The sequence below is a fragment of the Triticum aestivum genome, chromosome 7B (genome assembly GCF_018294505.1).
Source record: "Triticum aestivum cultivar Chinese Spring chromosome 7B, IWGSC CS RefSeq v2.1, whole genome shotgun sequence".
Taxonomy (NCBI): Eukaryota; Viridiplantae; Streptophyta; class Magnoliopsida; order Poales; family Poaceae; genus Triticum; species Triticum aestivum.
In genome coordinates this window covers 715,739,786-715,811,874 of record NC_057813.1, presented here as the reverse complement: position 1 = coordinate 715,811,874, position 72,089 = coordinate 715,739,786, and the positions used below count along the sequence as shown (strand labels likewise).

Genomic DNA, 72,089 nt, shown 5'->3' with positions numbered 1-72,089 from the left:
GCTCGGCGGGGGGGGGGGGGGGGGGGGGGTGACCCAGCCGACTTGTATGCCAAAAAACTGCTATTCGGAAGCCATTAGAAGAGTGGAGAAAATGGTACAGGAGGAGACGGGGGAGCGATGGAGGGGTGCAATTCTTGCCCATCATCTGGCCTCGTTTAAATAGAGGGCAGACGGGAGGAGCTCGGCCGGTGTTGCGTTTAATGCCGGCCCGCCCATGTGCACACGTGAGGCCGGAGTTGATTTCTCGACTTCCACACGGGTTTAATGGAGGCGTATGAATGCGGCAAGGAGACATGTTCAGCCAGGTGTGCAGCAGGCGGCACCCTTGGCCGGTGAGCCACTTCAATGGGGAGGCAGTGAGAGCGTCTGCCTTGAGCCGCCTTCAATGCGGAGTAGCACCCTCTACAGCGTCATGAATGCAGGCAGCTGGAGCCAGGTGGGATGTGCACGCGGGACGGGGAGGGGTTTCTGATGGGTCAGGGCGGTCAGAAGCGGACGTGGGATCGGTCCGGACTCGTGCAAACCTCCATCACTTTTGTCTCCGGTTTGCGGAAAATATTGCGTTCAGGACCGCGCCGCGGATCGATATAGACCCGCATTGAAGGGCTTCCACGGTTTGGACAGCACGGTCCAGACGGATGTGGACGATTTGCGGGTCCATCTTGGAGATGCCCTTACGCATGGCGGGTCTCATGTCAAGTGTGTGTGCCGGGACCTCCAAAGCTGCTTGCTTGCTTAAGGTCAACTGACACTGTCAATTATCAAACTAAATTATGTCTTTCATCTGCCAAGTGGATATGTACCCACCAACTTGCACAAATCTGGACCACTAACCACACTCTCAAGGGAGGCAGTTTTGTTTACCTTACTTTACAATATACATGACGATGATAATGAACTGATCATGGTGTTGAGCTTCCCTCTTTCCTAAGACTAGTTGGCTGCCGATCTACATTTATTCCAGCACATGCTGTTTAATCTTCTTTAGTGCCACCCAGTTATTGTTGTTTTGGAGCAATACATTCCCGGTCCTGCACAGATCTCGTCAGGGAACAGGAAATGTTTTGCTATTCATAAATAGATTGTAAAACATATGCAGATCTGTCCGTGGCTTAGGATCGTTTGTTCCATTACAGTGAATTCAGAACAGTTGGGAAATGAATCACTTAGGGTGGCTGCTCTAGATCCGAGTGGTGTGGTTTCTTGCTTGGCGACCATGGCGGCAGCGATCGGAGTTGGGTTGCGGCTGTGTTTTCGTAGTCAGTTTTATCCGGCATGTTTGATGGGCCGTCGTACGTCACTGTGAAGTCGGAGCTGCCGAGAAAGGTCCTTAGCGGCGACGAGAACATGAGATGGGTGCTCTGTTTTGGTGCTTGCTTGGCGCAGGCTAATGCTTTTTTCCTTCGATGCTCGTCAACAAAGTTGGAGCTGATTGGTCAGTGACACCAGTGGTTGATTGTTTGGCATATATAGGCCGGCATGGGTCTTGACGCATGTTACGACAAGATCTTCGTTTGTGGTTGTCGATGGCGGGCCCAAAGTGTCTATCTCACAGAGGAGTGATGATGATGACACCAAATGACAACCTCGACAACACTTTTCTTCTTGATGGTGTGTGTGTGCGCGCGCAACTGTGCGTGTGGTGCTTGTATAGCCAGGTTTGCAGGGGTGCTCAATCTTTTTTTGGACGACAGGGTGCCTTATCTTGTGAGCATGTTCTAATGATCTTCGCCCGATTCACTAATTAATATGAAAAATTTCTTCTTCCTTTTATACTGAATCAAGATCCTCGAGAACTAACTTTAAAAAAGGAATTAGCGGAATAGTTTTCATCTGAAAAATGGGTCCATTTTTAGCGTGGAAGCTTTAGGGATGCAAATAAATTGTGCGTAAATACAACAAAAGTGTTCTTTAGCTCCCAAGCTCAAATGCACCTGCCATCAGTAGTAAAATAATATAGAAAAACATATCAAATATCTTGATTTCTTTGGCAATAAACATTTTTAAATGTTCTACCTACATGTAAAATTTCATGAATAGAACACATCCCTAAAACCCTGACCGAGAAAAACAAAACCAGTGTTCCAAATGGTTTAAAAATATAGTCTTTTTGAAGAACCAGTTTTCCTTTTCATTCGGTAGAAGGTAAACGAACCAAGTGCATCGCCGACCTGGCCAGATTCAGATGTCCAGACTAGACAGATTTTGCCATAATTTCGTAGACAGATAGACATGCAGACTAGCCAGGTTTGGTTAGTCAGCACCCTCCACTCTAGACAGCAGCTACCTATCATGAACAAGGGAAAAAGCAATCCAGAAATGTGTGTGAACTAGGCAGGCATAGCATCAAGCTCATCATTAATCAATCTTCGATGCAATAATTTAACGCAAGGTCCCCATGATGGCACTAAGGTTACCAACTAGTAGTGGCCAAGGTTAGATTAGGCCTAATGTCTTCTTTGCACTAGTTCATCTACAGAGAGGACAACGTTGTGGAGTGACACTTTGGCCACCACCCATGGCATTGCTCTCTTGTTCTATGCAGCTGCACAGGTAGAGTATACTCAATATCCCCTGTAGTCATGTGTTAGCAGAGCATGCATGCAGCTGCAATCACAGATCATCAGATTTAGAAAGCAGCCTATAGGAAAAGAAGTGAGCAGAGCACTTGCGAATTCACATTCACTCATACTTAAAGATCTGAATTGTTTGGAAGCTGCTTTTTCCATCCCTGTAGGTTTGTGCGCAACTGACCTCTGAGATGTGCTCCTTCGTGTCTCCCACTATGGATAGCAGAGAGGTACCGAGGTTTCATGACTGCAACCAAGTTAGTGTAAGTTTCAGAAGGTCAATGAGTGAGTGAGTGAGTGAGTGGAGCAAGTACTATCAAACACAGACAAGAACTGGTGCAGAGGAAATGAACTCTAGTTTCTTTTTCTGTTTTCTTCTTATTTTCTTCTGAGTGGAATAAATGTAGTCTAGTGGGAGGTGATCAGGTGATGCAATGGCACATCATGGGCAAGAAAAGGAAGCATCTTGAGCTTATGAGTCATAGAGCAGCATACGTTCAGAGCATGCATGTTACTTTGCTGCCTGTAAACTTCCTAGTATATCAAGCAGTAGCAGATACATGGAATAATATACAAATCCAGTCTCACTATGCTTTGGATCACCGACACATCCAGACAAGTGAAATGTTTTCCCTTTTCCGGGAGGAGCACTAGAGGACATGCAAGTTGGCATCACAAAAAGTGAAGAGCAAAGTGCATTAATGTGTAATTATCATCATCAAGCTTGGAAGTTTCTCCCTTACTATAATGATTAATGAAAGCCGCGCTGCTGTTCTTCGTGACTTCGTTGGAAAAAAAACGCTTCGAAGATTAACACCACCATCAGCATTACCTTTTTAGTGCAAAGCTTAGGCTCCTCCCATGCACTAACGAACATATTTGTGTTGTTGAACTGAATGAGGATGGCGATGATTAAATACTAATCTCTTCTGGTCTGCAAAAAAGAAAAAGAAAACGGGAAGACTTTCCTTGCCCTTATAATAATAAGAAGTACAAAATGATGAAAGCCCGTCAAGAAAAATTCCTAACATCATTAACCCTCGACGCTGCATCGGAGGAAGCCCTCCGTGCCCGCATAGCCGAGAAGCGGAGGAGGGAAATGAAGGAGATGGCAAAAGAGCAAAGCCGTACGGTTCATGCCATGGGTGGACTGTCCCCAAGGAGGAGAAGGCCAAGGACGGTGATGGATTGGACAGCTCCGGCAGTGAGCAGATCCACCTCGATCCGTTCCTCGTCTTCGACCGCTATTGCCGCATGGATGACGGGAAGGGCAAAGGCAAAGACAAGGGCGGGCGTGGACGAACTTCTCGAATTGTCGCTTCATTCCTAGTTAGTAGAGCATGTCAATTTTTGATAGTCCGATGACATGTGGATCGAATTGTCGCTTATTCCCTACTTTAGGAATGGAAGTCAAGACACAATAAGTGAGCGCAGAAGCAGCCAGAATACCCACCGACCAAACCCCCTCGATCCACTTGTTCACCGTCTTCCTTCTTGTTATCTTGCGCCTACAGGAAGGTGGGATGCGATGGTAAGAATTATTATATATGTTTACATATGGTTGATATTGTACCATTGTGGGTCATGTGGTCTAGCACTACTAGGGAAAAGCCTAGCAGCAGGGCGGGTTTTGGGCCTTTCAGTAGCGCGGGGACCGGCGCTACTAATAAGGCGCTACAACTAACGTATAGCAGTAGCGCCTGTTGTCCCACGCTACTGCTATACATGAATAGTTGTAGCGCTCTTTAGAAAAGGGCGCTGCTGATATTATCTGCAACGCTGTTTACAGGGAAGCGCTACTGGTAAGGCGGCGCTACTGCTAAATCCCCCCCTCGCTACTACTAGTTTTATTAGTGTTTTCCCTACACATTCGTTTTGTATTTGTTTTGTATTTGAATAGGCTTTATACAATAATCTTTAGCATACCATACACATACAAATGTAATCATAGCATATACATACAATTAGTCTCATCAAATCATGTCATCATCATAATCATCATCCAACACAAAGTGGTCTCTCGTCATCATCTCGAAAATAGCGATACAAGTCTCGATTACTTGCAAATACATCATCATCCATCTAAACAATGATATACGCGACAAGAGCTATCACTTTGAGTACATGAGTTCGTATCCGTCTCTCGCATTAGCGTGAACCTAAACTAACTACTGCCTGTCGCTCGGAAACCGGAAACCGGTACACCTGGGCCTGACATTCCGGCCACTCGTTGTATATATACTCCTGGTGTAGCACTTCTTCGCCATTTATGGTCTATGCACCTGCATCGTCACATGAGTCGATGATATGCAACATATAGAGTTGAGCAACAGAAAGAGACAGACTTGGCAAAAATAGAAACAACATATCATAAGCATAAATAAAAAAGTTCATCATACCCAAAACGCCCTAACTAGAGTGATCTTCACTAGTCGAGGAGGAGGACGGTTTAATTACATCACAAATAAAGTTTCACCATGCATAACTCAAAGTTTTGTCATACAGAAAGTATGGACTAAACGGACACATTGTCATATATCGACAATCACTCCACCATGTCGGGCCATCCATCCATGTCAGGGAGATAGTCCCCGAGCTTAGTGAAAGGCTTCATGTCGAGACGCTGAGAGGCTATCCATGTTCGGACGTCTTGCCGCGACATTTGTCCTTCTCCGTAGAACATCCCTGTTTTTCCGACGACCTCCTTCATGATGATTTGGGCAAGTTCGTGCTGGATGTTATAGAACTCAGCTCGAAGTCGATGATCCTCGATATCTCTTATGTCCTTTGCCCATTGCAGAATATGGGCATCGCCGGATCTAGGTGACATGCGAAGGTTCTGGTGATCCAGTCTATACTGCAGCATATGGTGTAGGACATAGAATCCATCATTAAGAGAATCGTTCGGTTGCTGGATGCAGCAGAAGTCGGTCTTATGGCTGAAGGCGACCCTGCCGCCCCTTCTCTTCTTGTCCCTGACCTCTCCACCCCTTGCTTGGTAGTAAAACATAGCACTGTCGAGAACATCCTTGATGTGGGTGTAATCCTTTTTGTGAATGTTCTTCGACGAGTCCAAGTAAAGAGTGTGGGAGAATCGGAGGTAGAGGATGATGAGGACGGCGCGCCCGCCGCTGCGCAAAATAAGTACACCTCAAATTAATTAGCTTCCACCATGCAAATGAATGATTGAAATCGAAGGAAGGATAGCAGCGGATGACTTACACGGGATGATAAGGCACGAGAATCGCCTCCTTCTCCTTATTGGCGAGCATGAAACTGACAATGTAATCCCTCGCGTATTCACCGTGCTTTGCGCAGACTCCCAAGAAGTCTGCATGTAGTACGGATCAACGACATAGATATGAGATATCTGCTCAACCCCGATGATGTAGTTCATGTGCAAGGCATAAAGTCGGACAAACGTAAAATCCAGCTTCTTCACGTGAAACATGTCGAATATGTAATCGAATCGGAGGAAGAACTTATCCGCGGGGAAGCTGTCGACGTACGACATTTGTCGCGGAACGTTAACCACGTAGAGTGTGTATCCTGGATCTTTCGAGGCGATGAGGCCTTTCTCTACCCGCAGCACATCGTCATGAAGTCTCCTTAGATCGCCGAAACTGGCCCGTAGCACTGTTGCAGGTAGGATTGGTTGACCGGGGATATGCCATTTATCCGCATCGGGGATATCTATATGGTCATGAAGCTGAGGCTGCTGAGGAGGCTGGATCATAGAATCAGCTTTTTTGCCTTTCCTCGCTCTCTTCCTAGACTTCTTTACTACCGGAAGGTCGTCCATAATTCATTGAGACGGCAATTCAGGCACCGACTCATGACGCTCAAACTAATGATGACAATTTTATCCATGGACATGGATACCCGCGGATATCCGACCCGAATGGATAGGGTTTGGGTATATTTTTACGCCCATGGGCAGTGCCCGAACCCGACCCGATTACTTATGGATAGGGCATGGATATAATTATGTATCCATGAATATACCCGAACCCGACCCGATAATATTACATGTGTGGCAAAATTGGGTGATCCCCACTATTCCATCTTCCAATGTATTTTTCTTTATAAAAAGTGAAAAAAAATTGTGCAATCCCTCCCCAATCCCCACCGTAACTTACTCCACCTCTTCTCATTCTTTTATCTCCTCGGTAAATGACTCACAATTAAGCATCATATCTACTTACTCTTTTAGTAGCCCTAGATGCAGCCGCCGGCACCTCCAGCCTTACCTCTCCCATGTTATTTTGTGAGAATCTAAGAGCTTATTTTGACATTGTGCACTTGTGCTATGTAATTTTGCGAGAATTTGAGAGCTTATGTGAATGTTGTGCTACCTCTTATGTATACGTGTTGAGAGAACCCGATGGATATCCATATCCAATGGATATCCATCCGGTTTGGACATGGACATCATTTCCCGTCCATGGATTTTTGTGTGGATGGGCACATAATGTCTTCATGGATTTGGATATGGATTTGATATTGTTCAACCCGAGCCGAACCCGACCCATTGCCATCCTTAGCTCAAACCCTGAGGAGGCGCCAGTATAGACATACTGTTCGGCGCCATCATCATCCTCATCCTCATCCATGGCGACGTCATCAGCGACTAATGGAGCCTCCTCCTTACCACGTCCGCTATCACCCAACCCGACACCCGACGCTAATTGGGTAGGTGGGGTGTTGATGTTCATACCTTGCTGAGGCTGCGTGCTCGTGGGTGTGCTCCCGGCCGCCTCCAGATGAAGCAGACTCTTTGGCCACAACAGGACCCACCCATTGCCACAATCACCAAGCCGCCGCGGGGGCTCGTCGTCTTCCCCCACTAGTATTAGAGGAGGAAAATTCTCGTGGCCCGGTTTGACACTGGCCACGGAAACCTTGAAGACGTTCGGGGGGATCGGGCGGCTGTGGAACAATGGTTTCTTCGGCTCCATTATCGTCGCCTTCCCCACGTCCACCTTCTGGTCGCCGATGGTGTACAATATGGTGCACGGGGTTTCGTCGGTCTGCAAAGAAAAGTCTGCGACGTGAGACATCCGAAAGGCAACGAAAATGGGAGATTATACATTTATATTGAAGGGGGCCGGTGTGACAGATACCGTGAGGGCATCGAACTCAGCCAAAGACGAAGCACCACCGAGCACGTCCGGTGCGGCAGTCGGTGCGGGAGCAGGTGCGGGAGCCAGTGCGGGAGCCGGTGTAGGAGCAGGTGCGGGAGCCGGTGCAGGAGCCGGTGCGGGAGCAGGTGCTGGTGCAACGCTAGTCGAGCTGCTCCCCAAGAAGTCAGCAAGGGGAAAGTCCTCTGCATTTTTTTCTGGATTTTGCCTTGTCCAAGTGAAAACGCCTGTCATCAAGGAAGTAGACAAATCTGCAACCACCTGTTTTGCGGCAGTTAACGCTGTTGCGACTGTCTGAGATGATTTCTTCTCAACAGCAATCTCAACCTTCTTGTCGATGTTTTCTTCAGTTAACCTCCGTCTTTCCATTCTCTCCTCCGTGGTCTCACGGTAGTACTTCTTCCACGTGGCGCCGTCTTTGACACCGTGCACGCGTCCATACGACGGTCGAGTATCCACCGGTTGTCGTTTCAATATGTTCAACGCCCGGTTGAATGGAGTGTCCCACTTGGGCCTCGCCAATGCCTCAGACGGCGAGTCGCTTTCGGACGCAATCCGGTGTTTCTCTCTCTGCAAAAGGCACAAGGATCCTTTACAAATATGACTAACATGTGCAGTCGAATTGATCAGAAACTAAAATTACTAGCAGTCTCATGAACTCCGTAATGACCGGTTTTGTCTCATAAACCTTCTTCACTGGGTCCCAATGGTGCCGGGCCCTGAGGACGTCACGCTCCTGCGGGACGGTGAACTCCGCCAAGGGGTCTGGGATGCCCAGACTCGCGGCTTCCACGTCCTCCTTGGCCCATTTTGACCTCTTTCCGCCGTAACCATGGTTTCCGAGGTGGTGGCTCCCAATGTTCCTCTCTTGAAGCCCCTTCATGTACTTAGACTTTTTTTTGGCAGCTTCGGCCTCGCAAGCCTCCTTGAATATTTGAAACTGCTCTTTTGTGATTGTCGGATTATCCTTTACAATCTCGGAGTAGGGTTCCTTGTCGATGATCTTTGCTTTCAATCGATTTTTCCAGGCGGCAAACGCGTCGCTAAACTTGGTCATGGCGTGTTTGTTTATCTTCTTCATTGCCGGCTCCTCATTTGGATCTTCATAATCCTTCTCATTCCGGCCTGGGAACAAGAATATCTGGTGAAACTTCTTTAGGAGGGAGCTCCTCATATTTTCTATCTTCTGTAGTTTCTCATCGTTGATGGTGGCGGTTGTCCATACGATGTAGCCTATTTGATTGCCGTAGCACGCGCGCGCTTCCTCGGGTGCCTTTGGCTCAAAACTGCCGTCGTTCACCTCCGTGACCACCAGTCTAGTAGTCCTGAGTTTGTTAGGAAGCCGTTTCCTCTTTGCTTTCGGTTCTACACCAGCTCCGCTCCCCGAGGCAGCGCCGGTCTCGATGCCGGTCTGAGTCTCAGCGCCGGTCTCAGTCTCGGCACCGGTCTGCGTGTCGGTCTCAGTCCCCAATGCCACCGGTGGGCCCAGCAACAACACTGGTTGATCGTCGGCAAGGCTAAAAAATTCATCTGCCGCCCGATAGACGTCGTCGCAATCACCAGAACCCTGTCCTTCATCGTTGCTAGCCATGTTTCCTATGATTAAATCTAGTCAATTAATTCTAGACCTAATAAAATGAATAATGACATAAAAAGGCCTATTGTTTTGCAGGAACGTTGACTCCTTCCTGGTGTGGCAAATCCCAGGCACTCGATATGTCCTAGTTTGTAGCACAAGTCATGCCGAAATTCACGAAAAATTTCGGCATGACCTTTGCTAAAAAGTGAACAAATCGAGAACCTGAAATTTGCTGGAGCAGAAATGAATCAACATTTCGGCAAAACATAGGCCACTCAGCATCATTCCCTGGAAACAGCAAAGCCACTTGGGCACAACCGAACAACTTCAATGAAAAGATATAACATGACCACTTCAATAAAAAGATATAACCAACAATAAAAGTCTAGCAAGGGATCATCTTTAAAATAAAATTTGCCTAAATTCTTTTTCTTGAAAAATAGTGGTCTTCTCAAAAATCAAAAACCTTTGCAAAATGACCTCACTAAACACTTCTCTGCCTAGGACAAAACCCAAATTATGTTGATCTAGCTATTCCTCTCTCTCACACAAAAACACATTATTATCTCTAACCCTTCTCTGCCTAGGACAGAACCCAATTAAATTGCAAAAGAACTCCATTTCTCTAACCCTTCGGACCTAATGCTCTAAAATAAAATTTTCCTCTAACCTAGCCAACCTACTTAACCTAGCTTGTTAATCCAAAGAACCTAATTAACCTACCTATTTAACCTAGTTAGTTAATCTAGTTTACCTAGATAATTAACCTAATTAAACTAGTCAACGCAGCTAGTTCTCTGTCAAAGCCCTAAATAAAATTTTGCACTAATTAACCTAGATAATTAACCTAATTAAACTAGTTAACCTGGCTAGTTATCTGTCAAAGCCCTAACTAAAATTTTGCACTAACCTAGATAATTAACCTAATTAAACTAGTTAACCTAACTACTTCTCTGTCAAAGCCCTAACTAAATTTTTTCCCTAACCTAGATAATTAACCTAATTAAACTAGCTAACCTATGCATGAGAGAGAGAGAGGAGGGATGGGCGCTTACAGAGGATGGCTCCGGTAGTGGTGGCGAGGGAGGCAGTGGTGGCGAGGGAGGCAGTTGTGGCGAGGAAGGATTCGGTGGTGTCGACGGTGGCTCCGGTGGCGTTGATGAGGCCGCATAGATCCGTGGCGTTGGGGGTGGCTTCGGTGGCGTCGACGGCGCACGGCTCTGGTGGCGTCGACGTCGGCAGGAGACGGCGGCGAAGTGGGGCGACGGCGAATCGGGGAGATGGCGGCGGGGTGGGTCGAGGAATTTGGGGAAGATGTGGTGGCCGGGGGAAAACGGTTTTTTGGTTAAGTCAAACTTAGCGGTAGCGCGTTTAGTAAAACGCGCTATAGCTAAGATAGCTATAGCGTTTTTTACAAAACGCGCTGCTGCTATAGCTATGTAATTTTCTTTCATTTTTTTAATTTTCTTTTCTGTTTCTATAGCGGGGGTCTAGGACACGCGCTGCAGCTACGTTAGCTATAGCGCCTCTTACGAACACACGCTACTGCTATGCCTTCCTCCGTTTTCCGCTTTTTCATTTATTTTGCTTTACATTTTATTTTTTTCCTTTCTTCTTTTTCTATTTCTTTCATTTCCATTTACTTTTCTATTTGTTTTTCATCTTATTTTATTTCCATTAGTAGTAGCGCTCTTCGTAGAAAACGCGCTACTATTTATGCCCTATTGGTAGCACGTTTCTTCCAAGCCCGCTACTGCTATGCGTAGCCTATCATTCTAGCAATGGGAATATTAGTAGTAGCGCTTTTGCCGCTACACGCGCTACTGCTAAGGTTGTATCTCTAGCGCGGTTTTTTCTCAATCGCTACTACTATCTAGCCCTAGTGCTCTTTTCTTACCCGCGTTGTTGCTAAATTTCTGCGTATAAGGTTTTCCCTAGTAATGTAGACTTAGATTTGTGGAGAGAGATCCTTGAGCAGACTACTGTTCCGCGCCAAGGTCATGGAATCGGGGTTTGCCTCGGCGATGAGATCATGCAGCTGCTCCTTGTACTGCTGGATAACGGACTCACGGTATTCATCCCAGCCATTGCGGCTTGGATCTGTTAATCTGGAAACACGTACACAGGCAGCATTGGTAGCGCGATCGATCGAACCTCAGAATGGTAACTCCAAAACTCGCCGCAACCTCAGAAGCAGCATCGGTTTCGGTCCCGGTTGTTTCGGTTCGCTAATTCGGTCATCGGTTAATATGTTCACCCCTAGCTGCGACCGTCGTCGAGTCCTTCTCTGCTGGCCTTTCCGATTTCTTCGACATGGCGTACAACTTGTGTAGGTCCCAGTTTACACATATCCGGTGCTGACAACATCAATGCATGCCTTTGTCCACGACGTGTCTCCGAGCCTGGCAAGCCTGGTGCGGCGCTTCATCAACTTCATCTTTGTCCATCTACGCATGCCCGATGCTGGCAACACCGATGCGTACATTCGTCCACAACGTGTGCCCGGGCTTGGCAAACCCGGTGCGACGCCTCGTCAACATTGTCTTCTTCACCTCGCAGCACTGCTAGACAATAATGCGCCTATGACTAACTCGACGCCTCCTTGCGCCCGCAGGTCCACGGCTACTTTCTCGAGACCGGCCACCCTGACTCGACATCGATCACGACATTTTTCACAAGGGTACCTCGACCATGGTTACGCCACCCCTAGGCTCTCAGCTACCTCGACAACAAGACAAAGGGCTACCGCCTTGCTTGAGCAACCTTGTCGGTTTTCACTCCAGCCACGACTTCCGTGATGCATCGACGGGTTTCGTCGGCTTAGCTTAGGATTCTTCTCCAGTCTCACCGTCTGCGTCGTTACCGTTGTGACTGTGGGGGATGTTGAGTATATGTTTATTAGGAAGTATAGGATAGGCTAGGATTTGATCCTGCCTTGTCTTGTACTACAAGTTGGTCATCGTACTCCGATATATATGCCCACGAGGCTCAAACAATACATCAACTATTCCACCAAATCCTTCTCTATCCTTAAAACACACTTAAATGGGCCTCATTTTTTTATATCGTGTATACGATCAATGCCGGCATAGTAGAGATTCCGCAGAAGACCCTCCTGTATCCTCTCATTCAAAATTGTGTCGTTAAGTTCTAGCTAATAGATAGTAAACAACAAGAATGACAACAAGGAAAACAAAGTAAAGATGTGCTCAGGGAAATGCCCACAAGCAAAACAACTCAGCAAAACCAAGCTGCTGTCACCATCTTTGCTTTATTTCAAAGAAAAAGGAAAAGAAAGAAGCAAAGGCGTGTCTGCAACTCCAACTTTGCTCCAGCCTCAAGTAAAGAATGAACCAGATATGGATGGATACTTTGACAAAAGCAAAGGCAAACACAGGCTCTCCAATATAGCCATTCATACATTCATTCCTCCCTTGCTCCTTCGTATCACGTGACATAAACTCATCTTTCTTCTGCCACACAAGGAAGAGCGTCTGCTTGCAAATTAATCAAGGTACTACTTCTAACACTATCCCCTGTATGATTAATTCTTCTTCTATTTATTTATTTATTGCATCTTAATTGCTTGCAGTATATACGATTAATTCTTCTAATACTATCCGTGTTTGCCTTGACTGAAATAATCCTACTCTCTCCTGGTAACTACCTATATAGGTTATAGGAGCGAGCAAATTGATTCATCTGGAGGTGGAGATTGATGGGTTAGATTGATATCGTGAGCTTATTGTATTTCCCGGGCCTTCACTGAATGCCTCAAGAAGTATTTGTTTGCTCTCCCGCAGTCTACCCTAGTATTACTGTTATTGTTCTACCATATATAAACACATCTCACTTGTTTAAAATATACTAGCATCCATGAAAAATATATAAAAGAAAAGTCTTCATATTCCAAGATTCTAAAAGAACTGGCTCGGCCAAGTCATAGATGCACCAGGTAGCAAACTTCGTACGAACAAGATATGCAGTGCCTCTATATATAGTTGGTCCGATCAACATTACCCAAGATATGCTACCTAGCCTAGCCTAGCTGCCGTAATGAACAAGACCAGGGATTCCATTGTCCAGCATTGCTTAATTTGTTAAAAGCAAGCCAAACACAGGCGCTGCTTTGCACTACAGACCGTAAATACTAATGCTACTAGTACAGTTTCTACACTGCACTACACTTGTAGAATAGCCCTCCAATTAATATAGAGTACATCCCCATTTGTCAATCTATTGATCCTCCTTCATCATTCATCACCTGACATAAACATCTTAATCCAAAGCCGACCAGCTAGCACATACCAACATGTATATTGATTCTTCTGCAATCTTGTCAGGACAGAACAGCACATATATAAGATGTGTTCGCTTGCCGATTGAGGTACTACATAACTAATTCCTATGCTCTCCACGTGACTACTAGGCGGAGGGGCATGCTGACTAGCAACGTAATTCATCTAGAGGTGCAGATCGATGGGTCAGATTGATCTCTGGAGTTTCTTGTCTTTGCCAGGCCTTCATTGAAATATTAGTCCTCATGCCTCGAGAGGTACTGTTTTCTACATATATATGCATTGAAATATTATCACACACACAAATATTCTTTAAGAGATACTCCTACTTACATGTATGTCAACGATGGATGGATGGGTTGGATCATCTTGGACTAAAATGTTTTTTCAACATTTGAAAAGAACCCCGTCCCCCGAGTCATACATACATGTTATCGCTCCAAACCTCAAGGATAAATTAAACTAGAAGGGTGCGTTCTTCACTAAGCCATTAGTGCACAGAGCTGATAGCTAGGTTAGTAATACTCTATTTGGTTTGTTTGGTTGCACAACATAAGCGCACTTTGCTATGCTAGTGATCAACGTGCTAATAATTTTCATCTAAAATATTGTTGTCGATGACATGTCTCGTCATTTCATCTAAAATATTGTTATCGACGACATATGTCTAATTGCTTTGTATCAGATATTGTCGTCAATGCCAACATCCCATTGTTACCAGCATGCTTTTCACATGAGAGTTAACAGGTAAGAGCAGCTACAACCGGAACCCCAAAACATCCGGGCAGACAACTCGGACACAACCTGAATAGGAAGAAAAGGGCATCCAACCAGATACCCCCCCCCCCCCCCCCCCCCCCCAAAAAAAAACTTCCTCCGTATATGTTCGAGTTGTCCGGCACTCACTAAAACCCAGCTCATATATTGGCCCGAACCACTCCAAGCCCACATGTCAACCACAACTCCCTTTCTATCTCTCTATCTCTTTCCCCACATGCCTGTCATCACCTCCTCTCTCCGCACCATCAGCGCCCACTGCCTCTGCTCTCCGCACAGCCCACGCTCGCCCGCCACCTCCTCTCCCCACCATTCGGAGGTCACTCCAATGCAGGGACGGAGCCAGGAAATTAGTATAGGGGGCGAACTCCACACTTAAGCTCTTGAAGACCGGTGAGGACTGGCGAAGCCAAAATAATTCATAGCGTGCTAAGAAGCCTAGATTCGAATTCGTGTTTTCATAGGTGTAATTAAAGACAGAAAAATTACTGCCAAATTGCTCATATTCGCTGGGCCTGCTCCTGGGAGAGCCTCACGTTCTTACACGAGATGGCCTCACGATAGGGCTCAAAAAGATAGTACGTCAGGAAGACGACTAACAACGCATGCACTTAATCGATACAAGGGACTCCCCCCTTAGATTCGTCCCTGCTCCCATGGCGGGAGCTCGTGGGCCGCCCGCACGCGCTCGGTCGAAGGTGGCTTGGCCGCATTCCCCAGACATCGCGCACATGCCTGGACGCACGCCCAACGCCGGATCTCGTTACCATGTGTGCGCAGCCGAGCGCCGACAGTTGTGCCGGCCACCACGTGTGCAACAGAGCACTGCCACGCATGCAGCCACATGCTGCCGCATGTTCTGGTTGTCGTGTGCGCAGCCGCGTGTGTGCTTGCTGCCACCACCGCCCACCAGGTTCTTTCATTGGCGTGCGGTTTGTAGTCTGCCTGGACGCCGCCTTCTCCTCGTCCTCTGCATGATCGAAAACATCGGCGAGCCTGGTTGATGCTGCATCGGCATGCATCATGTCGTGGGTGTGCTTTGACAGTCTCGCACACAACATGCTCATTGAAATTCCTGAAAAGTGGAGGTGGTGTCAAAGTAGGGGTTGTGGTTGGGTGCAGGGAAAATGCTTTTCTGGCGCTGATACATTTCACTCTGCTCCTGCCCCTTTCCTTTTCAAAGCATCCATGTTGCTTGCAAATTCTTACCGGCTAGTATTCTGCAATTAAACATGGTATAAGGCCTAAAAATGCCTTCTACTGATCTGCTAATAATCATAAATCATTAGGTGAAAGAGCTTCAATTATATTACTTGGGAGGGTCCATGCCTTTTTTAGTTTCAAGAGAAAACAAAAAAAACTAACCAAAGATTCATGTATAAATATAAATAGGAACACACTTGGGAAGTAATATTGGCTTACTTGTGTGATTTTTGTTTTTTTTTAGAAGAGTGGGAATTCGATTTATGGAAGGACACTTTGACATCACATAGCTAGGACCCACCCTCTATGTACCAAATTTGGCACTTGTGACTCAGTTGCTAGCAATCAAATAGCAACACGTACGTACACACGAGCAACTCCACCTTGGTGTCCTCCTCGCCTGAGGCCGATGGATGTCGCTGCCACTCTGCATGTGACCTAACACATAACCGATAGTCTAGGTTGAACAGAGACATAGATACTGGAAATTCTTCTCATGGTTAGCCATCGAGCATGTATGAGTGCCCATACATGCAATTTATTCCTGTTCATAATAATAACACAACAAAGTAGTATGTTACTAGACGGAAATTTTTAAACTGAGCAGCCTCTAACTGCTAAACTGCTATATCAACTAATGCAGGTTATTGATTTCAACAATGTCGAACAAGCAGTGCGATGGATAATCTTTTATCTAGAGGAACTAAGCAATACGGGACACAAGAGCATCTATTTTGATGGATGGCGTGGGTTGGCTGCATCGGCAGTGCTTAGGAGAATAGCTGAAGACCCTCCACCATCTCTGCAGAAAAAATTTGACAAGATTATCCATATCGATTGCTCGAGATGGAAAAGCCGAAGAGCACTCCAGAGGACAATTGCACAACAAGTGAAGCTTCCTAAATGGGTAATGGATAATTTTGATACGCAAGACGATGAAGATGATTTCCGTGGGATAGATGAAGGCTCGAGAGATGAAATAGAATGTGTTGGGAGAGAGATCATTCAGATCCTTTTGGGGCAAAGATGTTTAGTGGTATTTCATAATGGAAGCAATGATATGGTTAATTTAAGAGATTATGGAATTCTTCAAGGGAAATTTTTTGATACTACATTATTGTGGACATTTCGAGGAAGGTTTCGGCTATACCCAGGAATTGGTAGAAAGGTGGATCGTTCCCATCTATTTCTCTATAGTGGGAGGAGTCCTTTAGGCTGGAATTATTTCCTTGAGAACGAGGCTAGAGAAATTGCTAGATATGCAGATAAGCTTGACGAAGTAGCTACAGAGTGCTCCTTGTATCTCTTATCATTAAACTCTCAGGGAGGCAACATTGTGGACTATGGTTGGCCCACCCATGCTTCTAGTTATTGGGTATGTGATGGGATTATACAGGGAGGTCAGGGTGAGGAAGCATGGGAGGCTGCAGCTGCTCTACATCACCAAATATGTATAAAGGACTATTCATCTAATACAGTGCCCTCTTTTGGCTGTGAACTGAAGACTCCTCCGAAGCGGTGGATATTGGCCAGGGGCAACTCTGAAACACATGCAAGGACAAAAACAGACACAATGAGTTTTCATCCAGAGTCGACATCCCTTTTCCTCGTAGCAATCGCAAGCGGATCTGATCCTCCATTGTGGTCATTATCTAATGACATGTTTCATCAATCGAAGAATCTTCATGTGCTCAAATTATGCGGCTGCACCTTCAGTTTTACATGTCCACCTTTTCATTGTTGCCGCAACTTAAGATTCCTCGGGTTAGATAGCTGCCAGAATATACGACCAGAAGAAGATGAGAAGCCAGATATAGTAACAATGGATTTTGTTAAGAGCCTATGGGTGATAGACATATGCCATACAGATTGGGATCTGCCCTCGTCACCAGAGATAATAGAGCAGATGGCTGCAAATATGAGGGAAGTACATATAAAGAATGGAAGGTTTTGGCATAACATTTCTGTATGGGGACAACTACATAATCTACGCAAGCTTCGCATAATTGATCCTACTTGCACTTTGGAAACAGGCGAAAAGAATGAATTCAGGTTTTTTCCCAGCTTGTCAAGATCAACTAGCCTCAGGACTCTAGTTCTAGATGGTTGTGTTAGTTTGGAGAAAATTGAAGGACTACCCCTATCACTCGAAGTATTCAGCTTAGTTGCAGGAGTAAGAAAGGATGATTGCCAGGAAGCCAAAATAAGCTGCATCTCCTTGGTTGGTTGTGCAAGATTATCTGACTTCACACTTCATGGATCACTTCCAAACCTTGAGGAGCTTGACCTCTCAGGCACAAGAGTCAAGACACTTGACCTCACAACTCAGGCTGTGCATGTCCCATGTCTCCAACGAGTTGTGTTGTTGGGATGTGAGCAACTCCGAGCTATCCTTTGGCCAAAAAAGGGGATGGCCCAACTAAGTTTGCTTTGCATTGACACTCGAGGAGAAGAGATGACGAGAACACTACCAGTTTTTGAGAAGTTAAAAAAGGGTCATTGTCAAGCATATGTTGCTATGATGGACATGAAATTTATTCAATTGTTGGTGCTCACAAGTTCCAACATGTTTTGGAATTCTGACACTTATATGTTTAGTCTAAATCTCTGCATATCTGCTTGTGGACAGTGTAACAAGAAGGAGATGGAATCAAGTAGCCATGGGAAAATATTGGGGCCAGCCCAACCAAAGTCATTAATCACCAATCCTTCTCAATGCCCCTACATTGATATATATATTGATGACATAACTATTGATCATGACTATAATAGTGCATCACAATTTCGGCCGTCGGGCTGCCATGTGGAGATTGGTGAGGGGATTAGCAACACTGGCATGGAGAGCATACAAGGAAATAAGGCTATATTCTATGTGATGGAGAAGGCTGAGTCATTGGATGTGCACGATAATTCTTCCATCGCCACTGTTATCCCTGAACTTATGATGTCTACAGAACAACAGAAACTTACATGGAAACATCTGAAATCTTGTCACGTGGTGAGATGCCCTAAGATGCATACGGTCTTCGATACTATGTGTAGGTACTCTAAATTTCAAGAACTACTGAACATTTGGGTGTCTGATCTCTTGATGACCCAAAGCATTTGGAGCAAACATTGGACATCGGATCATGAAGACCATTATTCCTTTGTGAAACTACAGAGGATACACCTGTTCTCTTGCCCAAGGCTCAAATTTGTCCTCGTGATGTCTAGGTTATACACCTTGAGAAGCTTGGAGATCCTCCACATCGTATTTTGTGGTGATCTAAGGCAGGTGTTCCCGGTGGAGCCAGAGATTATGCCACTGATAACTAGATCCTGGCATATCAATAGCCGGTGCCCTAAAGGTGCACTGGAATTCCCAAACCTGAAGCATATCTACCTACATGAGCTCCATAAGCTGCAAGATATATGCGAAGCCAAGATGTTTGCTCCCAAGCTTGAGACATTCAAGGTGAGGGGATGTTGGGGTCTCAGGCGCCTCCCTGCAACTGGTCAAGAAAGCCGCCCCGTCGTGGACTGCGAGAAGGACTGGTGGGAGAAGTTGGAGTGGGACGGGCCGGAGGCCGGCCACGACCCTTCGCTCTTTGTTCCTCGCCACTCGGCATATTACAAGAAGAAGCTGCCTAGAGCCTCAGTTCTCCGGTGAAGCGGCCAAATAATACTCTGGTACACACACACTCATGTGTTCTCTCTTATTTTTGATCTTGTGTCATAGTATATACATGGCACACACAACAGAGACATTGGGTGATTAAATACTCTGTTATGTACTCTCTTAACAACTGCATATAAATTGCATACACATATATGTAGAGCGTCAACTAAGTTAATCCCTCCCCCATCTGTGCACCAAATTGCTTGATCATATTACTTCATCTGTCCTGCTTCCATCAATCAACTGTATCATCATTACCTGTGCTGTGTAGGTTTGGTTGTTGCTATCTACAAGATGATGGCGTCGTCTTGCAGCTATCGACGGCTAACGTTGCGGCAACGGTTGAGGAGTTTGCTTGACAAGATTGTTTTGGTGTGTTTTCCCAAGAATAAATTGCTGCCGGTTTGACGCTGTGTGTGTGCACCTGATTAATTGTTTTTCCGTGAGGAACGATACTGCATATCATTTGTGTGTGATTTGATTGGGCCTGCTGTTATGAGTGTGCTTGTAATAAGGAGGGTTTGATTTGCCAGTGGGTGTGGTGGGTTCACCACATACGGCCGCACAACCCCGTCCATTTGGTGTGAGTGTGACGAGAGCGCCGCTTGTTGTTGGCGAAAGCCATTTGATTGGTTCAGGAGCATGCGTTTTGCTTGATGTAATCAATCAAGAATTAATTTGTCTGGTGGTTTCACCATTCAGCATCATGTCTATATAGGCATTTGCATCAGCAGAAAGCTCTCCGGAATGGCCCGGCTGGCCGTCGAATCCTCATCTGTCCCAACGGGGTCGGACGGCGTAATCCGCGTCGACACTTGTTAGAACTAAACACAGACGTGTATGTCCGACTAGTAGTCTAACCAGTAACCGAGTAGACTTAGTAGTAGTATACCAAGTCGGTTAGCTACTAGACAATCGTACGCGCGCGCGCGCGCGCGCACACATATATATATATATATATGCGTGTACCCCAGCCCTGTAATCACCACAACGAAAGTCGATCAAAGCAATAAAAAGAAAGACAGGAGTGACACACTCCTGTAGCTATCACCAAATCAGTCTCGTCCCGATCAGTTTTTCCGTTTGCTAAAGTTACGTCTCAGACGTTCCGCCGAGGCCACCGGCCAGGTCAAGTTTACGTATACGTCTATGTTTTACGTGTGTGTTGCTTGAGAATCAATCAACCTCGTCTAGCTAGCTTTGCACTTCGGGTGCATCGTTCCTGGGTGATTTGATCTAGTGATCAAAAGCCAACAACGCTCGGATGGAAGGGGTGCAGGTGTCCGGGCGCGGTGAAAGAGACAGTTGCTCCACCATGTCCAAACCTCCCTATGCAGCCATTGCCGCCTCCCTCTCTAGCTGACGGCATCGCCGCAACTTCCAGGCGACGTTCTCCGCCTTGCAAGATGGAGCCGACGAAGGGACACCGATGGACGAGGGCGACTGCGTCTCCGTCGCGGTGGTCGGGGACGGGCTGGACGACATCTCCCGCAGTAGATTGGGGCGGGTGGTGAGGATGGGTAGCTAGGATGGAGGACGGCGAGGGCTCGGGCGCGGGAAAGCTTGGAGGGCGGCGGGAGGAGGAGGAAGGGTTTGGTAGTGGGGTCGGGCTATCGGGTGCAACGTGGCAGGCATGCCTAGGCGCGCCCTGGCGTTCCCATATCCCACTACTAGGGAAAACCTTATACACAGAATGTTACTAGTAGCGCTGTACAAAATCATACGCTACTGCAACTTAGTAGCAGCGCGCGTAAATAAACTGCGCTACTGCTATGACTTTAGCAGTAGCGCGTACTAGCAAAAAGTGTTGCTGCTATGTTTGAACTGGGCGCACATGGCTAGCCCAACCTAGCAGTAGCGCGTATACTGGCCCAGCGCTACTGCTACTCTCTTTAGCTGTAGCGCGCTTACGTATAAGGCGCTACTGCTAACGGAAATAAAATAAAGTGAAAAACAAGTAGAAAAGTAAATGAAAATGACAGAAATAGAAAAAAGGAGAAAGGAAAAAAAATAAAATGTAAAGAAAAATAAAAGAAAAAGGGAAAAAAGGAGAAAGGAATAGCAGTAGCAGGTTTCAGGAAACGCATTGTAGCTAACTTAGCTATAGCGCGTTTTCGGAAACGCGCTACCGTTATGTTTCACTTAAACAGCGGTCCCCCCCCCCGCCCCCCCCCCCCCCCGGCCACCACACTTCTTCCCCAAATCCCTCGCCCTCGCCGCCGTCTCCCCAATTCGCCGTCGCCCCACTTCGCCGCCGTCTCCTGCCGGCGTGGACGCCCGCAACCTCACCGTCTCCCCCCGAGGCCGCCGTCATCCTCACCTCCGCCGCCCGAGGCCGCCCTCAGCCTCACCGCCGCCGCCCGAGGCCGCCCTCGACGTCACCGTCGGCGCACTCCACCTCGCCGCCGCCCGAGCCCTCCCAGGACTGCCGTTGCCCGTGCCCGAGCCCTCCCTCTCCGCCCCTGCCTCTGTCACCGAGCACCTCCCCGCCACCGTCTCTCCCCTCTCTGTAAGTCCCCCACCCCTCCCCCCACTCCTCTCTCTTTGCATTTTAGAGAAAAAAATAGTAGAGCAAAAGTTTGTTTATAGCAAAAAATTTAGTTTAGAGCAAAGGATGTTAAGTAGTAGATGTTAGAGCAAAAATTAGTTTAGAGCAAAAAATTTGGTTTATAACAAAAGTTAGTTAGGGCAGTAGGGTTTAATTAGGGTAGATGTTGCTTGTATAGTATATAATGATACTAGTAGATGTTAATTAGGTTAGGGCAATAGTGGTACTAGTAGATGTTAATTAGATGTCTTTCAGTTAGGGCACTAGAGTTTTGCTAGATTAATTAGGTTAGTAGTGCTGCTAGTAGTAGTGGTACAGTAGGTTAATTAGGTGATGTTAAATGAATAACCTAAATGAATGAAATTAGTAGTAAACAATTTTTTTTCCTTTCATCATTATAGAGCACTAAAGTTAACTGAATTTTGTTCTATTAGTAGTTAAATGAATTTTCTTCTACACTTTGTTTTTGAATTAGCTTGTGAAATTTAGACATGTGGTTGCTCGTGTATATTTGGACATGTGTTGCGGTGTCGAAGAGGGATATTTGAACACTGTTTCCAGGGAATGATGCTGAGTGGCCTATGTTTTGCTGGAATATTGATTCATTTCTGTTCCGACAAATTTCAGGTTCTCGATTTGTCCACTTTTTAGCAAAGGTCATGCCGAAATTTTCCATGAATTTCGGCATGACTTGTGCTACAAACTAGGACATATCGAGTGCCCGGGATTTGCCGCACCAGGAAGGAGTCAACATTCCTGCAAAACAATAGGTCTTTTTTATGTCATTATTCATTCTATTAGGTCTAGAATTAATTGACTAGAGGTCAGGGACAATAAGAGAAGGGGCGGCAGGGTCGCCTTCGGCCATAAGACCGACTTTTGCTGCATCCAGCAACCGAACGATTCTCTTAATGATGAATTATATGTCCTACATCACATGCTGGAGTACAGACGGGACCACCAGAACCTTCGCATGTCACTTAGATCCGGCGATGCCCATATTCTGCAATGGGCAAAGAACGTAGGAGGTATCGAGGATCATCGACTTCGAGCCGAGTTCTATCACATCCAGCGCGAACTTGCCCAAATCATCATGAAGGAGGTCGTCGGAAAAACAAGGATGTTCTACGAAGAAGGAAAAATGTCACGGGAAGACGTCCGAACACGGATAGCCGCTCAGCGTCTCGACCTGAAGCCTTTCACTAGGCTCGGGGACTATCTCCCTGACATGGATGGATGGAACGACATGTTGGAGTGATTGTCGATATATGACAATGTGTCCGTTTAGTCCATACTTTCTGTATGACAAAACTTTGAGCTACGCATGGTGAAACTTTATTTGTGATGTAATTAAACCGTCCTCCTCCTCGACTAGCGAAAATCACTCTAGTTAGGGCATTTTGGGGTACAATGAACTTTGTTATTTATGCTTATGATATGTTGTTTCTATTTTTGCCAAGTCTGTCTCTTTCTGTTTCTCAACTATATATGTTGCATATCATCGACTCATGTGAAGATGCAGGTGCATAGATCATCGATGGTGAATAAGTGCTATGCCAGGAGTATATATACGACAAGTGGCAGGGGTGTCAAGCCCAGGTGTACCGGTTTCCGGTTTCCAAGCGACAGGCAGTAGTTAGTTTAGGTTCACGCTAATGCGAGAGAGGGATACGAACTCATGTACTCAAAGTGATAGCTCTTCTCGCGTATATCATTGTTTAGATGGATGACGATATATTTGCAAGTAATCGAGACTTGTATCGCTATTTTCGAGATGATGACGAGAGACCACTTTGTGTTGGATGATGATTATGATGATGACATGATTTGATGGGACTAATTGTATGTATATGCTATGATTACATTTGTATGTGTATGATATGCTAAAGATTATTGTATAAAGCCTATTCAAATACAAAACAAATACAAAAACAAATATGCAGGGAAAAACTAATAAAACTAGTAGTAGCGAGGGGGGAAATTTAGCAGTAGTGCCGCCTTACCAGTAGCACTTCCCAGTAAACAGCGTTGCAGATAATATCAGCAGCGCCCTTTTCTAAAGAGCGCTACAGCTATTCATGTATAGCAGTAGCGTGGGACAACAGGTGCTACTGCTATACGTTAGTTGTAGCGCCTTATTAGTAGCGCCGGTCCCGCCGCTACTGAGAGGCCCAAAACCCGCGCTGCTGCTAGGCTTTTCCCTAGTAGTGCCCGCCCCATATTTAGGCTAGATATGAGGGGTATCAGTCAGCTCGGGCATTTGAGACCCGTTTAAGGAGCCCGTGTGGGTCGAAATTTCATGACCAGGCAGTGACCGGCCGGCCAGCCCAGACGTGTGAGGTGGGTTCGAGGCGCCCGACGTCTATTTTTGCTAGTACTAGGTGCCGGTGCACCAGCCCAAAATTTCGGTAGGTCGAGGACTGGTCGTCAGATGCGGCCCCTTGTAACAGTCTGATCCTTCCCTTCCCTTCCCATCCCTTTCTTCCCCACCGCGCCCGAGATCCAAGTAAGAAAACACGAGCGCATGGCAGCCGCGTGTTGACACCGCGTCGCGCTGCCCGTGTTTGCCCTCGTTGTCGACAGTTGCCACCGTGCTTGCTGTCGGCGCTTGCCGCCGATGCTTGGCGTCTACAGTCACAACAAGGAAAAGCTACCCGCATCACCATCTAGTTGGATCTAGGAAATTGCTGGTTCCGGCAAAATAAAAATAGTCTCAGTTGTACAAGTCTGAGAAACACGATTGTAGCGACAAAAGAGCCAGTTCCAGATAAACACAATGGGTTCCAGCAAAAATTACTCAGCAGTAAAAGCACACTAGTTAATTGTTGCAACAAAATAAGCTAGTTTCAGCAAAAAGATAGCTGGTTCCAGCAACTGTGGATCGCCGCATGGTTGTCGCAGCATGGGGTTGCAGCATCTTCTGAAGGTGGGTGCCCTTTCCTATGAGCGGAGCGGAACGTGCAGGTTGCTGTTCGTGGCCAGACATCTACTTCTGAAGGGCCGCAGCGAATAGATGATACCCTCACCAGAGCTGCACACGGCGTGTGTCCGATGATGCTCTCGCCGGAGCTGCAAGCTGCGCGTGATTTGTTTTGCCATGGATTAGTGTCATTTGGAGGACACACAGAAAAGAGGAAGAGAGACTGAGTTTGGATAGAAAAAATGTGTGGAGGAGGACATCCTGTAAAAGAGATAAGAGCATCTATAGCCGGACATGACAAATCTGGTTCTCTATACGTCCACGGACGTGCCTAGGTTAGCCCGCAGACGTATCCGGAAGCGCCCTCATGTCTCGTGCCTGGTTTTCACATATCTCAAATTTGGACACTCAAATCCATGCAAATTCATGCATGTCGATCGCTGCTACTTGAGAGCTGCGTTGGAATTTGTCCCGAAGAGGAAGGGTGGAAAATATAGTAGCTGCTAAGTATTTTTCTTAGTGAGAACCAGGTTATTGAACCAATAGGAGAACCTCGCAAATCCTTGTGAACAATATCTGCACACACAAGGACAAATACTTGCACCCAACACGGGCAACATGGTTGTCAATCCACTTGAACTCGTTATTTGCAAGGATCAAATCTAATAGTTGTAGGTAGATAAATGGCAAAGTAAAAGGAAAGAAATAAAATTGCAGCAAGTTATTTCAGGGTTTTTGTAGTATGATTTAAATAGTCCCGGGGACATAGGCATACATTTGAATTCAACTTAAGATGATTTCAAATATTCAAATTCAACATGAAGTGCATTCAGCTATTTGAATCCGATATCATCGCATTTGTAAATCATACCTAAATTAAGGGGGCATCAATCTTTGCTTTGCTTTTGTACATAATAACATATAGTTGTGTACAAAATAGATTTTAATTTACCTTCGCCATTCCAAAATAATCATGCTTATAGGATTTCAAGAGTCAAAACTTTAAAAGAAGCGAATTTAATGAGGTTTTCAAATGTACAAGATCAAATTTAACGAGGTCTATTTAGGTCAATCCGAAAAGTTTAAGAGTACTCTAAACGTGAATGCTTATGCTCTCAAATATGGAACGAAGCGCCAAAATAGCATCTCGTCGCCCGAAACCGCGCGAGACGAAGGTTTGGTGGAGGGAAATTATTGTCCAAACTCTGACCCTTGAAACCTATCGGCCCGATGTCCAGAGGTCCAAACCGGGGTAGGTTTGTAACTTCACCGAGACGCCACACAACCTCCTCTGAAAAACATTCATACACTGTGGGCGCCTAAACACCCATGTGCTCGGCCGAAATCGCTGCCGTCGACAATTTGGGACACCTGACATTACCGACCTAACCCCTGACCCGCGACATGTCCGAAATTTAAGAGGGGGGGGGGGGTGAGTTTGTACTATCCCCAAATTTCAAACAAGCGCATGCCACACTGAAACATGGTTCCCCCTTAGCCCCCCCCCCCCCCCCCCCCCCCCCCCCCCCCCCCCGCCCTCCAATCTGATTCCCCATTCATACACCATGGGCCCTAAATCTCCCTCCCCACTAGCCGTGAAACCCCAGCCTCCTTCGTCCGCCACCACATCACACCGATCAACCGCCGCCCTCCTCCATCACACCGGAGCCGATACCTCGACGATGTCATCCATCGCAACCGCAACTGTAACGCCCTCGACAGCTTAACAGATGAAGCCGAGGCAGAGCTACCACCAGGACGCCGATGTGCGCCATACCCGAGCCAGTTCAACCACGCCGTCCTGCGCCTCATCATTGTCCCTCCAACATCGCAATCGTCCACCGCACCGGAGTTGTCCCCGCTACGCTGTTGTTCGCCGCCTGGGATCTACTTTCCCTCCGCCAACAGACGGCCACCGCAACCCACTGGGCAACTTGGCCATGGGTCCGTCCAAGCCTCGGCCGTCCTCCACAACATCGGCTCCACGGATAAATACAAGAAGATCGGCGCAAAAACAGGAGGACACAACACTGCCAGCTGGCATTGATACTCATCTTCCCTTAGTCATGCAAATTTTATGTACACCATGGGATACCGAATGGCAGACCGTTCTGGAAAATCTACATCAATATTAGTTGTCACATGGATCCTCGACATAGAAAACTAGGGGCAATAATGATAATGACACACAGCCTTCAGTGGGCCCTAGAATGCGTTGGAGCCAGCACCTGGCTAGGATAGACCATAGCCTGACACAACCGATTAGGTTGTTGGTGTGACGGAGCCCTTAGGGCATCTCCAACGCCGACCCGCAAATGTCCTCCCGCATATGTCCATGGACAGGGGGGCACACCTCGAACACGGATGCGGGAGGCGGTTATCCAACGCGCACCACATATATTTCAAGAACTCTTTGAACTATCCGGAAGAAATACATGCAAACACGGCGGATTTCATACAAACCAGACGAAATTCATTACTTTTTCGACATTTTTTTATAAGAATAAGATAAAACTAATCTACGGCCGGAGGCGGCGAATATCTATTCCGACGACATGGATACCCTTGACTAGTCTACGGTCGGCCACGGCGGATCTTCATTGTCTTCCCCATGTACGCCAGTTGTGAGCCCCAGAGGTATATGCTTGAGCGCAAAGGGCAGCTCGCTTCACCACCGCTCATCAGAGTGGAACCGCCAGGTGATGCTTCAGCCGGAGGCGAAGGATGCCCTACGTTACATGATCAGAGTTGGTTTTTGGGTAGGGGGCGACGGTGGCCTGCCATAGGGGCAAGACACCAGTTGTGTACGCCGGCTCACCTCGATGGTGGCCTTCATGGGAGCCAAGTAGCGACGATCTCCCATGTTCTACTTCTCCTCAATGATGGTGGCAGGCACAGACGTGTTGGGTCCCGCCTCGTCAATGTCCGCACAGCTGGCTTCTTTCTCTGCCGGTAGGGCATGGTTATGCGCGTGTTGATGGCGGATGGCGCGGTCACAGGCACGGGAGGCGCCGTATGACATGTCGTCGTCCATGATAGCCACGAGCAATTTTTCACTCCTCGACAAGCTGAACCACGCGTTGGTTTGGAGATTCAGCCTCTGCAGTTGCCTGGAGCATTGATGGAGGTGGAACAGACAGTTGCCTGGCTCGTAATCGGTGGGCTCAACGGGTCACCCAGCCTGCTTTTATGCCACAGAACTCTTCTTCCTGCTCGTTGGATGCCATGGAGAAAATTGTTCAACGAGGAAAAGGGGGGGCGGAGGTGTGGTGTAGTTCTTGCCTCGCATCTGGCATCGTTTAAATAGCAGGCGGGCGCGAGGAGCCATTCAGCCTTGTGTTTAATGTCGGCTGGCTTGTGAATGAACGTGTGGTGGGAGTAGGTATCCCTGCACACACGCGGGTTTATTCGAGGAAAGCGGGCAATCTGCAACCATTTGAATGCGGCGAGGAGGCGTGCTCAGTCGGGCGTGCAGCAGGGGCCGCCCTCGCCCGGCGCACCGCTTCAATGGTGGAGGCAATGAGAGGTCGCGTCAGCCCCGAGCATGCTTCAATGTGTTGACATGAATGTAGGAAGCTGGCGTGGGGCGGGAACACGCTCGGGCAAGGAAGGAGGGGGTTTGGGTGGGCCAAGGTGGTCAAAAGCGGGCGTGGGTGCTGTTCGATGCTTGCTAGCCCCCCATGTTTGTCTCTAATTTGCATGAGAAAGTGCGTCCGGACCGCCCTGCGAACAGGTATAAGCCTGCATTAGATGGAACAAATGCGGTCTGGACGTATGCGGGCGGTTTGATGGTCGGCCTTGGAGTTGCTCTTAGGAAGGTATAACTTGGGGAAAAAATCAAAGCTATGGAGGCCCCTGTGTCGGCAAGCCATATGATAGCCTGGTCTCATGGCCTAGTAGGCATGGGCATTTCCAAGGGCCTCCGGGTGCGCAGGCAACCCTCCTCCAGAAGAATCCTTCCTTGGCGTACATGTCTGGGGCTCCTTGTCTGTTTAGGGCTTTAAATCAGTTATATGAAACATGTAAGCCTAGGCCTTGTCGCCCTTCATAAGGGAAGTCTAGGGGTTAGTATAGCGATCATCTGATATGTGTCATTGTGTCGGTAGCAACAACCCACTCCTATTTAAACACCCCTCACATGAGGTGTTTTCCCACAATCAAGAACAAAGGCAAGGAGAGGGTTTTACCTCGACCATGATGGCCCAGACCTTGGTAAATTCTCCGTGTGCGATCCCATCTGGAACATTTGGTCGCAATCTACACCTAATCAAGGCTACAAACGATTTTCAATATCGCCACTATGATAAATTCTCCCTCTTACAAAATCCTGAAAAAGCCCTTTAGATTGGGTCACAACAAAACAAAGAGGTGCAGCAGCGAAAAAAAAATGTTTGATTACTTTTTAGGTTTCTTTAGAGAAACATAAAGGCGATGAAAGAATGAGGTGGTTGAGAGGTGCCCTATGGGGCCCATGCGGGCCACCCCTTAACCGCCCTGCCTGGCACGTGGGGCGCATAGGGCTCCCCCCAGGATGAAAGCTTCCCCCTCCAAAGATTGTCTAGGATATTTTTCGCCTCCGTAAATTTGATTTTCCTGAAAAGTTCATTTTTTTTAGAAAACAACAACTGGCACTAGTTGTTGAAAAATTGGGTTGATAACATGAGAATCAAAATTTTGTAACTTGTTATTGTAGAGTTGCAAAATTATTTATTGAATAAATAGAATAATTGAATGGAAAATATTTTTCAATGCATGGTTGAATATTGTGGTGGGTCTTTCTCTATACATAAATGCAAGTTGAGATGGGCTTTATTTCATTCATAATTGTATAAGTTGGTGGAATCACTTCTATCCTAAAACAAGAATCGTGGAAGAACATGGACGTTCTCAGAGCTAAGCGACTCTCGAAAATCGGATCAATTTTTATGCATTTTCGGCCATTCGCTCTTGCTCCCGGATGAGCTGGGCCGTCGGATCAAAACCTGACACTGCTCAATGAATAGTGCGCCCTCCAGTGTGCCACCGCCTGTTATTTCTGTGCCCCGCTGAGGGCATTTTTCGGGTTTTCACATCTTAGGTCAACATGTCTTGACCGTTGGTGACGGAAAGCGACTGCCCTGCTTCCATTTAATCTGTCTTAGCTCTCTCTCCCCCCCCCCTCCAAAACCTAGCCGCCCGCACACCCCCTGCCATTGCGCCGCCGCCGTCGCTGGCGCTCACCCTAACCCCCATCCTCAACCTCACGTCTCCCATCGTCTCCTCCCCACCCCATTGGCACTCGGTAGGAGGAGTGCAGGAAGCTCGTGGGTCGCCTCCCTTCTCTTCCTCCCCATCGGAGTCGGGCAAGAGGATGAGTCCCACCCTCGCGACCGCCTCAACCGGAGAACGGTTGTCTCCGTCGCTGCTAACGAGGACACCTACTTCCCTGTTCTTGCCACTGCATGTTGCTCGTATATAGGGACTTGGGGAGGGGGAGGGGGTTGTGGCACGGCACAAGACCCCGACTACAAGGCAAGGTTGATGGTTCATTTAAAAAAAGGCAACCCCTAATATGATGGGGCGGCCTAACTACAAAGAATATGGCACACAGGAAGTCACGCAAGAAGCCCTAGAATATATATTTTTTCTACTTTTCTTTTTGATTTTTCAAATTCACAAATATTTATTGAATCACGAACGTATTTATATATGTGCTAATATTTTCTTAAATTCATGAACACTTTGCAAGCATTTTTTGAATTTTATGAATATTTTAAAATTCATGGACAATATTTGGATTTTATGAACACTTTTAGGATTTGGAAACATTTTACAAAATCATGGAAGCTTTGTGAACATTTTTTCAAATTCACAATTATTTTTTGACCCACGAGCATTTTTTTTTCAGTTGTGCAAATATATTTCAAATTCATGAACATTTTATAAATCCGTGATCGATTTTTGAAATTCATGAACACTTTTGACTTAATTCAATTATTTTAAAAATCATGAATATTTTTTTGAATAGGGTGTAGCATTCTCCATCTTGGAAAAGAGCATGCCATTTTGGAAGCCTCCGCAGGGAGGAAACGTTCTTTGCCCGTGCCGCACCATCTTACAAATAAAATGACCGAAAAAGTGGTGGAAGACCGAAAAAGTGATGGAAATCAGCACAGGTGTTTTTTTAACGTCAGTATAAACACAAGCACTAGGATTTAAACTCTGATGGGCTGAGGATATCATAGTCTCTCTAACCATCCAACCACAGATTGGCAGGTGTTGAACCGACTTTTAACCTGGAGCGCACGTGTACGACGGCACGCGGATCCCGAGAGCTCGCGACGGCATGCGTGCACTGCACCTGGACTTCCACGTCGTGTTCATCGCCTCGGGTCCGTCCGCCGGGCCAGGATAAGGTTAATCCACCATACTCTGTCATCTTCCTCTGCTAGGCTAGTATGCCGGGTCGTTTTCCACGTCGTGTCATCTTAGTCTCTTACCTGCCATGTCACGCTGGTGCACGGACGGAAACCTTTTTGGAGCTGCCCATATACAGAGACTGAGGGTGTTTGTTTACAGGGACTTATTGGTTTAGGGACTTAAAAAAGTCCCTATAAGTCTCATCTAAACCAAATAGGAGGGACTTATAGGGACTTAAAGTGGGCATTTGGGACTTATGAAATAAGACTCTCAAGGAGGGACTTATAGGGACTTATAGTTGTAATATGGTCTTATAAGGACTTATAAGTCCCAGGAACCAAATAATAGGGACCCTTTAGGGACTTGGAACTTATAAGTTGGGACTAATGCCATGTTTGGTTCATAAGTCCTAGGACTTTTTTTAATCCCAACTTGTAAGTCACAAGTCCCTAAAAAGTCCCTACCTGTTTGGTTCCTGAGACTTAACATAAACTAAAAGATCATATTACAACTATAAGTCCCTATAAGACTCTCCTTGAGAGTCTTATTTCATAAGTCCCAAATACCCACTTTAAGTCCAAGTCCCTCCTATTTGGTTTAGATGGGACTTATAGAGACTTACTTAAGTCCCTAAACCAATAAGTCGCTGGAAACAAACACCCTCTAAAAAAAGTCCTAGGACTTAGGAACCAAACAGGGCCTAAGCGAGCGAGAGAGAGAGAGAGAGAGAAGGGTTCATTCATCGCAATCTCACGGCATGGCGACTCTCGGCTCACCACCATGGAGCCTCCTCTGCGCTCTCGGGGCCCTGCTGGCCGCGCTGTGGTGCGCCGGCCGGGCGCTGACCGGCGCCTGGCTCCGCCCGCGGAGGCTGGCCCAGACCCTGCGGTCCCAGGGCGTCCGCGGCACGCAGTACCGCTTCCCCTCCGGCGACATGAACAAGTACGTGCGGCTCATCGCGGCGGCGTGCTCCCAGCCCATGCCGATGTCCTCACACGCCGTCGCCGCCCGGGCACACTACAAAAAATATGTCAACTTGTGACCACCACTATTGGTCACTAAAAGGTCACAAATTTCCATTTGCGACCTTTTTGTGACCAAAAACACAAGGTCAAAAGCTGGCCGTCATAAACTGACTATAGCGACCTTTCTTCTGGAATGGTCGAAGACGTTTACGACCAAAATATATCCACTATGGCGTTTTGGTCACTAGCAACCTCCCCAGGCCACGTAGGCATCCAGCGTGGCAAGCTGATGTGGCACAAGATTCAGCCCGGTCCAATTCAGTTTTCTACATGGGCCTAGCCCATTAATTCAGCCTTTCTATATTTTTTCTGTCGTTTTTTGGTCGACTTCATGGGCCTGGCCCAACATTGCAGCCTTTTTTATTATTGGGCCTTGGCCTTTTCGTCTAAATAATTATAGTTTTCTTTTTTTAATTAAATGGGTCCACCAGTCAGATGGGTCCCAGTTGTCAGATTCTGGTAACTGGGTCCGATTTGTCATGTTCTGGTAAGTGGGTCCCATCTATCAGGCTCATATTCTTCATATTCGAACCAGTATTTAAATGGGCGGACAAAAAGCACACATAATACTTTAAATAAGAGCAACCAGATCCTTACAAGTGTAATACAGTGGCAATCACAGTAATGACTACAAGTGTAATACAATACTTTACAAGCTTTACAAGCAATCACAAACTCACAACATGCCAAACTCGTTGGACTACAATAGTGATATGAACAACATGCCGAACTAGCTGGACAACTGTAGTTAGGGCTGGGAACAAACAAAACGACCTTCAGGAAAACAGACAACATGCCTTCCTCGGTCGCCCTGTTACATGAATCAGCAGGGAAGAATCAGAACAAACCATTCAAGAAAAGAAAACTTATTTAGAATGATAACAAAAATTGAGCTAGTACCATGCTTTTTGTTCTCCAGCTAGTTAAAATGAGATAACTCGTTCATACAAGAAAACAGAGACGCAATATGAAAACACAGCAGGATTGACAAGTACACAGTAGGATTCAATAATGTTTTAGGATCGCAAGACACCAATATAAGCTAGAATTGACAAGTACACATCAAGATTCAATTCATCTTGCCCATATACAGCAACCAACAGACATCTAACATTTCAGCATGCACATATAATTTATTTACTTATTTTTGAGCAAAACCGCCCACTGCCAAACAGAATGTCCTTTCATTTGATAAATAGAATGCATACAAACTAATTAGCAATACTATATATGATGCAACATACGGACAGAATTTCTACCTTGTTATCATTAGGGAGCAACAGGGGGTGGGGGAAGATTTCGATCGGCTTCGTGTCAGCTGCCATCACCACAAACTCAAAGTCTTGGTAGCTGGGGAAAATAGAAAATGGAGATTAAAAATCATAGGAACTGAAATTAGTAGGACCGACCAAAGCACGCAGCTAGGGACTGGTCACCTTCAAGGTAGAACAATGAATTAACTAGTTTTAGTCAAAGTCGTAAGCATGCACATACAGACATACATACGAATTGAACCAGAATCCATGTATGTCTGTGCACTTAATTGCAGGTTCTATCCAACTTGCAATTGGAAGGAGTACAACCTAGTTTACTAGCAGCCTAACAAAAGATTCAGGTTCTTGGTTTGGTGCATGAATCCTGCTGTCGTAGACAGACAGAGAGGAAAGAGCACTGACGGCACAACTACGACAGCAGAGCGATGCGAGCCAGTCAGGCAGTGCTTGATAAGCTATTGATAAGCAGTTTGCACACAATTAGCAGGCAACCAAAAAAGTAATGTTGTATACTGTTCTGCAGTAAAGAGTAGAATTTCTTTCTGTTGGCTCTGAAATTTCTGTCCATGGTGCACACATGACATACCATCGATTTGAATGTGAAACTTAATTCTGCACAATTTAGTTGCTTATAAATTTCAGCACCAGATTAGCATGTCTCGTTACTAATGAAGTACTTCCTTTATCAATCATAGAATGGAAGGAATCACACAACATCAGGTAGTACTGTAATTGGATTTAGTAGTAAATCTGTAGATACATGTGGTTGGTATCTACTAGTATCTGGTGTTCTAATTAGAGAGTTGCTAGTGTGTTTTACTTACCCTTCTCTGCTCTTCTTTTCTACTCCCTCCGTCTGGAAATACTTGTCGAAGAAATGCATAAAAATGAATGTATCTAGAACTAATATACATCTAGATACATCCATTCCTCCGACGAGTATTTCGGGACGGAGGGAGTACAAGCGAAAGCAGAGCAGGGAGAGCAAGCACACTACCATAACATACAAAGCCATCTACAACCAGCCCAAAAACATACATACCTACAGGACTCACTCACGCACTGCCATTGTGTTATGGATGAGCAAGTCTAGTGTGCGAGAGAAAATGCAGACAAGTTGAGGTAAAGTGCTGACCCCACGCTGTGAGGAACAGATCGAGGAGCTAATAACTGGGCAATGCAGCACCAAGTCCGACTCTACTACTACTACCTGTGATGCATCATTGTTGATCCATGGCAGATAATAGTAAAGATTAGAATCCATGATTTTGATACAGAAGTTACCTAGCCTGGTAGCCTAGCATAGAACAACACTACATAGTACTTGGCCAGCAATTTTGAGCAATTCAGTGACCGCATCGCATGACAACAAATATAAAAACTATGAACAACATTGCATACGATGTGTGACAACAGAGAACACATTTGACAATGCAGAACGCATGCGCAACCACACATCCCATAACAGGGTTACAATCTAGAGGCAGTTAGCTAGCTGCTACCAGATCGCTCACTCATCAATATAGAACTGCAAAAGAGCGCAAAAGAAATAAATCAACGAGAGCATAAGGCATACTGTAGCCAGCTAGCTAGATTTCATCTTGAGACTTATCCTTGTGCTTCTGTAGCATCTCGATAACTTGGTCCAGGGGTGGGTCTCCGGGCCTCCAAAAAACCCGGTCGCCGATCTTGAACTTGTACGCCTCCGGCTGCACAGAATGAACTCCTTCAACTACAAAACACATACGGAATTAAAAGGACGCCGGTAAGAGCAGGGAAGAACAACGTTCGATAATGCTTCACAGTAACTAAGTAATCGATCCTTGATAAAGTTGCGCAACATTATTATTTCTCAGTGTATTGGCCAGTCATAACATGCACATTTTCAGTATTTGTAGTGTCCTAAATCTGAGGATAATAAAGGGGGCAAAGATAGTAGTATGAAGGAATGACACGTATGATTGAAGATTTGTAGTGTCCTTTGTGCTACAGCAGTGGTATAGTGGGACAAATGCACCATAAAAAAGTGGTGATGGTAACTGCAACTGATTCCCGGATATTTGATGAGCAAACAAGCATGTATTGTAAGCAGCATTTTGTCCCTTGGAAATCAGCATGTACATACAAGTCGATTTGAAATATTTCTCCCCCAATGCAGCACCCAGTACATTGGTACAGGCACTAGTGAATCAGAAAACAAAATGATGACTGCACCAATGGTAAGCAACTGCAAGCAATCTTCTGTCCCCAAACAGTCGATGAGTCAACAAGCATGTAACGAGGTAAACAACAATGCAGCAAGTGCAGGAAGATGAAGCTGCTCCCTCCAACAGGAGGGAAGCCACAACAGCAATTAGATCTACAGAAATCATCTACAAATCTATACTAGGGAGGGCGTTCTCAGGAAACAGCAGGGGGCAAGGTACAATATGCATCCATGGGGCAAGCAAAGCAGAGCGGATTATTAGGCGAGAACCATGCCAATAAACCTACTAATATGTTAGGCGTAGCTACTGACCACAACTAGCAGCTGCTTCAAAATGATACACAAATCGCAAGGCGAATGAGAGCAGGAGACCTCGTAAGAGGCCGATTTGAGAACTTGCTTGCCGAGGATGAGGAGGTCGGGGGTCTCCTGGAGCGCGAGGGCGCGGAGGATCTTGGCGACGACGAGCGGGAGGACGCGGGCGAAGGCGTCGGTGATCCCGCGGTAGGACCGCGTGAGGGCGCCCCAGCGCAGCATCTCGGCCTGGTTCTGCAGCAGCAGCTTGACGCGCTCCACCAGCGCCGCCCCCGTCTTGGCCAACACCGCCGCCGCGCCGCCCGCGCCGCACGCGCACGACCGTCGCAGTAGGAGGCGGCGCACGGCCTCGGCGTCCGCGGATCAGACGGCCGCGAAGAGCGCCTGGTGGGAGAGCGGCGGGAGATCCATCGTCGGGCGGGCGGCCAACCGGAGAGCCAGCGCGGAGCTGACCAAACGGAACCCTAGCGCGTCGGCCGACCTGCTCGACTCGATCTGGGGCATAGGGTAGGAGAGATGGCGAGGGAAGGGAGTGACGAGGTCGGCAGCGGTGGTGAGGAGGGCTGCGAGGTCGGTGGTGGGTGGGAGCGGCGGGGAGAAGACTGGATCCAGGGAGGAGGTGGCGGCGGCTGCGAGGAGAGGAGGGAGTCGATGGGATCTGACCTAGGGTTTGGGCTGCGGGTGTGGGGTATCTCTTTTTCATTTTATTTTCTTTTTTTCCAGTAGATAGATGGATGGATGGATGTGGGATGGAGAGATGGATGGATGGGCGCCATGTCATCGATCCGTGGGAAGAGTCCCGATTGGTTCAAAAACCAGTGATTTAAAAAACTATCTAAGTACTAAAAATAGAGGGATTTTGTGAAGTAGCTATCAAAAATATTTTGCAAAATGGCACCACACAAATTTTCACTAGAGTTAGACCACATTTTATGGATAAGGACTAATTTCTATGCATTTCTGATCTTTCTAGCTATTTTTAATCATTTTTCGAGTGCCCGAAAGGAGGTTTTTTTGTGAAGGAACTACCAAATAATTGTTGCAAAATTGGACCAAATCATTTTTCTAAAATACTAGGACATATTTAATGCACAATTGACCAAATGGTTGGGTGTAAAAAGTTTTGATCCACCTCTCGTGAAAAAGACAAATTTCCGCCGATTCAGTTGGAAGCGGGTCAAATTTGAACTGCAGCTACCTCATAGTTTGCTATTTATTTTTTCCAAAAATCATTTCTAGGTACATAAGTATCTATTTAATCAGAGAAACACCAAATAAATTCCAAGATTAAACAACTAGCTAGGAACGGTCATTCCCGCCGTTTTGGCCGCATTTTGAAACGGGCATAAAAAATTCAAAAAAAATCAAAAAATTGGGAAACCTTCGCATTGTGTCATTATATGTGGCCAAGTTCCAGGAAAAATAACAAACTTGTAATACGGCAATTATTTTAAAAAAGTGTTCTCAGAAATGAGCTATCATCTCTCAAGATTCATGACTTTCAAGGCAAATGATCAAACTTATGGCCACATTCGTGGCATAGTTTGTTCAAATGATCTCATATTGTGCACAAGGGTGCATATTGGAATGGCAAACAATGTTGCCTAAGGAAGTTTTCATTTTCTTTGGACGAAAAAACCATTTTTCATTTTTCGAGTGCCCGAAAGGAGGTTTTTTTGTGAAGGAACTACCAAATAATTGTTGCAAAATTGGACCAAATCATTTTTCTAAAATACTAGGACATATTTAATGCACAATTGACCAAATGGTTGGGTGTAAAAAGTTTTGATCCACCTCTCGTGAAAAAGACAAATTTCCGCCGATTCAGTTGGAAGCGGGTCAAATTTGAACTGCAGCTGCCTCATAGTTTGCTATTTATTTTTTCCAAAAATCATTTCTAGTTACATAAGTACCTATTTAATCAGAAATACATGGTTTGATGGAGAGACATCGAGGTTTCGACGGTGGCCGAGGGCCCCAACTCTAGAGCGCGTAAGCTCGCATGCCCGCCGCGTGGTCACCGCGTGACCGTGGCGTTGCCATGTGTTCTGGGCGGCCTAGGCATGTCTAGTGGTTTGGGAACTCCCCAGGTAGGTGCTAGGAAGAAAATCACAACATAAGATTCTCACGAGGAGACCGATCGATGCTTAAACATGAATAAGCAGCCAAGTGTTTGATTAGCGGTACGGGAAATGTACATGGCTAATGGCCGTGAGTTTTGGCTGAGGATGATCAGTTACTAAGAAGACCGTCTTCACAAATTTTCAGCTCAAAAGGAGGAGCCTAGGTGGTACTTGCTTTGCAAACCACCACACTGGACATAAATACGAATGTTGAAGCTCGGCTCAAAATAATGAATGGATTGAGCTGGCATTTGGTGGAGGATGGTTATTTGGGCATAGGAAAGCACTGTAGAAAATGGATACTATTTGGACATGCCAAAGTGGTACTTCCTTCACAAACTGTTGTTCTGAACAGAATAGGAAAATGAATATTTTTGAATTATTTTTGAACTAGGAAAGGAAGGTTTTTACATATTTGACGAAGATATGACCCAAAGAATTTATGAGCTTTTTTTGGGAATTTTGGGAATGACAGAAATATAGGTTGCTTCACAACCTAGGGCAAAAATTGCCACATGGACATGACACATAGGCAAAACTGATGAGATGGCGCCTAGTCATCGCAACCCACCACAATTTACAAGGCTATGACCATCTATATTGGTCGTTAACAACTAGAAATAAGGCAGCGGACTAGCGCTGTTTGCTTTATGACCATTTCGTGTAAGGAAATTACGACATTTCTGACCAAAATGGTCGCAATGGTTTAGGGTTTAGAGCCCCCCGAACAGCTTTTGACCAATTGGTCTGAAATGGTCATAGATCTATGACCAGTTCTTCCAGGGTCACTGACAGAAGGTCACAAATTGACATATTTCTTGTAGTAGCAGTGCCGTTCGACCATGCCATCATCAAGCAACATGGTAATTGACTAGCATCCCCTCTCAATTAGGCTCATGTACGCCATGAGAAATCACCGGGACTATCGCATTGCAGGTAAAGTTGCTCTAACTTGGTTCGGTCCGGAGCCGAGGGTGGTGGTGAGCGACCCTCAGCTGTTCCGGGAGATCCTGTCGAACAAGCAGGGCCAGTTCGGGAAGCACAGGTCCATCCTCCGGATCGAGCGCCTCTTGGCCAACGGCCTGACGACTCACCAGGGCGACAAGTGGGTCGCCCACCGCAGGATCATCAACCACGCCTTTGTTGGGTGCAATAAGCCGCGGTGAACGAGTTCGACACACCGGGCGCGTGTATGGGCGCGTGTCAGGTGTGCAGGGCGCGTCGGGTCCACTGCGACTTGGGTGTGTGCGTGCGTGTAGGTGTGCGTGTGGTGCATGGGCGTGTTCGTGCAGGTGAACACCGCACGGGTGTGTGTGTGTTTTTTTTATCAAAGAAGGGCTTGCCCCTTCCGATTTTCATTACTGAAAACCATAAAGTTCTACAAAAGAGTTCAAAAAGAAACGAAAAGATCGAACCGGAATCACCAGGATCAAATAACATCCCCAAAGGCCAACAAAGGGCCAGCCACACCACATACCCTAAATTCGCAACTGCCAACCGAGTTCAAACTACCTTGAGAGTCATTACATCAACACAGAAGCAAAAGCAGCAAAAAAGGAGCCAAGGATCTATTCTACAGGAGCACCAAACATCACGGGTGTGTGTGTAGACTAGGTCAGTGCGTGATCCGAGCGCAGCGGGAGCGCGTGATCGTTGAGGGCTCGGCGCAGGGCGCGCGCGCGGAGCGCGTCGCGGGGCGTGCAGAGCGGGCCGATCGGAGCGCGCGAGTGGGCAGGTGCGAGTGGGTCGTTGCCCAGCTTGGCCCGGGTATAAAGCTCGCGGGGGTGATCACTGTAATGGTGTGGTGTGAGCTGAGTTTGTGCTCAGGAAGTGGCGTTCGTGCGCCGGAAAATCCACCGTGTCAACGTGTCCTTCTTCGAAAATGTTGTACAGAACCATGGTTCAGCCGAACCTACGCTCGACACCGTTGATTTCTAGACACTATTCATGTGGATCCATGCATAGTTGATTAAAAAATACAGTTGGCATGCATGTCTATTTATGAAGATCCATGCATTATCGATTAAAAAATGCAGACCATGGTCCTGAATCACGTCTCTCGTCCTTCTCCTTCCTCTGAACTTCTTCTTCTTCGGTGAGAGCTACGGCGACAGAGAGGGCGAGGAGGAGTGCAGCGAGGGACTGGCGGTTCCAACAGCCTTCCATCTCCAGAAGCTCAAGGTGTCCGTCATGGCGTCATGTCTCTCCCGCCTAATCAAACTCATCAAGCCACATCCACATGTATGCTTTTCCAGTAACCAGCAGGCAGGCTAATAGTGGGGATTTTGTTTTGCAGAGGATGTTGCCTGCTTTCGCGGCCTCTTCAAGCGAATTGGTGCGGAGATGGGGAAGCTCTATGGGGAAGGGTGATGTGCAGGAGATAGATGTGTGGCCAGAGTTTCAGAACCTCACGGGCGACGTGATATCCCGAGTGGCGTTCGGGAGCAGCTTCAGTGAAGGGAGAAAGATCTTCCAGTTGCAGTCAGAGCAGGCGCAAAATGCTGTCAAGATGGCAAACGTGATGTACATTCCAGGCTACAGGTGAGCTCATACTTCCAGTCAGTGCAATTACGCTTATGCATCTCCATATTAATTTCTAGCATTGCATCAGAACTATATGATCACAGCCAGTACTCCAGTACAGATATCTGAAATAGATACGTACTGGTTGTGTTGTTCAGTCCTCTGCAAATAAATAGATATCCACTCAGTCCAGTCCATAGAATAGAGAGGATGCTTGCCTGAATCACAAAACATAGTGGCCTGCGAAATGAACATGGGGATTGGATTGAAGAGAAGGCAACATGCATGTGGTGCATGTTGAAAGTAGTACTAACCCAAACTTGATCAAGTTAGGATTAATATTACTTTCGACATGCACCACATGTTGCCACCCCCTTTAATCTAAGCCATGTTTAGGCATAGCGGTAGCGTTGGTAAATCAAGCACGGAAATAAGAGAGGACACTTCTCTCTGTTAGCTAGCTAACACACCTTAAATTACTTCCTAAACCAACCCCTTTTCAAAAAAAAAAAATCTCAGTTCCTGCCAGCTGTTGACGCGTGGATGCCTATTGGTCCCGGTTGGTGCCACCAACCGGGACTAAAGGCCCTCCTGTCTGGGCTCGCTGCACCGGCCACGTGGAGGCCCATCTGTCTCGGTTTCAGTAAAAACCGGGACTAAAGGCCCAGGGCATTAGTAACGATCCTTTAGTCCCGGTTCAAAAACAAAGACTAAAGGGGCCTTACGAAGTGGGACAATAGGCCATTTTTCTACTAGTGAGACGGAGACCTTCCTGCGGTCCCATGGTGTGCGTGGCACGCAGTACCGCTTCCCCTCCGGTGACATGAAGGAGTACGTGCGACTCGTCGCGGCGACGTGCTCCCAGCCCATGCCGCTGTCCTCCCACGCCGTCGCCGCCCGCACGGTGCCGTTCGACCATGCCATCATCAAGCAACACGGTAATTAATTAACCACCGTCCACTCTGTTAGGCCGCCGTACCTCGTATGGTGATTGATCTCCGTAATTTTGCCGAAGCACATGAGAAACCACCGGGATTATTGCAGGCAATGTCGCTCTGACATGGTTCGGTCCGGAGCCGAGGGTGGTGGTGAGCGACCCTCAGCCGTTACGCGAGATCCTGTCAGACAAGCAGGGCCAGTTCGGGAAGCAGAGGTCCATCCTTCGGATCGAGCGGCTCTTGGCCAACGGGCTGACCACCCACCAGGTCGGCAAGTGGGTCGCCCACCACAGGATCATCAACCACGCCTTCCATCTCGAGAAGCTCAAGGTGTCCATCATGGCGTCATGTCACTCCACCTCCACGGGGCAGGGTGATGCACTCAGTCCACAGAATAGAGAGGATGCTTGCCTGAATCACAAAACATAGTGGCCTCCAATTTGATAACATTCCTATGCAGGTTCCTGCCAACAAAGCTCAATTGAAGGATGAGGGCAAATGCCCGGGAGGTCGAAGTACTCCTGAAAGGCGTAATCATGAAAAGGGAGAGGGCGATGATGGATGGCCATGCCGACAACGACGATCTACTAGGCGTGATGATGGAGTCCAACATAGAAGAAAGCCATGAAGCCGAAAGCTCCAAGCCCAAGATGACCGCCGCCGACATAGTAGGGGAGCTGAAGCTCTTCTATTTCACGGGCATGGAGACTACCGCGGTGCTGCTCACATGGACAATGGTCGTGCTACGCATGCACCCGGAGTGGCAGGACCGCGCCAGGGAGGAGGTTTTGCACGTCTTTGGAAAGAACCAGACGGATTTTAGGGGCATAAACCGGCTTAAAGTTGTGAGTACATCATTACAAGAGGCCCGGTTATCCGACTTCTCATCGAGTTGCTATCTAAATATGTCCATCTTCTCTATGGGTGCAGGTGACAATGATGCTACATGAGGTTCTTAGGCTATACCCACCGATTCTACTACTTGGTCGGGAGGCGTATAAAGAGACAGAGCTGGGAGGCGTCACATATCCAGCCGGCGTTACATTTGCACTGCCAATTGTGTGCATTCACCATGATCCAGATGTGTGGGGAGAAGACGTCGATGAATTTAAGCCGGAGAGGTTTGCGGAGGGCATTGCCGGCGCATCCAAGAACTTGCTGGCGTTCTTTCCGTTTGGCTGGGGACCGCGGATTTGCGTCGGGCAGAACTCTGCATTGCTTGAGGCCAAGATGGGATTGAGCGTGATCCTGCAACGCTTCATGTTCGAGCTCTCACCATCCTACACGCATTCGCCTTGCCCGGTCTCCACTCTACAACCCCAGCACGGTTCGCAGATTAGGCTCACGAAACTCTATGAATTAGCAGCCTTTACCAATTAGCGTCCGGACTCTGGGTAACAATAGACATTGAGAATAGTCAGGGATTAGGGCGGTGATCCTGGGTGAGATGTATGTAGTACTACCTCCGTTTCAGTTTACAAGTCATGCGCGTATACCTAGGTTGTCAATTTTATCATCCTAATATAAACTATATAACATAAAAATTATATCTTTTGAAAGTAGAAACTCCGAAGTTTATGTTGGTATATTTTTTGTAATATATGACTTGTATTAGGTTGGTCAAATTGACGACCTAGGGGTACGCGCACGCCCTGTAAACTGAGAGAGAGGTAGTATAATGGATCCTGATGTTTACATCGAAGGCGACATGCACACATCTCATAAACATATATTTTCAATAAAGGGTAATATGTCAATGTCAAACTGACCACTGGTGGAGCTACATCAGTACCGGGGCTGGAGCAAAAATGAAAATTACTAGAGTATGTGGAAAGAGCAAGATCACATCAGCCATCCCAAATTAATCATATAAAAAATAGCTAAAAAAAAGCGCCAATATATATGCCGATGCTACCACTCCAACCTTTTTCTTTTCACAGGAAAGTAGCTGTTACTCGTTTTTATCTGCTGCTACTATAATGCTAACATTGCTGGCTTGCACGCATCGAAGTCAGTTACTTGCTGTTGCACGTAGCTTAATTATTTGTTGGTTGTACTTGCTATTTTGCCAACCTGCTGTTGCAATACCCGTTGATTGGTGAACAACTTACAATTTCCTCATCAACTTTCAAAAGAAATCATGGTTTGATCAAGTTCACGTCGGGAAAAACCAGGTGGGCGGCCATGCACGACCTTGCCATGCGGCTGCCGTCCCCGACGGAAACGGGGCCACCTCCCCGTCCTTCATGCTGTACACGCCGGAGTGGAGCTCCTCGCTGGAGTCGTTGTTCGACTCGTCACGCTTACTGATAAACTAGATGTGGTCCTCTCGAGCTCCGACCAGCTGACCGGCGGGAAGTGATTCCGAGCAGCCTTTGCTGAGGAACAGAGCACGCCCATTCAGCGTCTCGACTTTGCTCCACCCTCCATGGCCCCTGCTCAGCTCCCCCGTCGCCTCGTAGACCTCCAACTTCACCGGCGTGGAGGCGTGTTCCATCACCATCAGAAGCCGATTGCCGGACGCGACCAGGTAGTAGTCATAGGAGGAGAGGCATGCCAGGTCACAGTACCGGTCCACCTCCATGGCGGCCGGGGCGCTGCGTATGCACTGCACGGATGTGACATTCCCGGCGTCGAGGCTGTCGTCGAGGACGTGGAGCTCCACTGCAGGCCGGGATGGATCAGTGTGTATCCTGGTGAGCACGTAGAGTGTCAACGATACTACGGACGATACATCGACAACACCTGAAGTGCTACAGGGCGATCCGGCAAGCGAGCAACAGGCCAGGCCCAAGAGGGCCATTCAAGCTCCAGCTCGTCTGCGTGGCCCAGAATGGGCCCGCTAACTAAACACTCTTTAGCTGTACAAGTGGCTCTATAACATGTGGTGGTGGCGGCCTCGGCCGAGGATTGGATAGGATAGATGGTGTGAGTGTTGGCTGGCTTCTGTTCTGTCCTCCTCCTCCTTCCTCAATTCGAATTCTCCTGTAATATTGAGATCTGAGCATATGAACAATAGATAGATCGATTGGAGTGATTTGTTGCTTACAATTGGTATCAGAGCATCGATCCTGGCGCAACAAGTTCCGCTCCATCATCCCCACGCGACGAGATTCGCGGCGCGCCGCCGCCGTGAAGCCATGGAGAGCCTGTCGCCCGCGATGAAGGCGGTGTACGAGTTCCTCAAGGCCGACCTGGCGGAGTCCCTCGACGTTCATTTCAAGCGCTAAGACGAGGAAGCAGCTAAGTTGATGCGGTCCATCGTGGGTGATCTGACGATGCGCATTGACGACGTCAAGCTGTCGATTGGCGTGGACATGGACGAGCTTCGCGCCGGGTTGGAGAGGCTGGTCTCCGTGTCCGCTTCGCCCTCACGAGCTCGACCATCGGCAAGTCAGTTCGCGGCCACCAACGGCGACGCCACCCCTGAGGGCAGCCGATCTGCTCCAGCGGCCAAGGGGAAGGATCACGCTCCGTACGTCCCACCACGGGCCAGAGGTACGAGATCCGACCACAACCCAGTATTCAGTTCGCGACCGGCCGAATTGCACCGTGAGAATACTGATACTTATGGATTTGCTCAATTTCATCACACGTCGAGCTAGGCATTGCCCTTGAGCCTCCATAGGTGCTCCACCAGATCCTGTTGCAGTTGTTGATGCACCTGTGGGTCTCGGATCTCCTGACGCATATTGAGGAAGGCAGTCCAGGTTGTCGGTAGTTGGTGATCAACTTGGGCAAGAGGAACCTGCCTGTAATATGGTTCAGTGTCAAACATTGGCTCTTCCTGCTCTCTCTCAATGATCATGTTGTGCAAGATGACATAGCAAGTCATGATCTCCCATATTTGATCTTTCAACCAGGTTTGAGCGAAGTATCGGACAAGAGGAAATCGAGATTGGAGGACACCAAATGCTCGCTCGATGTCCTTCCTGCAAGCCTCCTAAACCTTCGCAAAGTGGGAGTTCTTGCACTACAGGAATCAGCTACTTTGCCATCTGCCACGGCGGACGGCAAAGGCATGGATGGTGGACGGCAAAGGTCTTTGCCGTCCGCCGCGGACGGCAAAGTAGGGGTCGGCTAAGAGCTACGTTGCCGTCTGCTTCCTGCGGCTGATGGCAAAGGGTCCTTTGCCATTAGCAGCGGACGACAAAGAATACAGACGGCAATAAATGCGTTGTTACTCCGTTAGGTGGTTAACGGCAGGCCTTTGCCGTCCGCCGCTGACGACAAACTTCGGAAGGCCTTTGCCGTCCGCCGAATGATGTCAGCCGACGTCACTACATGGCAGGCCTTTGCCATCCGCCGTTGTAGGCAAAGTTTTTTTTCTCTTTGCCGTCCGCCACTGTAGGCAAACTGACCAAATTGGTCAGCCTCCCAGGAAGCACAGTTGCCTGCCACGTGGCCTCTTTGCCGTCCGCTGTTGATGGCAAAGAGCCCTTTGCCGTCGGTGGCAGACGGCAAAGAGCCTGCATATTGTCTCTTTTTTTCTGTTTTTTTTAATCCAACAATTTTCACAGCAAATATATATGACATATATAGATATATTTCACAGGGCTATTTAACAACACATAAGTTTCATCGTACATACATATATAGTTCCATCCATTCATACATAGCAAAAGTTGCACATACACATAAGTTGCAACCATTAGGAAGTTGCACATACATATTACAATGCAAAGTTTCATCAAGATAGCAAGTTCCATAGTAGAAAGCTAGAAGAATACTAGAAGAGAATGAAATAAAAAACAAGCACTCCATCATATCAAGCTAGCTTCCGAGAAGTGAATGAAATCTGCAAAATGGCAAATAAGAAAGTTAGGAAAAGGTGACTAGAAGAAGAAGACTAGAAGAAGAAGCACGCCATCGTTTGTGAGGTAACTTAGGTGAAATGGATCGTTTATGAGCTAACTTAGGTAAAATGCATCATTTTAGAGCTAACGTAGGTAAAATGGATCGTTTATGAGCTAACTAAGCTAATTATGCCTTTTTTTACATAAGTAAGCTAAGTACATGTCATTATTGAGCAAACCTAGTTAACTAAGTATATTATAACTAACTTAGGTCATTTTGGAGGAAACAAAGCTAAGTATAGATCGTTTTAGAGCTAACTTAGGTAAAATGGCTGGTTTTGGAGGTGAGTAAGCTTATTAAGTCATTTTGGAGGAAAAGAAGCTAACTCTAGGTCATTAAGGTAAGCATATTGGAGGAAATAAAGCTAAGTCTAGGTCTTTATGCATTTGTTAAGCAAAAAACTAGAGAAACTTACCTTGATCATGGAGGTGTGGGAGCGGGCTGGCTCGTGCCAGTAGCTGGAGAAGGATCGTGTGATGCTTGTGTGGAGTTACGCTGCACCAAAGATCATTTCCAATGTTTCGTTAGCATGATGACACTCAAATGTTAAGACTAGCAAGTAACGTCCATTCAAATTAAACTCACCGTGGTCTCAGGAGCAATCTCTGGATCAATGGCTATGGAGCCACGGGACCTCCCGCCACTAGATATCATCACCTGCTCTGGATTGTAGGGAATCTGGCTCGGGTTAAACTCCTCCCCTTTCCTCGCCTTCCCCTTGACTTGCTTGTAAGAGGCAGTGTGGGCCATGGCATACAGGTCGTACCCCTCTGGCACCTTATCCGTCTTATTGTAGCATGCCTGAAAGAGAGAAACAAAGTAAATTAGTAATTAAAGGGCTCAAGCTAGCATGATGAATGAATTGCATTAATCATGAAGCAAACCACATACCCAATTCCGCCCGAACTGATATAAGCTGGAGCTACCTTGATGGTGTGGCACACCTTCAATTTGGGCACGTTTGTCCTTGGCCTCAGTCGGCTCCCCTTCCATCTTTCAACACCTGCCATGACAAAGAGTAAACGAAATTAGTACAACATAAAAAAATACCGACATGAATAATAATATGTATATCACTTAAGTGTATCATCATCAAGTACAACATAAAAAAATTGAATACCTGACACTACTAATAATCTCGATCAGTATCATCAATAAATGCATAATCATCATCATCACTATAATCAATGACGGGCTCATAGGGTTCAGTGGCATCAACATGTGGAAGGCCACCTTTACGTAATCGGTCAAGCATTGAGAGGTCATCCGCAGCAGTAACCTCTTCTTGTTCCGGCTCTTCTTGTTCCTCCTCTGGGGTGATGTGGGATTCACTGTCGCTGTCTACTTCAATGTTTTGGGGTGAAGTATACCGGTTCTTGAAACGCTTTTTGGAAAGACGTGTCTCTTGGAAGAATTCTCCTTCATATGTGTCTGGGTTAATGTGAGGTTCATAATCCTCTTCCTTTGGGGGAGATAGTCTAGCACGTGGCGGCACTTCATAAACGACATCCCAACCTTTCAGATTTGGATTAGTTTGGCAGGCCCACGGTAGATAGAATACTTGGGTCGCCTGTTGAGCCATAATATAGACATCAGGAACATCTAAATGGGTGCTTTGGTTGATTTCAACTAGCCCTATATGTTCATGAGTCCTTCTAGTCTCCTTCGGCTGAAACCAATAACATTTGAAGACTACGACATTCGGTGGGTTTTCACCATAGAATAGAAGTTCATAAATTGCTTCAACTCTCCCATAATACTCGGTACCTCCTTCGCCGATAGCAGATACACAACAATTTGTAGACTTTCGGTCGGCCATAGATAGCTCTTTGCCATAGGTACGAAAGCGATACCCGTTGATGTCGTATTTGTCAAATGAACGGACCTTATAGTCAAAACCATTAGCGACTTGTCTCAATTCGGCGTCCATAGACTCTGAATTAGCCTACAAGTTTAATATGAAAGGATTGTTGCATTACGCACAAATTAGCGAATGAAATGAAATTGTCTAATAGAATTTACCGTTTGTTTGAACCAAGAGATGAAACCGGGATAGCCGCCTCCTTGCTTTGCGAGAAGCTCATACTCTTCGACGGAATCCTTTTGGATCACCGCTCCATACGAGAATAGGGCGACGTATCGACTGTATGAAATATCCAGGAATAAGAGCAGTTCAAAGGAAATAGAAGTTGCGAAACAATGTACCGAGAACTTACTCGATGTACGGCCGCACTTCTATCAGGTTGTTGAAGATATACAACGAAATGGTCCGCCATTCTTCGTTATCCAAAGATACTGGATTTGAAACACTGGCTGGTGCGAGATTCCCTTTGAATAGGCTGAGGTTGGATCCACCCTTTTTAGGCTCGTCAGCATTGTACCGAGGCTTCGGATTATGCAAATGACGATTTTTGGTTTCGTAGTGTGCTGTCACGAAGTTTGCCGCCTCCTCAGTGATGAATGCCTCAGCCATCGACGCTTCAATTCTACGTTTATTTTTACATTTTTCTCGAAGCGTCTTCTGCATCCTCTCAGTTGGGTAGCACCAACGATTTTGCACGGGCCCCCCCAATCTTGCCTCGGTCGGGAGATGCAAAATCAAATGCTGCATTGGATTAAAGAAGCCCGGTGGAAAGATCTTCTCTAACTTGCAGATCAACTCCGGCGCCAACTCTTCCATTTCTTCTAGCACGCCAGGCGATAGTTCTTTCGCACAAAGAACACGGAAGAAATAGCTGAGTTCTGCCAGTACTAGCCATTCATCCTCAGGGATGAAGCCACGCAACATCACCGGCATTACCCGCTCAATCCATATGTGCCAATCATGACTCTTGAGACCAAATATCTTCAATTTATCAAGACTCGCTCCCCTCTTTAGATTCGCTGCATACCCATCGGGGAACATCAACTGCATTTTCACCCACAAGATAATTTCCCTCATAGCTGGCCTTCCAAGATTGAACCATGCCTTTGGCTTCGTCCAGTTCTGCTTTCCTTTCGGTTCTTTCATGTTTTGTAACGGCCTATCACATAGCGCCTCCAGATCGACTCTAGCCTTAGTATTATCCTTTGACTTCCCATCTATGCCGAACAATGTACCAAAAAGTGCCTCGGCGATATTCTTCTCAGTGTGCATCACGTCGATGTTGTGTGGGCAAAGGAGGTCTTTGAAGTAAGGCAGATCCCATAAGCATGTTTTGTGAGTCCAGGCGTGCTCAGAATTATACCCCTTGAAGTACCCTGGACGCTCTGGATCTGGCTCGAGAGCGTTTAATTGATCCAGGGTCTGTTGGCCTGTCAACGCAGGTGGTGCAGAGTTTTTTACAACTCTACCTCTGATGAAGTTCTTCTTGTCTTTCCTGAACTTATGGCGAGGATCCAGGAACTGTCTATGCATGTCGAAGCAAGAAAACTTGCGACCGGCCTGAAGCCAACGAAACTCAAGAGCTCCCTTGCATGTGGGGCACGGGAACCTTCCATGCACACACCAGCCAACGAATAGCGCATACGCCGGCAAGTCATGCGTCGAGTACATGTACCAGACACGCATTATGAAGTTTCGTTTGCTATAGGCGTCGTATGTCTTGAACCCATTATCCCAGGCTTCTTGCAATTCGTCCTTAAGCGGCTGCATGTACACATTCATATTTTTCCCCGGATAGTTGGGCCCTGGAATTATCAACGTCAGGAAAATGTTCTTTCTTTGCATAATCTGTCCGGGGGGGAGATTGAGTGGAAAGACAAATACGGGCCAACAACTGTATTGGGCTGCCGTCATACCAAACACACTGAACCCATCGGTGCTGATGCCGACTCGAGGATGCCTCGGATCTGCCGCTTTGTCAGCATGTAATTCATCAAACTTTTTCCATGCAACACCATCCGATGTGTGTACCATCATCAGATTCCCATCTGCATCTAGTTCGGTTCTTTTGCCTGTTTTGTGCCATGTCATCTGTCTGGCCGTCTCTTCGACCATGAAAAGACGTTGAAGTCTTGGTACGATTGGCATATACCGAAGAACACTAACGGGGATTTTGGTCTGTGTCTTCTCACCCATACCGTTGTCTACCACAATATACCTGGAAGACTTGCAAATGGGACAATAGTTCAAGTCCGCATAGTCAAGCCTAAATAAGGCACATCCTTTCTCACAGGCATGTATCTTCTCATAGGGCATCTTCAGTGCACGGAGGATTTTGTCCGACTGGTACAGGTTTGCAGGCATTACATGGCCTTTGGGTAGAAAGCGTCCAAATACTGTCATAATTGCGTCGTAGCATTCTCTGCCCAAGTTGAACTGAGCCTTCAGAGCCATTACTTGTGAGATGGCATCCAACTGACAAAGCTCAGTGTGCTCGTGGAGCGGACGTTTTGAAGACTCCAACATTTCATTGAAGGCCTTTGCAGATTCCTCCATCTCCTCGTCCGAATCCCGAGCATCATCATAGTCTTGCACCATGTTTTCCATCCCGGTACCATGCTCGTCGGTGCGACGACGATCCACCTCAGCTCGGTCACGTTGGGCAGACTCACCATGAAATGTCCACACCGTATAATCGGGCGTAAAACCATTCTTCTGCAGGTGTTTACCCATTTCAGCCTCTGTCCTCTTTTCCCAATTGCCGCATCGGAAACAGGGGCACCAGGTTTTCCTCTGGCCATTTGCAAATGCGGCTTGCACAAACCCCTTGGTTTTTGTGAACCATTCAGCGCTCCATTTGTTCTGACCAGTGTGACCGGTATACATCCACGCACGATCACTCATCTTGACTTTCAGAGCTACTGGACACACAACAATTATATATATAATTCACCATGTATATATTCATCAGTTGATCTACTTTGTCAATTTTATTACGTCCATGCAACCTACACTCTAATAGGTAATGATAGGTCCTAATCCCACCCGAGTATGTGTAGATTGGGTTCATTTTCCCATGCTATGCTCCGGATCCGACGCAAAATTTCGGCAGCACCTCCCCGCTGTTCTCCTGATACACGTCTCTGCAATAAACAGAGAGGATGTGTACCCGGAGAACAACATGGGAGGCACTGACGAAATTTATGCGTCGGATCCGGAGCAAAGCATATGGGAAAACGAACCCAATCTACACATACTCGGGTTGTCCATGGATAGCATTGGACAATTCGAAAGAATCAAGGTTATAAATATGCAAATGCATGCATATTTATAACTATGACGCTTTCGAACGGGAGACACATGTTGGTTACGCATATTGATGATTCAAGACACATATATAGCTAGCTATCAAGTTTCATCGGAATAGATCAAATAATTAATGGGGGAGGAGGACATGTCATTTCTGCTCACCCACGAACGAAGGGGCACAGCTCGTCAAACGCACGGCGAGGTCGTCGAACACCAAACCTCGCAGCGATGAAACAACTACACATTTAAAACTACCCGATCAACACAATTATATATGATGTTTTTCATAACAAAATCGAAAAATATATGTCCTAACTAATAATTCACAAATATATGACCCCGTAGGCCTCTGGAAGGCCAAAGAACATCTTTTCGGGAGGTGTCGGGGGTCGGGGTGTCGTGTCGGTGTCGGGGTGCCGTGTCGGGGTCGGGGTGCTGTTTCGGGGTCGGGGGTTTGGGGTGTCGTGTCGGTGTTGGGGTGCCGGGGTCAGGGGGTCGGTTGTCGGGGTCGGGGTGTCGGGTCAGGTCAGGCTCGGGGTCGGGGTGTCGGGTCAGGCTTAGGGTCGGGGTGTCGGGGTCGGGGTCGGGGTCGGAGTCGGGGTGTCAGGTCGGGGTGCCGGGTCGGGATCGGGGTGCCGTGTCAGTGTCGGGGTCGGGGTGTCGATCGGGTCAGGCTCGGGGTCGGGGTGTCGGGGTCGGGGTTGGGGTGTCGTGTCGAGATGTCGGGCCGGGGTCGGTGTTTTTTTTTCCTCTTTTTTCCTTTTCTTCTTCTTCCTCTTCTTCCTTTTCTTCCTTTTCTTCCTTTTTTTTCCTTCTTCTTCTTCTTCTTCTTCCTCCTTTCCTTTTTCCTCTTCTTCTTCTCCTCCTCTCCTCTTTTTTCTTCTTCTTTCTCTTCTTCTTTTTTCTTCTCCTCCTCCTCTTATTCTTCTTCCTTTCCTTTTTCCTCTTCTTCTTCTCCTCCTCTCCTCTTTTTTTCTTCTTCTTCTTTACTAAACCTAAACCTAAAACTAAAACTAAACCTAAATCTAAAACTAAAACTAAAACTAAAACTAAATCTAAACTAAACACAAACCTAAAACTAAAAAAAGGGAAAAAAGGAAAAAACTAAATCTAAACCTAAAACTAAACCTAAACCTAAACCTAAAACTAAATCTAAACTAAACATAAACCTAAAACTAAAAAAACAGAAAAAAAAAACAGAAAAAATGAGGAGGTAGAGCTCACCTGGGCAGGGCCGGTGGAGGAGGTGGCCGATGGAGGAGGGGGCGGGGTTGCCTAGGGCGGCGGCGCCATGCGACGGGGCAGGGGCCGGGGCGGTGGGCGCGGGGGGGGGGCACCGTGGGGCCGAGGCGCGGCGTTGCCGAGACGGCAGGGCGGCGGGGGCGACGGGGCGGGGGGGCGGTGGGGCCCCAGGTGGTGGGGCGCGAGGGGGCCGGAGCCAGGGCGGTGGGGCGCGGGGGGGGGGGGGCGGTGGCGCCGAGACGGCATGGCGGCGGGGGCGACGGGGCCGCGATGGCACCGAGGCGGGGGGCGACGGGGCGGCGGGGTGGTGGGGCGACGGGGCGGCGGAGAGTGGTGGGGGCGGCGGCGCGCGTGTGAAGAGGGAGAGAAACACATAGAGAGGGGCGGGGTGGGGCGCGGCCGCCGTTAGATAGGTTAAATCTTTTCCGTCCGCCCCCCTTTGCCATCCGCTTTTTTGCTCTTTGCCGTCCGCTAGCAGACGGCAAAGAGGGGGGCCCGTTAAGTTTTTTTTAAGCAGCTTGTTAGTGGGGCCCCCTCCCTCTTTGCCGTCCGCTAGTGGACGGCAAAGAACTGGCTGATGGCAAATATGATCTTTGCCATCAGTCAGTTGTTTGCCGTCTGTTTTTTGGAAACGGACAACAAAGACCTCCTTTGCCGTCAGCTAGCAGACGACAAAGAAGGGGCTGATGGCAAATCCTCTGATTCCAGTAGCGTTGCCTCCTGGCACAGGGTTTGAGATAGTCTTCTCAAATGCAGACCATCTCGGATAGATGCCATCTGCTAGGTAGTATCCCTTGTTGTAGTGCCGCCCATTGACCTCAAAGTTCACTGGAGGAGAATGACCTTCAACAAGCTTGGCAAAGACAGGGGAGCACTGCAGCGTTGATGTCATTGTGAGTTCCTGGCATACCAAAGAAGGAGTGCCAAATCCAGAGGTCATGTGTGGCCACTGCCTCAAGTACCACACTGCAACCGCCTTTGGCGCCTTTATACATCCTCTGCCAAGCAAATGGACAGTTCTTCCATTTTTAATACATGCAGTCAATGCTTTCAAGCATCCCAGGAAATCCTCTTACTGCATTCTATGCTAGGATCCGAGCAGTGTCTACAGCATTGGGTGGTCGCAAGTATTACGGTCCAAACACTGCCACCACTGCCCTGCAGAACTTGTAGAAGCACTCAATGGTCGTGGATTCGGCCATGCGCCAATAGTCGTCGAGTGAATCACCGGGAGCTATGTATGCAAACATTAGCTGTCGTGCACTTCTGGATTGAGGTGAATCCAAATTTGCCGGTGCAAAATCCTTCTTGCACTTGAAGTAGCTGTCGAACTCCCAGATGGAATTCACAATCCTGAGGAAAAGCTTTTGGTTCATCCAATAATGACGCTGAAATACTTTTTCGCCGTGCAGTGGAGCGTCGGCGAAGTAGTCAGAGTAGAGCATGCAATAGCCTTCCAGTTAATGCCGGTTCTTTGCTTTCAGTCGGCCCGACGCCGAGCCACCTCGCCGCGGCTTTGCATTGCTCGCGAGCAGGCCGGCCAGGGCGGCGAGGACCATGAGATGCTCTTCGTCCTGGACGTTGGCATTGGCTTCCTCCTCCAGCAGCGCCGCGAGCGCCTCCTCATCTTCGTAGTCCATCGCTGAACACCTGACGGGTGTGGCGGGTGCACAGCCGCCGATATCCCTCCCTGCGCGGCGCCGGAAACCTCGCCCAGGAAGGTGGTGGAGAGGTTGCCACGGCGAAACCCTCTCTCTTTTTTGGCGGGGATTGGCCTATCTAGCGGTGGTAGGCGGTGGGCGGGGATTGACTTTTTGCCTAATAGTGTGGCCCAAACATGGTTTTTCCTTCCGCCGGAGCCCCCGAGTGCCCCCCCCCCCCCCAGTGCGCTGGGTTCGGCATGGGGTCGCCGGGCCCAAAGAAAGGGTCGAGCCGACGGATTTCGGCGTCTTGGGAGGGTGACTGAGGCTTTTTTTTTGCCGCTGGCGCGAAAAAAGTGGGCCTGGGGTCTAAGGGGGCTGTTGGTGGTGCGGCTGGAGATGATCTTAACGTATGTCGCTGGTGAAGCAGCCACACGATCGTGTGTTTCCAACCCCGTGCAGTTCCTGTCCGTTCCACTCGCCATGCAGTTCCCAAGGAGATAGCCGAGGCATAGCAGCCGGCGGATCCGTGGATGGGATCTGCAAGAGAATTTGGTGTGTTTTTGCGTTCAATTGTCCTGCTGGCTCGGGCAACATCGGTTTCCTTGGCTCCTTCTTAACGTTAGTTGATGGATGGTCGGCCCTCACTTCAGACGAGGCTAGCATCGAACTCGCGTCGGGCGAGGTATAGGGGCGCCCACGCAACGACGCTGCTCGCTGCACGTGGGCGGGCTGGTTCATCATTCTAATGTCAAGCGTTGATGGGCTCATCTCGTTCAGCTTCCAACCGTATTGCTTGTTAACTTGTACGCTAGTACATCTACAAAGATCTAGTGTGCTCCATCAGTGATGGATTGTATGTCAATGCCAATGGTCTACCTACCAAATGGGTTTCTTACTTAACTTGTTCGTTAGCACAAAGTACAGGTACATATATCTAGAGTGCTCCACATGTGATGACTTGTTCATTAATGCCAATCGAATGCATGCCAGCTGATTGCTTTTTCGCTTGTGTGTTGATGTTCATCAAATACATGACAGCTACATTGCTTTTTCACTTGTGTTGGTGACCACTTAACGATGCACATCTAGGCGAGTAGACTATAAATTAGCGCAGCCTAATGTGAGCCCATAGAAAAACCCATAACTTAACCTGAGGAGAGCGGTCGACTAGCCAGCCATGTCGTCGGCAAAGATATGCATTACCACCATGATTGTGCTAGTGTTGCTGCTTGAAGCCACCGTTGATGCCGGCTTTAGGATGGGGAGTGGTTTTTGTCAAAGCGACCATGGCTTGGTGGATTGCCAAACCTTGTCAACTAGCACAAGCAAGTATGGCAACAAGCAAACATGGCCGATTGTGTGGCCAGTGTGGTTCGCAAAGTGCCCACAAGGAAAACGCTTCTGGTGCACCGAGAGATGGTGTGCCTGTATCTAGCATGCGTGTACAATCCATATACATATAGGAATAAGGGCCGTGTAGGCCAGAATAAGCTTCATGCATGTTGTTTGTGGCCATCACCAGAGTGGTACTGATGCTACTCAGGTCTTCGTAAGGCTATAGATCATGTATCAATGAATAAGATAATTGTTTTGAAACAGGCTTTGGCCCTTCTTTATATAAAAAGCAACAACGAAACAAAGTACACGACTGATCGATACAAAGTGGTGAGATAGCCCTCTTACAAAGCCGATCCCCGGAATAATCGAGTCATGCAGAACACAAGTGCCTATGCTACTGAAAGATAACACATAAAGAAGTGAGTACAACGCCACTCTACGCACTAACACATCTAAGCTCCACGAGAACGCCCTCAAGAGGAAGAACGACACAATGCATCGCTGCTGCTGAGTCCATAACGGACAAAGGTTTTCACTCGGAACTGAGACACGGAAAGGAGCCCCACGATGACGTCTTAAGGAAGAGAGTGGCACCCGTGAGTGTCGGCAATGTCGGCGACAAAGCGTGGAGCTTTCGCCCCACAGCTCCTTCGTGCCACCATGAGGGCTCTAGGACAAGTGGGTTCAAATCCCCACATCCGGATCGGGTGCCATGACAAAGTGCGCGCGAGCCACTCGCCGCTACACTTCTCTTCACCCACACGACCAAGAGACGTAGCCATCGCTGTCGCCATGGTGCCCGCTGAAGAGCCAACCATGCAGACTGCCATCCCGGGTCCGCCGCCCTGGCATCCATGTCTTGAGGCATCGCCAACAATTTGCATCATAGCACACCAACCACACTAAGGAAGAGAGGAAAGCACCTCCTTCCACTCATAGCCCGGCATCGACCACCAGGTCCGGGTCAGGGCCTCCACCGTAGACGCCGTCCACCACATCGAAGCCGCACCACACCACTCACACAGCCGAGAGCTTGTCATCTCCATCCTGGAGCCTCCCTAACAGCGCCTGCCCGGAGCATGCCAGCCACCAAAAGCAAATCCACCACCACCAGCCACCTGTCCATCTCGCCACCCCCACCAGCAGCCAGCGAGCCCTCGGCCATAACCATAGTAGGGGTGCCGGAGCCCAAACTGAGGAGGCCCGCCAGAGATGACCGCTGCAGCCCGTGGTCAGATCTGAACCACCGTCGACGTCATGGGCATGTAGCCACCGCACCGCGAGCCTCCACCCACCGCAACGCTGCTCACCCGCCGTGAGCACGCCACTATCGCGAGCCATTGCCATCACGCCGCTGAGCCTTGTGCCCGTCTGACACCACCGCTTGGACTAGCCTCCCGCACTGGCCATCCCCGAGAAGAGGTGAAAGCGGCGAGGTAGGGCGGTAGGGAGAGGAGGGGAAGAAAGCGCGGCACCGCCGCCTGAATCGCCTGCACGGGGTGGGGGTGGCAGGAGGGGGCTGACACACGGGTTAGGTCGTGGGTTTCTTTCAGAGATGTCTTTTTAGGGGAAATTAATAAGACTAGAAGCTAACGCGCGCTTTGCTGCGCCGGAGGATAAAGACGTGATTCAATTTTGTAACTTCATTTGTGCTTGTTCTCCTTTTGTATGACAGTATGAGGATGATGCTAAATTGATGAGACCTGCCTACTGGACATAGTACATGAGTGTCATGTTTCATCTCAGGAGTCGGGACTATTCTCATTAATTTTCAAAATATAGAACTTATTATTACATGGTTAATTCCCAAGAATGTAGGCATTAACCTATAATTTCCTAAGTAAATTGTGTGGGAATACATGCACCATAGAAACAATACAAATACATCGTAGGCAAGGATCATACAATATGTCGAAAATGTGTTTCACTGACAGTATAACACGAAAACCAAAAACTACTTTAAACCAGGACTACAAAGTGGAAGTAGCCTAGCAGCAGTAGAAATGTTTCATATGGATTAACAAAGTAGACCAATTTTTTAAAAAAAAATCATATTTACTTGTGCACTAAGGTGAATAACCACAGAAAGTCAAGAAATAGTTGTAGTGTGACTTACAGAGGTCGCTTGGACAAATTGAGAACATGTGGTTGTGTATGAGGTAAGAAAATTTTACTTGCAATTATATACAGGGATTTTAGAAGGCTGACTTTTTAAGCTTCAAGTTAACTATGTTAATCCAATAGGCAATAAAACTGGTTAAGAACTTAATATTATGGCCAATATCAGCACAAACTGCATACATATGGCGTAAGACAAAACTGGAATAGAAAGCCGAGTATAATACTCTATGGAGAGGTTGATTGAAGGTGAACCAAAGAACTTGCATCCATTCTATGAAGATGATCTTAACAATAGTCAACAATATCACTATAGATGCTCGGCATGATGCAGTTAAAAAAAGACGACATACCACGGGTAAGTCAGCACCCTAAAGAACTGTAAATCGTGGGATAATGTAATTGTCAGGCATCTAGTTATGGATGTGTGTATCACATGATGCAGACGCTGAGGTACCCCCCTTCTCAAAAAACACACACAAACACACACACACACACACACACACACACACACACACACACAGGGAGGGAGAGAGGGAGAGGGGAGGGAGTATGTAATCAAAAGAGAAAGTTAATTGTACCATTTAGAATAATACATTTTACCATCTTTGAGCATTAAAGGACCCAACTTGTCTTGCGTTTGCAATAACCTGGAATAGTCGAGAACAAAGAAACTCAAGTAAAAATATCACAAAACACAATTAAGTGAAGGATTTTCAGGTAGAATAGATACTTCAAAGTCATATGCGTAATTTTTACTTGATGAGTACTTCTACGATACAATTTTGTTAGGTACTATATACAAAGTCAAAGTTGTATTTTGGAGTCCACACCTATGTCAAAAATGACAACTTTCCGAGCACTGGAAGGAATAATTCATTTTGTACTGAGATATAGTAAAGCATCCAGTATTTCTGTAAGAAATATTTGTGTCTTATTACCATATAAAATATCTAGACCAGACATTAAATTATAGACAGAAAATATCGACGATTAATACTTCAGTGTTTATGTGTCAGGATTCATGGGCCATCCCTGCACGAAGTGAGCATGAAGATCTAAATGAATCAGAATGACAGAATAAAGAAGATAGAATTCTCCTCAGAATGAAGTCTAACACTATTGTGCACCTTCTATATACAAATAAAACTGTGATATATTCCACGATACTTAGAAGAACTACCAATAGGTTGTTGTTTAGAAGGTTTCCCACATGCGTATCCGAGAACAAACATAGGATCTAAGGTTAACAATTAGTGCCAATCTGAGAAAATATATGCTGCAGTTAGGAAATGCATACGATTTGTGCAGATAACTATGTGAACTACAATACCTTACATGTAGGCAATGCACAAGAAAATGGGAAAATAACAGTCGCTAAACCCAAACGCAATTGCTACATCGCTTTGACAGCTCTCAGCACTTTCTAGTAGTCACTAACAACCGGTACCATCACATACAATTTACTTATTCCAGTTTCTTTGACTAATTGAAGAAAAACTACAACAATTGAGATGGGCCCAACCTGGAGATTGACTTCCCCATCAAAACTTTAGCATAGGCGCACCTACATCTCCAGTCGCTCCATGCCAGTTCTCTCCTAACTAATGTTGATTCAGCTAGCTACTGTGGCCTAATTACACAACTGTAGAATCAAATTGAGGGGTATATATGGAATCAAAATAGGATTTTGATATATATACAGACTTCTAGACAACAAATATATGAGAAAAAGAATGAACATGACTGATTTTGGGGAAGAAAAGCAAACATCCCAGTTTAGCCTAGAGAAAAACATGTGCGGGTATAGAAGTGGTGGCGTCCACAGGAGACAACGCACAGTGTGGTGTCGTCGTGACTTGCCGGATACACAGCCTTTCGGTGGAGGCGATGCGGTGGAGGTAGCGGCTCTAGCCGTGAATTAGGATGTCTGGAGGCGTCGTCGACCGCCGCATACAACAAGACAGAGAGAGGATTGAGATGGATAGGCAAGGAGGAAGGTCTCACTAAGCATCCCTCGCATCCCTCCTTGTACGGAGCTCCAAATCCATCCATAGCCATGCCCTTGGACGGCGGGTGCGGGGGCGGCGGCTGGAGGCGAGCCGCAGCGGCAGGAGGAGGCACGCGTGGTTGACTGTGGGATGGGTTTCTTTCTTGACAAGGGTCCTGGTAACTTGGGCCTTGCTGGGCCTGTACAAGGGTCCTGGTAACGCACCGACCTAGATAGAAGACCAGCGTGCATGCATGATCGAGCCAAACCAGACCGACGTGAAAGCTGGCACACATGAGAGCGGCGATGGGAGATCAACTCGAATACGCAATCGCTCACAACGCTGGATTTCACGGGAGCTTAGTAACTAGTTAGATAATTGTCGGTGCTATATGTGCAAGCCACTGCTTTTAGCCCATCGATGGTCAAAAATATCCATATCTTTTTACAAGAGGTAGTGGCGTGACTTTGTGTGCATTCTTCTGCAAACGAATACTCTAGCGAATACTCTTTCCACCGTTGCACATATCTTGGTTCAGCCCTTGGCCATGTGGAATTGTTGAAGTCATTCGCTCTCAGTTGATTCCATGCGAACGCTCTCTCTTATTAATATTATTTTCAAAAATTATAAGGCCAAGATTGTGCGCTCGATGGGGCCCGACGGCTTGTGGCTCGACTTTGGCAGTATCATAAATCCCAAGTGACAGTCTGAGATGTATGGGCTCAAACATTTGTTTTAACTATGAGAACATTTTCTTCCATTGTATAAAAAAGTGTCAAAAACATTATTTTGAAACTGATTTTTTAAAGCTAATTTTGTCTAAATTTGATTTAAAATGAAAATTTTCTAAATCCTGATTTTGTTTTCATTTTTGAAAGAACAAAAATCCTTATTTTTATATGTTTTTTAACTCTCCATGTGCATTTTTTATTTATAGGTACCATAGCATTTTTTTTCCTTTTTACTATTGTAGGTACCATGACAGTTTTATTATAGGTCATATGACAGTTCTTTTATTGTTAAGAGATTGCCATTTTAATAAGTAATAGCATGGTATTTTTTATCACTTATAGGATGGCAATTTATTATTAAGAGCATTTAATTTTAATTATTAATACCATGGCATATTTATTTGTTAGAAAGATGGCAATTTTATTATTAACAGGATAACAGTTTTATTATTGGGGGCATAGCATTTTTATTATGTGTTTACATGGCCTTTTTATTATGAGAAGGATGATAGTTTAATTATTAACATGATGGCAGTATAATTATTAATATGATGGCAGTTTTATTGTATAGAGCATGGCATTTTCATTATTGTTGACATGACGTTTTTATTATTAGGAGGATGGCAGCTTACTTATAAATAGGGTGGAAATTTTATTATATAGAACTTGGCATTTTCATTATTATTGACATGTCATTTATATTATGAGGAGGATGGAAGTTTTTAATTCTTTATTAACATGGCAAAAAAATATAATGACATGGCATTTTTATATGAATTTTTGCACAGTGGAGCAACTCAAGCAAAAAATTACATCACGGCATTTTGTATTTTGGTCATAGAAGTTTTCTGAAAGCGGCATGGCATTTTCCTGTTTGTTTTACAAGATATGCATTTTTTGAAAACAGATTAACTAGGCCTGTGCGCGGGTTACCCTGGCGAACAAAATCATTTTGACGGGCCTTCCCCTAGCTAATAGTAAGGGAGTGGCGCAAGGTTTGCTGGTTCGGGCCCCTGGTATTAACAAAAAATATGAACATTTTTTGGGATGCTATCAGCATTTTAATGAATTACACTAACAAAAAATTTACTCCATGTAGACATTTTTCCAAATTTGCAGGTTTTAATTTTTAAATGAATGTTAGTGTTGAAATATATGAATTTGGGTTATTGTTTCAAAAATATGAGCAGAACAAAAACTGAATGAAAAAATAAAGAAAATCAAACCAACCTATAGGAATCTAATTGGGGCCCAACTTTAGCTCGCTGTTGGCGAGTGCCCGGCAAGGCAAAACATAGCCCGTGGTGATTATATCTCGCCTAAAACGAGTCGGTAAAATGTCTCGCCACAAGCAAATATAGTTCAGAAATGGAGTAATGTAGTTCAAAAAGGGAGCAACCAGGATTCGATCCCGGGTCACGAGATAGAAGCTGGCGACAAGTTTGGTATGTTATAAGGCACGATCTCTTAAAGGGAATAGGGCCGCTTATCCATAGGGTTTCTTGGTTTTTTTTTTTTGCACTGTTTTTCTTCGAACCTTTCTCCTTTTTCACCATTTTATTTGGTTTTCATTGTTTTTTTTATTTTCATTTGTGTCTTTTTTCTTCTTCTTCTCATTCTTTTTGCATTTGTTTCTTCCGTGGTTTTTTCATTTAATATTAGTTCATTTATTCTTGTTTCTTTTTTGGTTTTCATTGTTTATTTTCATTCTATGTTTTTTGTATATGTCAACAAACTTGGAAGGATCGATATGGTTGACTAGAGGGGGGGGGTGAATAGGCAACTAACAATTTTTAAGCTTTTCTTTATCAAATTAAACTTTGCAACAAAATAGGTTGTCTAGATGTGCAACTAAGTGAGCAACCTATATGATGCAATAACAACTAGCACATAAGCAAGCAATGAATGTAACACAAGTAGGCTTGCAAAAGTAAAGGCACGAATTAACCAAGAGTGGAGCCGGTGGAGACGAGGATGTGTTACCGAAGTTCCTTCCTTTTAAAGGGAAGTACGTCTCCGTTAGAGCGGTGTGGAGGCACAATGCTCCCCAAGAAGCCACTAGGGCCACCGTATTCTCCTCACGCCCTCACACAATGCGAGATGTCGTGATTCCACTAATGGTGCCCTTGAAGGCGGCGACCGAACCTTTACAAACAAGGTTGGGGCAATCTCCACAACAATTGGAGGCTCCCAACAACACCACGAAGCTTCACCACAATGGAGTATGGCTTCGAGGTGACCTCAACCGTCTATGGTGCTCGAACACCCAAGAGTAACAAGATCCGCTAGGGATAAGTGGGGGGAATCGAATATCTCTCGGTGGAAGTGTAGATCGGGCCCTTGTCAGCCAATCCCGAGCAAATCAACAAGTTTGATTGGCTAGGGAGAGAGATCGGGCGAAAATGGAGCTTGGAGCAACAATGGAGCTTAGAGGTGGACGAGGTAGTCAACTAGAGGTAGAAGACACCCCTTATATAGTCGAGGGAGAAAACCAACCGTTATCCACATGTTCAGCCCGCGACACGCGGTACTACCGCTCCAGGGGCGCGGTACTACTGCGAGGCCGCGCGGTACTACCGTGGCAGATCACGGTACTTCCGTGACCGCAGCAGAGGCCGGGACTTACCTGACTAGGGGGCAGTACTACCGCTTGAGCGGTACTACCGCTCCCCCTTGCGGTACTACCGCAAGGCAGGAAAGTCATCGCCTGGGAAGGGCGCGGTTGAAATAAATTACATCCGTGCCTACTTCCGCTGAACATGAGGTGGTACAAAAATCCGACGCGGTACTACCGCTCGCGAGGCACGGTACTACCGTTGCGGGCGCGGATGTAAAAATTTACATCCGTGCCTACTACCGTGACGCTGCGGTACTAGGTAGGAGGGCCACGGTACTACGACTCCTGGGGAGCGGTACTACCATGGGTCCCCGCGGTACTACCGCGCTGGACGAGCGGTACTACCGTGAGTGGCGCGGATGTAAAAAATTACATCCGCCCCTACTACCGTACCGAGGCGGCACTAGGCCTGGGAGCCGCGGTACTACGGCTCACGAGGAGCGGTACTACCATGACCCACAGCGGTACTACCGCTGGTACTTGCGGTACTACCGCAAGTACAGCAGTAGTCATCAGATTTCAGCACAACCAAGATAATGAAGAGAAGCTCCAAAGTGCAGGGAAAGGTAGGACAAGTGTACGTGTTGATTCCACCCAAACCTTTCCGACGCGGACCCCCTCTTAATAGTACGGCTCTCCTACGACTCAAATCCACCAAAGAGAAACATAGAACAACGCCGACTTCAATAGTCTCCGAGGGGCACCGAATCGTCTCGTGCCTAGTGATGAAGTATCTGAGAAACTCAAGGCACACAATTAGTCCGCAAAAGCATTGTCATCAATCACCAAAACACCTAAGGGATAAATATGCCCTTACAATCTCCCCCTTTTTGGTGGATTGATGACAACACGGGATTTGCGCAAAGATAAGATAATTTAGAGCAAGGGCAAACCCCACCTCTCTAAAATATAGACGGGCTCCCCCTAGATGTGTGCACTCTAGATGAATGCTTTGGACTGCATAGCACACAGATTAGGATCAACACTCCCCCTATATTTTAGAAACCAAGGCACGATAAATAACATAGCATAGCATAAAGATAGCACAATATAACACAAGCTCGCTAGGATAGATAGAGTGCATATGTCTTACACTAAACGAAGTAAAGCAAACGAGGTTCAAACGAGAAAGCAGCAAACACACGACACACTCGCAAATCCCTACACTCTCTCCCCCTTTGGCATCGAGACGCCAAAAAGGCAGAGGACAACAAGAAACCACCAAGCGACAAAGCCTCTCGAGGAGAGAGGGCGGTGGTCGAAGCCACCTATGTTTGAGTTGGATGGTATGGCACCACGAAGAATTATCCTTGGGCCCATGACCAAAACTCGTCTTTGAAGCACAAGTACCATCAAAAATGGCTAATGTGAAAGAGGTGATCGATTTATGCATGATGGGGGGAGGGAGAGTTCATTGAGAGAATAACACTCCCCCTATGTCCATGCCTACACCTAAACTAGACAACAAGTTGAGTGTGGTGGGGGGTGCACGGGTTCAAGTCACATTGCTCAAATCAATGATATTTAGCTCATGCCTTAACTCGGGAAATCTTCCTTCATCCAAGGGCTTCGTGAAAATATCTGCAAGGTTATCATGAGTGTTGACATACTTGAGCTTGATCTCCCCTCGCCTAATGTGATCCCGGATGAAGTGATACCGAATCTCGATGTGCTTCGTCTTGAAGTGTTGTACCGGGTTGAGAGAAATCTTGATGGCACTTTCATTATCGCACCAAAAAGGCACTTTGTCACAAATGACACCGTACTCCTTTAGAGTTTGCCTCATCCATAGGAGTTGAGCACAACAACTACCCGCCGCCACATATTCCGCTTCTGTGGACGAGAGAGATACACAACTTTGCTTTTTGGAAGACCAACTCACCAAAGAGCGCCCAAGAAATTGACACCCTCCGGAAGTGGACTTCCTATCCACTTTGTCTCCCGCCCAATCGGAATCCGTAAATCCTTCAAGCTTGAAGTCCGCCCCTCTTGGGTACCATAAGCCAAAGTTTGGGGTATGAGCCAAATATCGAAAGATTCGCTTGACTGCCACATAGTGACTTTCCTTCGGTGCGGCTTGAAACCGTGCACACATCCCCACACTCAACATGATATCCGGTCTAGATGCACAAAGGTAAAGCAAGGAGCCAATCATGGAGCGATATACCTTTTGATCCACCGCTTTACCATTGGGATCAATGTCAAGTTGGCATTTGGTAGGCATTGGAGTAGTAGCCGGCTTGACATCACTTAGCTTGAATCTTTTTAGCATGTCTTGAGTGTATTTGGCTTGGTTGATGAAGGTTCCTTCTCTTCTTTGTTTGATGTCAAAACCAAGGAAGAACTTCAACTCTCCCATCGAAGACATCTTGAACTTGGAGGTCATGAGAGCGGCAAATTCCTCATTGAAAGTTTTGTTAGGGGAACCAAAGATAATGTCATCAACATATAGTTGGCATACAAACAACTCCCCTTTGACCTTCTTAGTAAAAAGAGTGGGATCGATTAGCCCCACTTCAAATCCACGATCTTGTAACAACTCGGTAAGGTGGTCATACCACACACGTGGGGCTTGTTTAAGGCCATAGAGTGCCTTTATCGAGTTGATACACATGATCCGGGAAGTAGGGATCCTCGAACCCGGGGGGTTGCTTGACATAGACCAACTCATTAATAGGACCATTAAGGAAAGCACTTTTCACATCCATTTGTTGCAACTTAAAGTTGTGATGGGAAGCATAAGCAATCAACAAACGTATGGATTCAAGACGAGCAACGGGAGCAAAGGTTTCACCATAGTCGATACCCTCGACTTGGGAGTAGCCTTGTGCTACCAATCTTGCCTTGTTGCGAACGATGTTCCCATGAGCATCTTGCTTGTTCTTGAAGACCCACTTGGTTCCAATGACGTTGTGGTTCCCCGACGGTCTTGGCACCAATCTCCACACCTTGTTTGTACTTGAAGTTGTTGAGTTCTTCATGCATGGCATTGAGCCAATCCGAGTCTTCGAGCGCCTCATAGACCTTTTGGGGTTCAACACAAGAGACAAACGCGTGATGTTCACAATAGTTTGCTAATTGTCTACGAGTGCTTACCCCCTTTCTTAGGCTTCCAACCACGTTTTCCATGAGATGGCCTTGGGTGGTGAGCTTGGAAGCAATCTTCACGGCACGACGCTCTAATTCCTCCTCGAGTGTGGAAGGAGGAGGGTTAACTTGATCATCTTGAGCGCCGTCTTGAGCTTGTTCTTGATCTTGAGCTTGCTCATGATCTTGAACTTGCTCGAGGGGAAGAACTTGACCTTGGGCATCATTTAGAGGTTCACCACCATCTTGAGGTTGATCTTGCCCTTGGTCTTGTTCATGAGGGTGAGGGCCTTCACTTTGTTCTTCGGAAGTGTGTGGGTTGGGGAGGTGATGGCTCCACTTGAGTGGAGCATTGTCCTTCTCCTTCAGCCACAAGGGGTTCCTCAATGGGTAGGATTTGACCAATACCCATTCTTCTTATGGCTTGGGGAGGAATTTCATCACCTACATCACAAGTACCACTTTGCTCCACTTGGGAGCCGTTATTTTCGTCAAACTCCACGTTACACGTCTCCTCAATGAGTCCAGTGGACTTGTTGAGGACACGGTAAGCATGAGAGTTTGTAGCATAACCAACAAATATGCCCTCATGAGCTCTAGCCTCAAATTTAGACAAACGAACACCTTTCTTGAGAATGAAACACTTACAACCGAACACCCAGAAGTACTTGAGGTTGGGCTTGTTGCCAGTGAGTATCTCATAAGGAGTCTTGTTTAAGCCTTTGCGGAGATAGAGCCGATTGGATGCATGACATGCGGTGTTGATGGCTTCGGCCCAAAAGTTGTATGGGGACTTGAACTCCGCCATCATGGTCCTAGCCGCATCCATCAACGTCCGGTTCTTCCTCTCCGCCACACCATTTTGTTGAGGGGTATATGGAGCTGCATATTGGTGCTTGATCCCCTCATCACTAAGGAACTCATCCAAGGTTTAGTTCTTGAACTCGGTGCCGTTGTCACTTCGGATTGTCAAGATCTTTGCATTATGTTGACGCTGAGCTTCATTTGCAAAGTTGATGACGGTTTGTTGAGTCTCACTCTTCCTCTTGAAGAAGTATACCCAAGTGTATCTTGAATAATCATCCACAATCACCAAGCAATACTTTCTTCCTCCAAGGCTATCAAAAGATGGAGGCCCAAAGAGATCCAAGTGAAGGAGCTCCAAGGGTCTCTTCGAGTAGATGATGGTTGAGGGAGGGTGAGCCTTCTCATGTAGCTTTCCTTCAATACAAGCACTGCAAGCACGATCTTTGGCAAAACTAACATTTGTTAGTCCACGAACATGGTCCCCCTTGAGAAGACTTTGCAAAGATCTCATATTGACGTGGGCTAAACGGCGATGCCAAAGCCATCCCACGTCAACTTTAGCCATTAGGCATGTCGCGGTCTTAGTGGGTCACTCCGAAAAGTTAATCACATAGAGACCATTCTCGACATGCCCAACAAATGCTACTTTAAGAGTCTTGCTCCACAAGAGGGCCACGGTATCAATGTCAAAGAAAGTAGCAAAACCCATGATTGCAAGTTGACGAACGGAAAGCAAATTGTATGCAAGGGACTCAACAAGCATGACTTTCTTGATCGTTAGATCATGAGAAATGACAACCTTGCCGAGACCCAATAGCTTAGAATGTGATGCATCACCCCACTCGACATTGGTGGGCATAGATGGAATCTTTTGCACATCCACCACCATGTCCTTGCTCCCGGTCATATGATTTGTTGCTCCACTATCGAGCAACCATGATCCCCCACCGGAAGCGAACACCTACAAGAGATCAATGCTTGGTTTTAGGTACCCATTTAGTAATGGGTCCTTTGATGTTAGTAACAAGGGTCTTGGGAACCCAAATAGACCATTCAATGTACTCATAAGGAGAACCAACAAATTTAGCATAAACATGTCCATCACTAGCACGGCACAACACATATGACGGGTTAAAGTCGCCGGCTATGTTGGGGGAAATGCTTTTGCCCTTTTGAGCGTCAACTCCCTTCACTTTTTCCTTCTTCTCCTTAGAAGCACCCTCTCCCTCTTTTACAAAATTTTGCTTGAGAGGAGGAGGACGTTTGGTCTTGTCATTCTTCTTCTTCTTGCTCTTGGACTTGGGTGCAAATCCAATTCCTTCCTTGGCCACAACTTCCTTTTGATTGCTCAACAGGTCGTTGAGGTTCTTCTCACCTTGAATGCATGAAACACGGCCTTTCTCAAGTTGATCCTTCAACTTGGCATTCTCCTCCACAAGATGCACATGCTCACAACACGGGTTAGTAGCACATGCATTATCAATTAATACCATATGAGGAAAGGTGGCATTTTCCTTGGTTAGATTAACTTGGAGTTGAGCATGAGACTCTTTGAGGTTAGCGTGAGCACCCTTAAGACCTTGTGAGCCTTGTCAAGTATCTCAAACTCCTCTTTGAGTCTAGCATGATCAACCCCAAGTTTAGCCTTCTCGGAAGTTAGCACACAAGACACGACAAGAGCATGATCAAGATCTTTCTTTAACTTAGCATGGTCATCGTTGTGTGACTCCTCAAAAGTCAAACGATGCACACGCTCTTCCTCAAGAGCATTAGAGAGATCCGATATCTCATCGGCATAGTCACGACTATGACCTTCCATCTTAGAGATGGTTTCTTCGTGAGCCTCGATCATGTCATTGGCCTCACCAAGTTGTTCCAAGAGAGCAACAAAATGCTTCTTGGACTTGCCCTTGAGCTTACTCATAAAAGACTCAAGCTCATTCACTTCTTCATTAGACCCATCATGTTCATCAATGAAATCCTCCATGGAGGGATTAGTAATGATGGTGGTTTTAATGTTGGGGGTTACCTTGTTTGAAGCTTTAGCCATCAGGCCTTTGGCGGTGATGTTTTCGTTGGGTGAATCAAAGAGAGACACCCGGGGAGTAGTAGCAATAGCAACGGATGCCATGGCCATTGCTTCTTCATTTTCATCATCATCGTCATCCTCTTGGTATTCTTCTTGAACCACCAACCCACGAGTGGGAGTCTTCTTGGCGAAGTTGTTCTTGTTGGGGAAGGACTTGGCTTTGTCTTTTCGGATGAACTTTCCACCATTGTCTTCCCGCTTCTCGTAAGGACAATCCGCAACGAAATGGCTCACATTGCCACAGTTGAAGCAGGTGTTGGGGAACTTAGTAATTTCAAAAAAATTCCTACGCACACGGAAGATCATGTTGATGGCATAGAAACGAGAGGGGAGATTGTATGTCCACATACCCTCGTAGACCATAAGCGGAAGCGTTAGCACAACGCGGTTGATGTAGTCGTACGTCTTCACGATCCGACCGATCCAAGCTCCAAACGTACGGCGCCTCCGAGTTCAGTACACGTTCAGCTCGATGACGATCTATCCAGCAAAGCTCCGGAGATGAGTTCCGTCAGCACGACGGCGTGGTGACGGTAATGATGTTCTACCGGCGCAGGGCTTCGCCTAAACTCCGCGATAATATGACCGACGTGGAATATGGTGGAGGGGGGCACCGCACACGGCTAAGGAACGATCCGTAGATCAACTTGTGTGTCTATGGGGTGCCCCCTTGCCCCCGTATATAAAGGAGCAAGGGGGGAGGCCAGCCGGCCCAAGGGGGGCGCGCCAGGAGGAGGAGTCCTCCTCCTAGTAGGAGTAGGACTCCTCCTTTCCTACTCCTACTAGGAGGGGAAGGAAGGGGAGAGGGGAGAAGGAAAGAGGGGGGCGCCGCCCCCCCCCCCTCCTAGTCCAATTCGGATCAGAGGGAGAGGGGGCGCGCAGCCCACCCTGGCCGCCCCTCTCTCTTCCCACCAAGGCCCATGTGGCCCATTAACTCTCCCGGGGGGGTTCCGGTAACCCCTCCGGCACTCCGGTTTTCTCCGAAATCACCCGAAACACTTCCGGTGTCCAAATATAGTCGTCCAATATATCAATCTTTATGTCTCGACCATTTCGAGACTCCTCGTCATGTCTGTGATCACATCCGGGACTCCGAACAAACTTCGGTACATCAAAACTTATAAACTCATAATAAAACTGTCATCGTAACGTTAAGCGTGCGGACCCTACGGGTTCGAGAACTATGTAGACATGACCTAGAACTATTCTTGGTCAATAACCAATAGCGGAACCTGGATGCCCATATTGGTTCCTACATATTCTACGAAGATCTTTATCGGTCAAACCGCATAACAACATACGTTGTTCCCTTTGTCATCGGTATGTTACTTGCCCGAGATTTGATCGTCGGTATCCAATACCTAGTTCAATCTCGTTGCCGGCAAGTCTCTTTACTCGTTCCGTAGTGCATCATCCCGTAACCAACTCATTTGGTCACATTGCTTGCAAGGCTTATAATGATGTGCATTACCGAGAGGGCCCAGAGATACCTCTCCGACAATCGGAGTGACAAAACCTAATCTCGAAATACGCCAACTCAACATGTACCTTCGGAGACACCTGTAGTACTCCTTTATAATCACCCAGTTACGTTGTGACGTTTGGTAGTACCCAAAGTGTTCCTCCGGTAAATGGGAGTTGCATAATTCTCATAGTTACAGGAACATGTATAAGTCATGAAGAAAGCAATAGCAATATACTAAACGATCAAGTGCTAGGCTAACGGAATGGGTCATGTCAATCACATCATTCTCCTAATGATGTGATCCCACTAATCAAATGACAACACATGTCTATGGTTAGGAAACATAACCATCTTTGATTGATGAACTAGTCAAGTAGAGGCATACTAGTGACTATATGTTTGTCTATGTATTCACACATGTATCATGTTTCCGGTTAATACAATTCTAGCATGAATAATAAACATTTATCATGATATGAGGAAATAAATAATGACTTTATTATTGCCTCTAGGGCATATTTCCTTCAGTCTCCCACTTGCACTAGAGTCAATAATCTAGATTACATAGTAATGATTCTAACACCCATGGAGTCTTGGTGCTGATGATGTTTTGCTCATGAGAGAGGTTTAGTCAACGGGTCTGCAACATTCAGATCCGTATGTATCTTGCAAATCTCTATGTCTCCCACTTGGACTTGGTCCCGAATGGAATTGAAGCGTCTCTTGATGTGCTTGGTCCTCTTGTGAAATCTGGATTCCTTTGCCAAGGCAATTGCACCAGTATTGTCACAGAAGATCTTCATTGGTCCCGATGCACTAGGTATGACACCTAGATCGGAAATGAACTCCTTCATCCAGACTCCTTCATTTGCTGCTTCAGAAGCAGCTATGTACTCTGCTTCACATGTAGATCCCGCCACGACACTTTGTTTAGAACTGCACCAACTTACAGCTCCACCGTTTAATAAAAACACGTATCCGGTTTGCGATTTAGAATCGTCCGGATCAGTGTCAAAGCTTGCATCGACGTAACCATTTACGACTAGCTCTTTGTCACCTCCATATACGAGAAACATATTGAGGGAGTCCTGGATTAGGGGGTGTCCGGATAGCCGGACTACCGTCATCGGCCGGACTATCGTCATCGATCGGACTCCAAGACTATGAAGATACAAGATTGAAGACTTCGTCCCATGTCCGGATGGGACTTTCCTTGGCGTGGAAGGCAAGCTTGGCGATACGGATATGTAGATCTCCTACCATTGTAACCGACTCTATGTAACCCTAGCCCTCTCCGGTGTCTATATAAACTGGATGGCTCTAGTCCGTAGGACAACCAACATCAACCCTTACAATCATACCATAGGCTAGCTTCTAGGGTTTAGCCTCCTTGATCTTGTGGTAGATCCACTCTTGTAAACATCCACAATA

At 46.9% G+C, this 72,089-nt stretch overlaps 1 protein-coding gene and 1 pseudogene across 3 annotated transcripts; both read left to right on the top strand.

Moving 5' to 3' along the window:
- Positions 1–12,687: 12,687 nt before the first annotated feature.
- LOC123155574 (uncharacterized) lies at positions 12,688–19,860 on the top strand. Of its 3 annotated transcripts, none has more exons than XM_044573718.1 (5): positions 12,693–12,804; positions 12,966–13,071; positions 13,720–13,845; positions 16,212–19,240; positions 19,501–19,859. In XM_044573718.1, the coding sequence occupies exons 3-4, from the start codon at positions 13,834–13,836 to the stop codon at positions 19,218–19,220; spliced, it is 3,021 nt and encodes a 1,006-aa protein (XP_044429653.1). In that variant the 5' UTR covers positions 12,693–12,804; positions 12,966–13,071; positions 13,720–13,833; the 3' UTR covers positions 19,221–19,240; positions 19,501–19,859. The 3 variants fall into 3 exon arrangements, with proteins under 3 accessions (XP_044429655.1, XP_044429653.1, XP_044429654.1); XM_044573719.1 differs by having other exon boundaries at positions 12,712–12,804; positions 12,966–13,037; XM_044573720.1 differs by lacking the exons at positions 12,966–13,071; positions 13,720–13,845 and having other exon boundaries at positions 12,688–12,804; positions 19,501–19,860.
- Positions 19,861–31,853: 11,993 nt separating this feature from the next.
- LOC123158594 (cytochrome P450 72A397-like) lies at positions 31,854–42,880 on the top strand (annotated as a pseudogene).
- The last annotated feature ends 29,209 nt before the right edge of the window (positions 42,881–72,089 follow it).